This window comes from Dermacentor albipictus, chromosome 3, assembly GCF_038994185.2.
Source record: "Dermacentor albipictus isolate Rhodes 1998 colony chromosome 3, USDA_Dalb.pri_finalv2, whole genome shotgun sequence".
NCBI lineage: Eukaryota > Metazoa > Arthropoda > Arachnida > Ixodida > Ixodidae > Dermacentor > Dermacentor albipictus.
The window spans coordinates 141478669-141550757 of record NC_091823.1 but is presented as its reverse complement, the minus strand read 5'-3'; the positions used below and the strand labels follow the sequence as shown (position 1 = coordinate 141550757).

At 44.5% G+C, this 72089-nt stretch overlaps 1 protein-coding gene and 1 pseudogene across 1 annotated transcript; one reads left to right on the top strand and one right to left on the bottom strand.

The window, feature by feature from the left end:
* Positions 1–20603: 20603 nt before the first annotated feature.
* Positions 20604–35957, bottom strand: LOC139057762 (BEN domain-containing protein 5-like). Its single transcript, XM_070536514.1, has 5 exons — positions 35584–35957; positions 22278–22380; positions 21329–21384; positions 20939–21158; positions 20604–20731 (listed from the first exon to the last, which is right to left on the bottom strand). The coding sequence occupies exons 2-5, from the start codon at positions 22294–22296 to the stop codon at positions 20604–20606; spliced, it is 423 nt and encodes a 140-aa protein (XP_070392615.1). The 5' UTR covers positions 22297–22380; positions 35584–35957.
* On the top strand, positions 23529–26511 carry LOC135905358 (uncharacterized; annotated as a pseudogene).
* Positions 35958–72089: the final 36132 nt, after the last annotated feature.

Below are 72089 nucleotides of genomic sequence, written 5' to 3'. Positions count from 1 at the left end.
ATATCTCGACACCTGCGCTCTGACATCTGCGCCACGTTCCACGACGATCCCCAATGCGGCCACGCTGGTGTCTTAAAGACATACTCTCGCATCCAGCTTCGGTACTACTAGCGCGGTATGTACCGATTCGTTTGCCAGTACGTCCGGTCCTGCCTCATATGCCAACGACGCAAGACGCCACCTCAACATGCCACCTGCCCCTTGCAGCTTTTACCATGCCCCGCGCGCGCGTTCGACCGCGTCGGCATTGACCTATACGGTCCGCTTCCCAACACTCGAAGTGGCAACCGCTGGGTTATTGTCGCTATCGACCACCTCACGCGGTACGCCGAAACTTCAGCCCTAGCATCTGCCACAGCCAAAGACGTCGCCAGTTTTATCCTTCGAAACCTGATTTTACGCCATGGAGCACCTAGAGAATTACTGAGCGACCGCGGTCGCGTTTTTCTCTCCGACGTCATTGCAGCTTTGCTAAAGGAGTGTCGTATCATTCACCGCACCACCACGGCATATCATCCTCAAACTAATGGGATGACAGAGCGTTTCAACCGCACCCTTGGCGACATGTTGGCCATGTATGCTTCATCTGACCACTCCAATTGGGATCGCATTCTGCCTTTCGTCACCTACGCTTACAATACCGCCACGCAAAGCACCACTGGGTTCTCCCCTTTCTTTCTCCTTTATGGACACGAACCTTCATGCACTATGGACACGATTCTGCCGTACCGACCAGATGCTTCGGAGTGCACGACTGTTTCTAGAGCGGCTGCTTACGCCGAAGAATGTCGCCAGCTCGCTCGTTCGTTGACATCCCAGGACCAGTGGCGCCAAAAGCATCGCCATGATTCATCTACTGCGGCTACGTGCTTTGCTCCTGGCTCGCTGGTCTGGTTGTGGGTGCCCTCTACTCCTCCAGGCCTTTCCTCTAAGCTGCTCTCCAGGTACCACGGTCCTTATCGGGTACTGAAAAAAACATCTGCGGTCAACTACCTCATCGAGCCAACGGAAGCGCCTTCCGACCAGCGTCGTCGCGGCCAGGAAATTGTGCACGTCTCCCGGCTCAAGCAGTGCCATGACCCTTCTGTGTTTTCCTGCCCTTAGGTCGCCAGGATGGCTACTCTTTCGGTGGGGAGTGATTGTACTGAAGGCACTGGGCAGTGGGCATGGTGCTAGTGGATGAGAAGACGACGAGAAGTAATTGCTTCCGTGTTGCGATATAGCGCCGACCTGTTTTAAGCCTAGCGCTACAACCTGTAACTAGTTACCCTTCTGCTAGGTGACCACCCCCGTTGCAGCTGGTATAAAATGTCACACTTAATACCCATCTGGCTGAAACAAAACATATATAATTCACAGTTCTATTCTTGATTATCGTACGGAATATTGGTATGGGGCACCACAACTAAAACTAACTACAACAGGCAAATTACTCTCCAAAAGAAGATATTGTGCATTTCTGAAAACTATCAGGGACGATGTTATGAACTAAGCACATTACAATAATTTTTCTAAATACAGAATGCTTCAAGCAAGCAATGTTTATAAGTTTAAACTACTGCAGTCCATACATAGCAATATACTATATATACATAAAAACACTAATTAAATTCCTTATTATGTGAGAATCAAGAGAAAACGGACACAAAAAGAAAGGACCATTTATGGCAAACAAACAACCAGCTACAAAATACTAACAATCTTACATAAGCTAGAAAATAATGTTTATTTCAATATGACTACAAATGCATTCAAAAATCATGTGAAGGAATTGTTACTAACACAACGTTTGAGAGAATGATTGTAACATAAATATATCACAATCGTCCATTTTTTTCTTTTTTACGTGGATACGTATATGTTCATGCTCATCAGCTGCATTTGAGTGTACTATTGTAATTCACATGTACAACCTGTATTGTACTGTTTGTGGACATAATTTTTTCTCTTTTAATTTCATTCCTTTTTTTCTTTTATTTTTTCCATCAATCAACTTTTCTTTTCTCGCCGTCTACTTTGACAACCAACGGTAACACATAATTTGTCAAATTGCACTGTTGTAAATTTCTGTGTAACTCGTGTACAGTGTGCCAAAATATATAACATCATGTGTGTTCGTTCACTGCCAATGAACTGCCAATAAATGATATACAATATATGTTGCAGGTACAGAGCCCCCTGTCAGGCGCTGCGCACCTTTTGCTCCGGCACCTTTCTTGAAATTGCATTCAAGATCAAAATAAACAAACGTTCATTCAATATATCACTTTATGCTGGTGTAGCATCACGCAGAAACAATGGTCAGCTCTTCGGCATACCAAAAATGAGTGAATTCCCAGGCGTATTGGATATTGGGATGTTGGAAAACGGAAAAATAAATCGGAATATACTGCCAAAATTTTTGACACACCCTGGCATATGAGTTCTTCACGTAGGGCAGTGCGCAAAGCATGCATGCAGAATAAAATGCGGCAAGGCGTTTACTTTACACCATGTGACATGGACCAACATTACTGCTCAAGCACATCACTGCCTAATGAAATAGGCAGTAATGTACTGGATCCGTATTGCACATGAATGCAGAACATGTAATCAACAAACGCAAACACATGGATCTTGAAGACGATTTCTGCCACAGCCATAACTGTCCAGGGTGCTCGGAAAAATTTCCCTCCTGGCTACCCACAGAATTTCCCTGTCGTAGGCCATGTGCGTAGGTTCTTCTAGACACAGGCAAGGAAAATTTGCACTCAAGAGAAGAAGGCAAGAGAGGAAATAAAAATGTACAAATGGGAACTTCAAATAGCAATATGTACCAAGCATGAAGTATGGTTCACAGTTCACATAAAAAATAAATTTAAGCACTGTTTCCTCTTACAGGACTGGGCTTTTAAGGTATATAGGCGATGAATAAAATTGCTGTTGATTTGCTGCTCGGTTTTTACATCAGGCATTTTTCCGGCAGAATGCAGTTGCACGTGCTCACTCAATGACGCAGCACTCCCAACTGGCGGGATCGGTTCCGTCGAAACGGGACGCATGAATAGAGGCAGTGTATGGGATTACGTCAGCAAAACAGTTGTTGCCTACTCCACTCTTTTTTCAAGCTACGCACTTAGTCTCGTTTCTTTTGTATCCCACCTCGTATTCTCTGGCAAAGTCATAAAAATGCAGAGTAGTGCCAGAAAAAGAAGTACCTGCACATCAATGTATGGCGCTTTCTTGCTAAAGAGATGCTAATCAACTTGTCAACCTAGTTTTTAAGAATCTCTCTGCAAAATAGTCAGTTATGATTTACCTATAGTGCAGGTAAATGACATGCTCTCATAATTCAAATGTGAAATCATGCTTTATATCGTGTAACTAAAAGCAAGTTCGGCGTCTCGCACTGCTCAGCTCTCACCTTTCATGATTAAACTTGACAAAGTATAGGGTAAGCAGGTACTATAGTACCATACAAAAAACTGGTAATAAGGTTTCACGAAGAAATACTAGTCTGGGGCTATATTTTGGCTTAAACAATGTTGTTGACATAACTTTCAATTGATTCTAATTCGCCTGAGTCCATCACAAAAGTAAGGTGTCACACCAATCATATGTCATTGTGATGTGTGAAGTGCACAAGGCTGACTGCAGTCTTTGAAAAGAAGAAAAGGATATGGACAACGAAGGATGCGTGCACGAATGCAAGTGCTTGGGAATAGACGACAAAGAACTAAGCACAAGCACATGCATCTCAAGAAAAAATGACATCAATCGCTGAATCCCACAAAGCCCCAATCAACCAAATCGTAAGCTCCAGAAGTTTGAAAGAACCAATCGTGGGGACACACCAGGCTCAAGGAGAAGAAAAAAATGAAGGGCATCGCAGAACGGAGGTGGAGTTAAAAGAAGCCACGCAGGAAGGAGGCCGGCCACACCATCGGTCGCTGAAGACGGGCTGTCAGGTTCCGGACCCGAAGCACCAACACTTCGACCGTCCGGGGTTAACAGTCAAAGGCCGACCTATGCCTTCCAGGCCTTCGCGAGTTTACGTGGTCGCGGACTCGCATCCTGAGGCCTGTGGACGCCTGCGCCCGTAGGCATGACCTGTACGATCAGGCTACGGGCGGGAGCTTGCGTACAGCTGCGTGGCCAGGACGTTCTGGTTTCCTGCCACATAGATTCTCAAGCTTCCCGGTGCGACGCCTACTTCCTCTCAGCCAGCCGAAACTAACTGCGCTCCAACCATCTTCGATACGTCGGTCAACACGTCTACTGCACTGGGGAGTTCGTCATCGCTTCCCTCGTTGCTTCACTCCGCCGGTCACGTAATTACGAACTATTCTTCCTTACACTTAACCGCATGCTCCCAAGTGCTTTGTTAAGTATTGTTTGCTATACTCTAGCGCTCTGATAATGTGTTTTTGATACAAATCGTTCTGTTAACTGTTTGAAGTGTCTCTTCCCCATTGGACCATAAATACCCTCTGGGCATCGCGATTACATACGAATGTCCAAGTCTCAGCTAGCACGCCCAGAGTGAAACACGAGGGCATTAATTTTGGGGCGTCCTGTTTAAAACACCCTTCGGGCACCCACAGGATTGAAGTTCCGGAATCTAGATAAATCCCAAAACTTTAATACTATGCACGCCCGATGGATGCTTTCAACGGGATGTCCCATATCAGATAATTGTGTGACCAACACACACAATCGAAGATGTACTGCATCATTATATTGTGTAATGTCTCTTCTACGGGTACCTTCAGCGCATTCTCTTCCATAACGACCGGTCAAACAGCAACATGAAGCTGCCACACTCAGATAAAACTTCCAATGAAGACGATAAATGGAGAAGTTGCAAGGAACGATCGAAACTGCACAAGCATATAGGGAGGAAATGTCACAATTTGGTAGCACCGGAACAACTGCACATTTCCACCTACCACGAGGCGTAACCGAGCGAATTGTGTTCTATGCTCTCGGAACATGTCGAGAAAGCCGAGTACTAAAACCCCTGCCGTTGAACAGAGCAGTGATTACCTTTGCCCAGTCTAATCGACACTGCATGATGCACACACGCTTTGGGCAGCTCTACGCGTGGTTGGTCACATTACTTAACGCCGCCGTTATATTGGATCTCTTCGCCCTTCTCTGTAGGCACGAAAACGAGACGTTTCGGAATGCCTGAAGTTGGGTGGGTTGGTGCGCTCCGAGCTCTCACACGCTCAGTTCGCGCGTTTTCTTTGAACGTAGTGGTTGTTCCATGTGATCGTGAGCTCCAACGTGAACACCTGTCAGTCGTAGGCGAACGTTTTCGTCGTGCGCTTTGGAGCTGTATCTCCCCGGTGCTTGTAGGCCTTACGCTTATCAAGAGGTAAGTGGCAGTTCATGAAATTAGTGTTTTTCTATGAGCAGGCCTGCAATCTTTTCGACTAATGTGTCGTCATGTCTGCGCGTAATCGAATGGCGAGCATCGCACATCCCCATGGTTTGCGATGACGGTAACATCAATCAGCGATTGACCATCTGTTCTGCTGCATTTGGTCGCATCGTGCTGCTTTGCTTCAAGTTTCCGAGCTTACTCTGTCCTATAGTTTTTCTGCGCAGCTCTGAGAGCCACCAGATATAAATTTCTGAATGTGAAACTTTAGAACTGCTTACTCCTCCTATGTAGCCCACAGGATGTGTCCGCGAGAGACGAGCACATTAAAATTGGATTTAACCGCTCTTTCTGCGCATGCGTGAGGAGATATGGCTGCTAGAGAGAAATGTGGGGACTTTCGGTCCTTGAGATTCGTCTTCGCCTAGGCACTACGGGGGTGAACGCTGTTTGTTCCCTTCTTCCCTAGCCGAGCTGGTAGCACAAAATCGACAGAATGTGTGGCTGGCATGGCAGAGAAGCTGTGTCCGACCTGAGTTTGTCGTGTTTTGTAGCGACGGTAACATATTGAATTCTGATAGTCGCAGGGGTATACGTTTAGAGATTAGGTGTCTTCTTGGATGAGTTTAATATAGCAAATCATTACATCGTGCCGATGCATTGTTCATTAGTGTCGTTGAGCATACCGCACACATCAGAAGGTTTGCAGGAATGGGAATTTTGATTTCAACTGTATGTACGTGAAAGTAAGAAAACTTAACGACGCTAAGCAGTTTAATAGCCGTAGATCACAGTAAGAGCTGTGCAGCAACACTGGCAAAGCATTACGCCGCGCTTATGTTTACGAAAACGCTTCGATGAGTCGATACACATTTTGTCCTGTGCGTTAAAGTAAGAAAAATCAACGTCACCATGCAATATTTCATAGCGTTGTATAAACCCTTGTGAAAGCTGTACAACAACACTGATGACTACGTGGTAGAGATTAGTAGTCACTATGAGGCGCATGCGCGCTTTTATATGTAATTAAGCAACGCGTACCTAATTCCCGTTACGATCTTGTACTAGGTGGCTGAGACAAGGGCTCAAATCAATACAGCTACGTCCGAAATATCTCTGAAGGACTTCCGGCACATTTATTAGACGTTTCTGTGTTTGCACTGTGACAGGAGACGCGGCGGAGAGTGCCTCGAGTATCACCCGTGACATTGGTCCCGTTACATTCTTGGTACGCTTCACCGCAGTACATTGCGTATGCTTGACCGCGTAACGCTTGTGCATTGCGGCGAACCTGAGAGTATTGAATCGGCATTACGCAGCTCTCGAGCCTTCATCTCAGTGACGGCGAAAGTGAAAGTGGAATCCGCCAGACTGCACTGGCCTGGACTCATGTCCACTCGGACACTTAAGTTTACACCTCAACAAACACTTCTTGCCACTCAAGTTCACACTCACGTGCATTCACGCATATCAGCACTTACCAACGTTCACACTTGCGTCCACCCTGTCTCACCAGCTCTCACTCACGTTACCACTCCCATAGACTGAGCCTCCCCGGCACGCCACTTTCCGATCACTGGCACTCACTAATGTTCATAGCCACATCTACTCACACTCACAAGTACTCACTCCCACTCATAATCGTGTATACTGGAACTCGTATGTAGGTGCTCATTACCATTAATACTGACACTAGCCGACAATTGCGTCCATTATCACGCTTACTCACACAAATTTCTCTTCACTCCGTTTATGCTCACATGTACTCGCACCAACGGTTACCCACATTCACGTTAAGACTCACACCTACTCATTTTTGACAATGGTCACTCATGTTCATGCTCACATCTCGTCGCACTCATATACTATATATCTATACAGTGTATACTCACTCACTCGCTCGCTCGCTCGCTCGCTCACTCACTCACTCACTCACTCACTCACTCACTCACTCACTCACTCACTCACTCACTCACTCACTCACTCACTCACTCACTCACTCACTAACTCACTCACTCACTCACTCACTCACTCACTCACTCACTCACTCACTCACTCACTCACTCACTCACTCACTCACTCACTCACTCACTCACTCACTCGCTCGCTCGCTCACTCACTCACTCGTTTCACACACTGGCCCACGTTCATAGTCACGTCTACTCACACGAACTCATATTTACTCTCGTTCGTACTTGCGTCCACTTGCATCAAACACACTCATTCAAATTCAGACTAATGCCTGCTCACACTCACAGGAACTCACTCACGTTCATACTCACATCCACTCACACACTCTGTTACTCACTCACACTCATAATGACGCCTCTGAAATTAGTGTGAGTGTGAAATGAGTATACTCACGAGTGAGTATGCTGACCTATGCTCTCTATATGCGGTTGCGGAGACGCATCACGGAGACTTAGAGGCGATACTGCGCAGTCATTTTGGAGTAATTTTTGGAGCAAATAAAATTGTGTTTCGGAGCAGTTTGGAGCAGACTAAATTTCATTTTGGAGCACTTTGGAGCAGATAAAATTTCATTTTGAAGCAGTGTGGAGCATGACAGTTTGAATTTTGGGGGAATACTGATATGGGGGGGGGGGCAATATGGCAGCTAGCGCACTTCGAAACTACGATGAAACAGAATGCAGAAGGGGGCGTTCTGCTCCGACGGCTGCTGCGTATGGTGCGGCCGTGCAGGCCCTATTATGAAAGCGATGTGCGATAGGGACAGAGTGCGATTGCAGAGAGACAACTACATGAAGTAGATTTAATAGTTTTATTGGTGCCATACGCACTGAGGCAAAGATCACTCGAACAAGAACACTCGCTGTCGCAACGCGAGCAAATGCTTTTGGCCAGAAGAAAAGCACCGAGTACTTTCGAGATCTTTGCCGGGGCAGTCCCTTTTCCTTTAAATACAAACCCGGAGACCGTTCGCATTCCCAACTGTCAGAGTTCTTACACGCTGACCTTGGAACTCCTGCAGATGAAGAAACATTATATGCGGCTTGGGAGAAAAGCGACTTGTTAAAGAAAGTTTGCTACAATTAGGTGCATTTCTGAAGCACCTTCAAATGTGCCTAAAGAAATAGATAAACCACGACTACATTAGGCGCACTGAGGGCAAAGCAATTGGCGAAGAAGAAGTCTTTTCAGAAAGGTAGCGTTTCTGAATTTTGATTTCGCAGAGAACTTGACAATTACGCAACCAGACGAAATCCAGTGATATCACTGCAGTAAAAGCGGAGTTTCATATTTGTAAATGTCACCTCAACAAAGAAACCTACACGCACTTATACTGCCATCAGTGATCACAAGTGCAATGACTCGGCCCATGCATGTTATGCCGTAGCTAAGGTTCACAAGTGTCCCGAAACACACATTGCAGCATATATATGTTCATGAGTACTGCAGCTCATTTCAGCAACCAATATCAAATTCGTTAATCAAAAAAACAATATGTACGCATCAGCCACGTGTCTGTTTTGGGCTACTGGACACGAGAAAATGCCTGCGATGAAAATGGAGGCATTGTGAAGCACCAGACGACGTTACACAATCTTCAATCTTGCCACATCGGCCATCAACTTGGCTTCAAAATGGCGCAATTTGTAACGTCTAAACTGCCAAAGGTGACACCAGTTTATATCGCAAACACTGACATAGAAGCTTTCAGGGATTTGAAGGCAAGATAATGGTTTCCGGTTCCTACAAGGCCTGGTATTTGGTCTTGGCATGTAGAGAGTGCAAGCAGACCCATAACTCCGAAGCAGGGCCCTATAACATAAGACTGTTCGAATCTGGTTTTATTGCAAATCTGCCGTTAAGCCTCACTGATAGGTCAGAATGGTTCGGGTCCAGCCTATGTGGGCAGGCGGCACACCCATATGGGCAGAGCCCGAGCAATTTCGACCTACCACGGAGGGGTAATGGGCGATTTGGAAGAAAAACTGATTGTAATAGTTCACGTTATAGCGGCCCACAGTTGTTTATGGCACAGACAGCTGCCTCTAAAAGAAGCTACTTAAACTGTCAAAGTGAATGCAACATATTCTACAAAAAGAAGATATAAGAGCAGGCCATTAAGATTTATATCTGGAAGTAGTACCCTTAGCTTCAGTACATTAGGCTCCTTCCTCTGCCACATTGGCATCTAAAATCCACAATTATGTTGCAATCAAAAGCCGAAATGGTTATATAACAGAGCAACTGAAAGACAAAGTTATCTTTCAAAAGTAAATGTCACCTTGGATAAGATCTAGGACTTTCTCAGCAAATTAAAACATGTAACTCTTGTTTTTTGACGACCACGCCGAGTTGGTCACATTTGATGCTTTGTTACTTGTTAGACACTCAAATAATGTGATGTTTTTAGACAGAATGGTAGACCACGTGTTTGATTTTAACGCGGATTAATGGTAAAAATGCAATAAAAGTGACCTTCTTTAGAAATATTTTCAAATTTCGACGTTTTCAATAAACCGCTTCTGTTTGAGTAAAATCTTGAAGTGTAGTGGCGTTTCGCTGAGGCACAAAAAATTACCGAGAAAGAAAACACGAACTCATAAGTCAATAGCCAAAGAGATCTTATACTTTCAGTTAAATGTATATGGGGAAATAAACTCCTAGATTACACTTATGTCAAACTCCTAGATTACAGTTATGTTGAGCAGGTTACCATTTTTATTTTTTCCCTTACAATTGCCTCTGTAATGAAGTGAAATAAAATGCGCATCAAGTTCGAATTTATATGTCGTTTGGTGGGAAAAAGTATTGTCATCATGAACTGTACCAATTTTTCACTAAGTACGCTCAAACTTGAGAAATTGTTAAATTGAAATTTCCTGGAAAGGGCTTTTCGCAACCAAAACTTGCATATTTTTTTACGCAGGCCAAACCTTTCTTTCTTCTCTGAACTAAGTTTATGGCCATAGTCCTCGGTTCAAAACCTGCCCTAAACTTAAATTTAATCACAATTGAAGATGGTAATCAGGACTACCTGTTCATTCTTATACGGCGTATTAACCCTAACTGCTTCACGGCAAGAAGTTGTCTCATAAGGTGATCAAAAATTACAGTGCTTGGCTCATTTTGTGCTTACATAATTTGCAGAATTGGGCCAGCTGAGGGGACCTAGTTATGTCAACCCGAAAAGAATGACAGTGCTTGGCTTGGACGCTGTATGAGCTCTACAACCCCAGATCAATGGAGAAAAAATGTGCTGCCTAAACATGTCCTCTGAAGCAAATGCACTTTTAACTACTTCAAATAACATGTGGTTCATGAAAAGCTCAGATTACAAACGTAAAGCCTCCCTGCGATCCGGCTCAAATGGGTCTGCCAGCACTACTGATGACTATGTTTAGCCTTTGAATCATGCCAGACCTCGACAAACGAATATTAGCAAAAGAGCAAGGTGAAGCCGTCGGTACTTCCAGTCACACACAAGGTAAGACTGCCCTTCTGCTATGGAAGCTTGTGAGTGATGAGCTCAATCACTTGGAAGCGCTGAAGGTTGCAGCAGAAATCAATGCATCTGTGTGGGTCTTCCCCACTATGATTGAAAAGAAAGACAGCAGCATTTCTTCTGTCTCTGCATTGACCTGAGGGAGCCGAGCATAGCAGTATGTAGACAACTTTCCCCTGCCACATGTGGAAGGCTTGCTACATTGCTTGAGATGAGTCCATCGCTTTTCAAATTAAAACTCGGCATCGGCAGACCATTATGTACTGCTTCCTAGACAGCAGGGACATCACAGCATTCATCACACATGAAGGCCTATACCACTTCATGCGAATGCCTTTTGGTCTAGCCTCAGCTCTAGCGGCCTTTCAACAATTGATGATGATTATCCTTCAAGGCTGCAATGGTGCCCTGCTCTATATCAGTGACAGCTTTGGGAAGGCTGAGCAGGAGCACACATAGCACCTCAAGAAAGCCTTTTATTGCGTCGCAAAAGCTAGGTTCAAGCTGAACGAGAAGTGCATATTCAACACAGTGAAATTGTGTTTCTTGGGCATCATGTCAGCGCTGAAGGCATAGCCCGCTCCAGCAAACCGTGGCAATGACAGCTTCATGTCCTCAGCCACCTTCACGTAATTGGCGATGTGGTCGCGACTCGAGCATGCTTCCACACGTCTATGCTCCCATGGATCCTGTGCATGTTTCCCCTTCACCTTCGGATTATTGTAGCCACTCAAGCTACCACTTACGGCCTTGGTGCAGTGTTGCAGCAAGTTGAGAGACCTTGCACGCACAGCATTGCATTTGCAATGCATACACTGACCCCAGCTGAGCAGAAGTACTCGGCTTGCAAGCATGAGCCATTGACATAGCTCTGCACATGTGAGAAATGGCATGCCATTGGCATGCCATTTCTCACATGCTGCATGCTTCTTGGCATGCCATTTCTCACATCTGCATGCTTCTTGGCATGCCATTTCCGCCACTGGCACTTGGCATGCCAAGTGCCAGTGGGGGAACAATCTTTTAGTCTGAAAACGGACCATTAGGCCATGGAACCACTGCTGTCTACTCATGGTACCGGATACGGTCCGCTCTCTATCGCAAGAGAGAGAGAGAAAGGCAAAGGAAAGACAGGGAGGTTAACCAGAGATTATCTCTGGTTGGCTACCCTGGGAGGGGCAAGGGGATGCGATAGGTGAGAGAGAGAAGGATTAAAAAAGCTATACACACACGCACGTACACACAAACTGTTTCTGTGGGCACTGTCACGCAGCCCGCAATGGCGTTCCTAGTGTTATGCAGTGTCACCGTAAAATCCTGCGTCACACACTGAAGTCACAATCTGTCAGAAAGTCCAGTGTCTTTTAAATACCGCAGCAGCGCCTTCATAGCCAATCGCACTGATGTTCGCGTAGGCCAGTATCCAAGGATCTTGTTTTCTGTCAGTGGGCGCTTGTCCAGTTTGTCTAGGGTGGCTGAGAGGACTGCTCTTTGCGGGTTGAAACGAGAGCACTCACAAAGAAGGTGCGCGATTGTTTCATTGCACCCACAGAAGTCACAAAGTGGGTTGTTGGACATTCCGATAAGAAAGGTGTACGCATTTGAGAATGCTACTCCAAGCCATAAACGAAGTAGAAGGGTACAGTCGCGTCTTGGAAGCTCGGGCGGAATAAGGTGTTGTAAATTAGGGTCCAGGGTGTGAAGTCGTGCACTTGTGAAATCGGATGAATTCCACTGAGCTAATGTCAGGTCGTTTGCCAGTAGGGCAAGTTTTTTTGCTGCGTCGGCTCTCGAAAGAGGAATGACAACGCAGCTGACGCCGTCATGGACAGATCGCGCAGCAGCGTCTGCTCGATCATTGCCGTGTATGCCACAGCGACTAGGCAACCACTGATATATGATATCGTGTCCTTCGTCAACTATGCGATAGTGTACTTCTCTGATCTCTGCGACGAGCTGTTCGTGTGAGCCATGGCGCAGTGCTGAGAGTACACTCTGTAGGGCTGCCTTAGAATCACAGAAGACTGACCATGCATGGGGTGGTTCCTCCTAAATGAAATGAAGAGCCGCACGCAAGGCTACCAGTTCAGCAGCTGTCGTTGATGACACATGCGACGTTTTTAGCTGTATTTCGACGGATCTTGTTGGTATCACCACAGCAACAGCTGAACTTGCAGATGTGACTGAGCCATCGATGTAAACGTGTACGCGGCCACTGTGCACCTCATGAAAAAGTTCTAATGTGGCCTGCTTCAGGGCAAACGACGGCATGTTAGCCTTTTTAGTGATTCCTTGGATGGTGAGGCGTACCTCCGGTCTGTGCAGGCACCATAAAGGTGTGGATGGTTTTGCTGCAGGCATGTAGTTCAGTGGCAATGAGGTGCGATTGGCAACAATCATACGACTGATAGTTGCGTGTGGCCTTTCTGCGGGTAGAGCGGCAAGGTGGTGAGAAGGTAGTCGGGCAACGTGGCGAATATGCGCTGAGCGTCGGTTACCAAGTACGTTGATATTGGGTGATCTCGAGCTATGACAATCGTTGCCGCTGTAGACGCACACCTCGGAACACCGAGACACGTCCTTAGGGCTTGAGCTTGTAGTCCCTGGAGTACACGCAGGTTTGTTTTACAGGTGTTACCAAGCAGGTGTTCCTCTATCGCAAGGTGGACAGCATGCCTCTTGTGCTACTACTTCAAAGCGCAGTGCGCTGAACCTTGGAAAACAAGGTAGGAGATGCCTTGTCTTGGTTGCCTGCACTACACAAGGAAGGTGGGCTACAGTTTGAAGAGGCACTGGTGGCCTCGGTGACATTATCAGCATGTCTGGATGACTCCAAGTATGCAAATGCTGAAGACAGTATGGTTAACAAAGTTAAGAAGTATGTTCGGAAATCAAGGCCAGCACAAAGAATGTTGTCAACTGACCTGATTCAATACCACGAAGTTCAAGATAAGTCAACTGCAGCTGAACAGTTTCTCATACAGGCGGAATGCATGAGTGTATCCAGAAAGCCCAACAGCTTGCCTGCCTGCACATAAAGAACCAGCAATGTACTGACAGCTTAAGCTACAATCTTCGACGACGCGATGTGTAATATCCGCCTGGTGACCATGTTTGGGTTTGGACTTTGATACGCCGAGGAAGGCTTGGTGAAAAACTTTTACGACAATATTTGGGTTCATACAAGATACTTTTATGTATTTGTGCATCGAAGGCTATGCCCGATGGTGTCACGCAATCTCATCGGCGCTGTGCATGACCTGAAGTTGGCCATTTAGTACTCCTTAGGCCATTCTATGTTCGCTAATGAAGAGTGAGAACTTTAATTGTTACTTGTTTTGTCAGTTTTCTTTATTTAGTGGGTTTTTTTCATGTTCTGTTTGCAGCATTGGTACAATAATATTTAAGAAGGCATTCCGTTGGCCACATGTCACAGGTAACAAATGTTAGAAGTTCTAAAAGATGTTAATTGTGGGGTTTTATTTGCTGAAACTATAATCTGATTATGAGTCACACAGTAGTCGGGGACTCTGCATTAATTTGCCCCCCATGGTAATGGGCACCCAGTGCACGGTGCACGGGCGTTTTTGATTTGATCCCGTGACCACTAGCATCGCAGCTAACGCTTTAGCCACCAACCCACCATAGTGGGTAAAATGTTAAAGGCGGAGGACAGCGCAGGACGTGCCTTTCGTGTATCAGAACTTTCTCGAGTGTTGTCCCAGATTCTATCTGCTGTCTATGTTGTCCACGAACCTTGTGTAATCAGATTTCATACGTGACGCCAACAGTGTACGTTCTAGAAAGCATGCAAGCACCAGCGATTGCACTGGCATCTATGACAGGTCATGCATAAATGGCCGATACGCTTGACCCGTGGATCAGATTTCAACGATCATCGAATGTGCTCACCGCTGGCATTGTGCTTACAAGTATAATTTCCGGGGCACGAGTTCACCCAACAAAGAGTTGTTGTTGTGACTCGCCATTTTTGCTACTGTCCGGCTCTTCACCGTCACTATACAACGCGACAATATATCTACGAACCAACAAAAATCTGGCTTCATGACAGTTGCCTTAATCACTGGGCGCACCACAGAGACAGGGCACTCCATATGGCTACGGAGAATGTCAGTGTCGATATGAAGGTCGACAGAGTAATAAATTTATTCCGGTATCTTTAACTCTGCACGTGGCTTTTGAAAATGGACTGCTAAAATACACGCGCAGTGTTGATATATGCTGGTAGTAATTCGTCGTATTCTTGTTTGACATTCGTGCCATGAAGTACAGCTCTTCAAACAACTTCAGCACACTGCAGAAATTAAAATATCCTGGCATTAGAATATCCCCAGTATTATAGCAAAACAAGCAAACACCAGTCACCCCGCTTATCGAATAACAGGAGAACCACTTTTGCCGAAAAACCCGCTTGACGTTGCTGCAATGGAAGATAAGGCGTGCAACTTTTTCTGCATGATATGGTGCACGCTATTGCAAACAAATAACATGTAGATAACACTGCAACCGCGTCACATGCAATATCTGAGAATACCTCAAATAAACTCGAATGTTTAAAAAAAATTGGGGATACAGCAACACGTGGTAACGCCATGACGACCACATAAAACTCCCGCATTTGATTAGTGCCGCTATTCGTTATATCGGACAAAAGTGCACCCTCCTAAATATGCTTGTTTTGACGCCAAGTAATACTCCACAATATGCACTCTGCTAATTCTCGTCGTAGTGCGGGTTTCACATGGTAGGAGATGCCTTGTCTTGGTTGCCTTGGATACATTGATACCGTCAGGAGAAAACTACCGCACTACAATGACGACTGAGCGTACTACCAATAAATATTTCGCCGTTCCTACAAAATAACAATCCTGCAGCCTTGATTGTGTTGGTCATGCGCAGTGATCCTGGCCGTATCAAATTCTCATGTCGGGATAGCTGCATCCGCTGCTATACGGATTCGTATTATGAACGTGCGCTGGTAACCTCCGTCGCTAGGTGACTGCGAAGGCGTTCTAGTGATGAAATGCAGAGCGAACGGTTCAAGTTGTCAGCAGCCGCTACACAGGGCCTGTTGTGCTGCCGTCGCTTCCCACCGAAGCCGGTCACATTCAAACGACTACATATTGACAAAGAACGTGAACCACTGGCACGACGATGCGTACAAGCGTTTGGTAAACTTACAATTCATGAAGTATCGTTGCAATGCCTACCCTTCATGCATAGGTTCAACGAGACGCCACTTTTTCTATTCGGTGTAGAAAAAGTGTACCTCCGCCCACCTCCAGGAAGCCATTTTTAAAAGAGTAATGTAGCATGAAATCTACACTTTCTACACCGCAGTTTCAGCTTTGCTCGGTTCAGAAAAGATGCACGGCACCACAAACGAAAAGGTGCAAGTGGTACCAGCTATGGTATGCCGGGCTGCGCCCACTCACTGCAAGGTTCAAAAGTCCATCGCACCACGGTGGCACCTTGCCTTGCACCACGTTCAATAGAACACGGGGGTACAGGGTGGACCGCTGCACATCGGGGAATGGAAGGCCTAAGTTACGTGCAGTGCACCGTTAATAGGTGCAGATGGTGCAGAGAAACTTGGCTGAATCGAATAAACCTTTCGATGAGTGTAGGTAGCAGACGACAAACAAACTAGTTGGCGTTGCAAACGCGTGGCGCTATTTTGTCTGCGACTGGCGACGATAGTGAATGTTCGCTGCCGGGACGGTCAGCGAAGCGCTGGCGTCACCGTGTGCCGCAGACTTAAAGATTACGGTGAGCTAATCCCTCCAACAAGACCAAATTATCTCACTCTCTGGGGGTGCCGGCTGTTCCAAAGAGTCCATGATGTATGCATAGAGATGTTGTCTTCATGCGCTGCGCATTCGCGATGTAGTTAGCTGCAATTTCTCTAGATTTGTTGAAAGGAAACTCGTACGTGGGCGCTTAGATTGAGGCAAGGGCACATACGCAGAAAGTACAAGGTCAGGCGAAGTGCGGAGTCAAGCGCTTTTCGTCAGCTAGTGCAGAAGACGACGCGCAATCTGCTCTGATTGGTTACAGCCCAGCTGGCCAAGTTCAGTTGGTTCAGCGCGCGACGTCATAGCCATTGCCCGGCACGTCTACATGAGCCTGCACGAAGTATAAGTAAAAAAAAATAACCCTATGGTTAGATAATTAAATTTTCCTATTGGTTTGTTTTTTTGCAGCCACTGTTGCCAGCATAAAACGAGTTGCCTGACAAATTAGGACCTGTCCACATGACCACCGCCGAAGATGATCGCAGCGCACGAGAGTCAGCCACAGTCGATCAATCACGCAAGTAGAGCCTTAGATAGGCTGGCCACCATCGAGTTAATACAATCTGTATAGTAACTCCTTAAGCAGAGCCAACTCCACTGCTGAGCGAGCATACGCATGGCGGTTTCCGGTGAACACTTGAACTCAATTGAGATGTAGAGAGGAGAAGCAAAGCAAAATATAAAAATAAATAAACGCATGCAGGAGGAACATGTGATAAGGTATACTGCCTTATCTATCGTATTATTTAATACCATAGCATCAGGCTGCTGCGCCTAGGAGTCGCACCGAAGGATTCGAGGTACCTGCGGTCTCCGTTTATTGCAGCGAACGTGTATGTTCCAAATGTACTTACAAATCTCCTTTTTCTTGAATAACAGGCCATTAAAAAATAGCATCCTTTAGAGATGATTGGCGACTTTAATGTCATTATCAATTTATCTCATAATTAGTGCGTAGAATTGCAAACACTTTCAAACACAGACACGTCACTCATTTTTCGCTTCCGCTGTATTTGCAGGGTAAGCTCGCGGCAAACAGACAGATGAGCAGCGCAACGTGCCCAGCGATCCAAGTTGGCGTCAAAGCATGTTAAGAAAAGATGTTGGAACAGTTTCTTACCGCCAGAAATAAGCTCCATGCATCTCTTTCTTAGCTTCAGCTGACACTCTGAAAAGTAACTTCTCGTTCCCTTTCTTTTTCACCAAAATCTCGGATGTAAGGATAATGAAAAATTATGCGTATTTTGAAGTTGCTACGTGTACGCCTGCACCAAGACGGCCTCGAGAGTAGACCGGGTGCAGCGAAATCGTGAACCCTGCACCTCTCCTGCCCCTTTTGAAACGAACGCCGTGGTTCAGAGGGCGCCATTCCAGCACCGCTGAAACGAATGGCACCCAAGAAGCACAAGTTGGCTACCATCTATCTTGGTAGAAGCAGCTAAAGCTACGAGACGTTCATTGGAGGGATCGCCAGTCGTTTGTGCGCAGGCGCGAGTAAGAGCGGGCGCGAGAGAGAAAATCTGGGGGATTTCGCATCTTGAATATATGACCCTGCCTAGGTACTACGAAGGAATTTTCTTAGCGCGTGTTGTAGGCGTGTGTCCCTAGGCGTGCCGGCATTGCGGAGTGGAGTCGAGTTTGTTTACCCTGGGACGCTGGCTGCCGGCGCTGTAAAGTAGGTGAAGCAGCGGGCTTAGTCGTGGCGGATCGTAGCTTTCTCGCGCGTTATGGTGATGTACCTTGTAAATAACATCACATATGTCTCTGTGGGAGCAGTAACGACCGTAGTGGAGCCCGGGCCGCATATAAATTGAATATCTAGAAGGCAACTGCGGTTGAGCGCGCAATTAAGTGGTGAAAAGCCTCCAGTGATGATGACTGGCCTAGTACCAGCGCCGCAGGCGCGAGAAAGCCTGTCCGACGTACCTTCAGAGACAAAGTTCTGAGTGGTGTTGCAGAAGTCGCGGGCCATGGTAGTGCTGAACTTAGCGTCACAAGTTGGCGGCTGGACGTAATTATATTTATTCAATCGTGTTTTTCAATCTTCAAGATGGCACTTGATGTCTCCAAGCCATAATCTTCTAGCCATTTTGTAGACAATGAGAAGAAGTGTCGGAATTTTTAAGGCATTTCCAGGGGGAATCCACGGATGCCTCAACGAACTTGAGAGGCGGGGGGGGGGGGGGGGGTAGCGGCTCGTCAACACATAGAGTGAACGGCGGAGCGCGGTCAACTTTGTAAGCGCGGAAGATGGCAGCAGGCTTCGAAAAAGGTGAGGGGATAGTTACGTTAACAGGGCTCGTGAAACACCTTCTGGCGGGATCAGCGCCACAAATGGTGCGCGCAAAAGCCGATTCTTCGTTGATTTCCTAAGCACGTTTTGAAGCGCGCATGTCCGCCGATTCAAATCTGGCGCCACAATGATAGCATGCTGCGACTTGCAGCCCGCCGAGAAGGCGCAATTTATTATGAATACAAAAACCTTTAAAAAAATTAAACATGTGCTGCTCAAAAAACATACCTATGCATTAAAGTTGTTTTAAAGCGAAAATATGTAAGCATACGAAAAAAGTAGTTTTATGCAAGGCGGCGCCAAATGCAACGGTAGCGCCTCGCGCTCCTTTTTTGCTAAGCCTTTTGCTAAAGCTTTACATTTTGCCGATTTTGAAACTTTCGGCAGCAATGGCGGCGAATCGTTCGTGCTGTTCGCTTGCGTAAAGGGACATGAGTTTTTGTGTGGAGACCTTCGAGCAGCACTGAGCTTAGTGCCATATGTTGACGGCGCCGCGCTCCTGACTAGACGTTGATTTGAGGGATCAGCAGCCGTTTGTGCGCAGGCGCGAGTACGAGCGTGCTCAAGAGAGAAAATCTGGGGCTTTTTCTCCTTTAATAAATGACTCTGCCTAGGCAATCACTACAGAGGAGGTTTCTTGGTGCGTGTTGTATTCGTTCGTCCTCAGACATGCCGGCATTTCGGAGTGCGGTTGAGTTTGTTTACACTCAGCCGCTGGCTTCCCGCGCGATGAGGCAGTGGGCGCGGACGCCCCATTTGGTGGTCGCTGTGTCTGAAGGGGCAATGTTCTGAATGGCGTTGTATAAGTCACGGGTCACTTTTATTGTCACGATGATAGATTTTATTTCTTACAAGCACTGCTCCAGGAGCGCACATGTACCCGGTAAACGGAGGTCTCAGGAGAGCATCTGAGGTTATAATAAAGCAGGCGGCGCAGGATCTCCAGGGCACCCAACGGGTAGCGGGGGGATCAAAGCTAGAAGCAGGGCAGCCTGTGGGTTGGGGTCGCGGAGGCCCAAACGTGCCAGGGGTGTTCGCATAAAAAATTGGCTGTCCGCGATAGCCGATCTACACCCGTGGCACGCGCAGGCCTCGGCGAGCTCCAACCCACGGACCAGTTCGGGTTCTAGCTTTGGTGTCCCCGTTGTCGCTTTGGTGCTCTGGAGGCGCCGCCAATAATGCAAAATAATCACACATTGTTACTATTAGTAAAAAACACGATTGAATAAATATAATTACGTCCAGCCGCCAACTTGTGACGATAAGTTCAGCACTACGGCGCCCCGCGACTTTTTTCAGTATATGCGGCCCGGGCTTTCTACGGTCGCTGCTGCTAGGTGAAAATTCGCAACTGGGATGCTACGGGTCCCAGTTCTAATGGTTTATTAGCCAATTCCCAGCAGGTAGTGGGACCATTAGCTAGTGGGACCAGTAGCTAGTGGGACCAGTAGCTAGTGGAACCAGTAGATAGTGGGACCAGTAGATAGTGGGACCAGTAGATAGTGGGACCAGTAGATAGTGGGACCAGCAGCTACTGTAACCAGTAGGTACGTATGCCGAGCTGTTAGTGCCAAGCTGGCCGCAGCAGCCAACTGGCCACAGGCCTAAATATATCAAGAGATGCATAATCGACAATGTCGGACAGCTTGCCAGGTTTTATTGCAATTTGAGCCGGTGCTTTGATTTTAGGACATCCTGGATCTTTTCCGACAGCAGGCGGCCCAGGTTCAGGAGTGTTGCTTCCACCTCTATGTTCTTTTCTGCACCCCAGTGCTTCAGTGTGGCTGCAGTGAAAAGAGGAAATGTAGAAACAGAAACAGATTAAAAAGCTCCAGTGACAGCTGCCACAGCACAACTCAGAAGAAGCTTGAATGGAAGCTGGAATTAAGCTAGTGTATGCGAATTAAACCACTGGCACTGTTTGTGGCAGTCGTCAATACATTGCAACTTGGCAACAGTTCAACGTTTTATAAATATTTTTTTCAATTCACCTGCAACAACAGCAACCTTCTCAGGTGTTAGAGGCTCTTTAGCCACTTCGCCCAGGGATTTTTTCCGTGGCGCCACCATCCCTGTGACGCTCTTCTTTTCCAAAACGTCCTTCCCCCACACAGCTTCAGCCGTGTCCTTCACGACAAGTGTTGGCTTCAGATTACGCATTATCTTGAATGCAGCTTCCGACCGCACAACAACTCCCTTGGCAAGGTGGAACTGCAAGAAAAAGCAATATAATACATACAAAGTCATAATGAGGCAGCAGACCATGAGGAAAGTGAAAGAAAATATAAAATAATAGAAGGCATCGGCTTTCTGCTTAAGGTCAAAGGTGTACCTAGCCGGAATTGTGGTAATGGCTTATAGACTAATTTGCTTATACTCACAGTGCCATCGTCCAAGTATGAGAAGTTAGCAACTGTTGTTGCGTTGCTGATTTGGCCTGTAAAATAAAGGTCACTTGATTACGTTTTGTTTTTGTTGCATTCTGCAAATTAGTGCAATGAAGTAATGTCAGTCCTATTAATACAATTTTGGCCTGTGCCAACATTGTAATTGGCCAATAAAAAGAACAATTGCTTTCTAGATAGAAACACCAGGTGAACACCTACTGGCATTTCCATTTAAGAAGTAATATTCAGCTTTTATTGCTCAATTTATTCGCTTGAAAATGCTAGAGTTATGCAATATGTTGTGTCTTCATTTGATCAGCACAGAAAAATGTGTCCCTGATTTTGCTTTTAGCACTGTCAACACTTTTACAAATAAGGAAATAGCAACATAATAGGTGGCTGCTCATTGCATGAGAATATGCATTCACGACGTGTTCCCAGCGACACGGATAAGTGATAACTAAAATGTGGCAACGCGTTTAAGGTTCATGTACTGTAGACATCCAAAACTGCAAAAGGCAAACGAGAAAACATGGAAGTGCATGGATGGGTACTGACAATGTCTGACCCTTAGCAAGAACCTTTAATTAATGATAATACAATGGCAACCAGTGCTTCACCTGACTGTATCACATGTATCATTTATTTACCAAGGTGTTATGCTCAATGCATGTGCACTATATCTTAAAACTTCTCAGCTTTAGCAATGTTGATAGCCAACGAGGAAGCCCCACTCTAAGTAACATGGTGGTACATGATGAAAGTGAACAGAGTCTAACATGTTGCTTTAGCTGGGCACAAATGTGAGAATGCAGAGGAAGCGCAGCTGTTCCTGCATTGGTATTCAAGAGGGTGCACGCTGATTGAGGTCGTCATTTAAATTAAAATGTACAACAATTGCCTTCCATTTAATTTTTACTGTATTTAACTGAGAATACTGAACCATATTCGGCATGCTTCATAGGCCAGAACAAGGATAAGCATCCATGGTGGTGGAGGCAACATTGGCTGCTGCGAAGCACTGGGAGCCGTGGATCCAGGGGAACCTAAACAGAGAGCCAAACGTGGTTTAGAAAAGCACATGAAATAATTGGTTCTTATTCACCCTGCCTTTGGATGTGCCAGCCAGAGAAGGAAAAGAAAGTCACCACAAGTCAACTCGTCACCCAGTGAAGTTTCTGCAGTAAAACCAAATGTAATACAACGTAAATTTTCAGATATGTTATATCAGTGCTCTCACCAGCAATATTTCTTAACTTTGGCTGCAGCTCTGCTCCATGATCCCACAAGTTAAGAATGCATACACAGCTAGGTGAAACGATTGCCAAGTGATTATACAGTTTACAGCTAGTACCAACAAATATATAGGATATAAAACAAAAGGTCAAATCTCTGTCACTGCTTTCTACTTCCTTAGGGATTTTGGCAGCAGCTTCGAGTCTGCTCACTGTCACAGATGGCGCCGGGGCTAAAAGGCATAAATTTTTGTAGGATCAGCACTTCTCTTAAGGAGCAACTGCCCTGCATAGCGGTATGTGCTAAACACCAGTAAACACCGGGTCCCGCCAAAATACTGAATAAACAGTTAATTTATCAAAATCTAAATTGTTCTTCGGCCTAAAATTTTTTATGTCCGAAGCAGGAATTACGTGAAGCTTTCCGTCGAAATCGCGTGTGTATCTTACGACGGCAAACATCCTTAACGTAAGCTAGCTAGTGCGACCGATGCAAAGGCAGGGACCATTCAAGGCGTAGTTGAACTCACGTGGGTCTCACCGAAAACTTGCCCAGATCGGATCGGATTGCATTGAACTTAAGTGCTCGGTAAAGTAAAAGAAGTTGTAGTAATAAATATAAAAATCTACATATATAAAAGTGACAAAACAAATGTTAGAGTAACAAAAATACTTACGTGTCAATAAAAGTAACCAAATTTAATATTAGTGCCGTTGTTTTAACAAAGATATTTCTTTTCGCAACTACCATCCAGTGCGATGCAGTCCGATCCAATCATCCAGCTCCCGCTGTTGTGTTTGCCGTGTTGGCCAGTTGGCCATTGCTAGCTCAGATTTTCGCGGCTATGGGTCCTCGGAAGCAGTATATAGGGCCCATGAACAATGCTCACGACCTTCCGACATCCACGAGAACGTATCTTCAAAGACGTACAATGTCACAGTGCGATTCCTATGAACCCATGTCGCAAGACAACGAAGGAAACGGTGATGCGGTGTCGGCGCCAGGTATGCCGTGCACCGACAGCGACTCGGACATTGAGCAAATGATGCAGGACAATAGCTTTGAGCCTGAGAACGACTCCAGACATCCTGAGGCGCAAGTGCCCATCGAAAGTGATAGTGAAGTACCACCGGCACAGACTGAGGACGTTGAAACATCTGCTAACGACTTGCTGGTACTGGCACTGAACTTTTCACTGGAGTTCGGCTTGTTGTGGAAGGAAGTTGAAGCCTTGCAGAAGCTCATCGCGCACATACTTGATAGGCACGACATTCCGGCGTCAAAGTACCTGTTCAAAAAACAAGTAGGAGCCAATATCCGTGATGCACGGTTCCGTTTTTATTGTGCACCTTGCATGAATTTACTGGCCGAAACATCAGGCGATCTGCAAGAACGCAATAGTCTGCAGGTCAGCTGCTCCGTCTGTAAAAGAAAGTATAGCGGGCGGAATTTGGTGCTAGACGGTCACTTTTTTATCACCTTGCCTATTGTGCAGCAACATTCTTCGCTGCTCTCCGAGAAACCCATCGCAAATGCGCTGGTTAAAAGGCTGCTGTCCATTGACCAAGTACAGGCCGGCAGAGACATGAACGAAGTGTCTGACATTACGGATGGTTCCCTGTACAGAGAGCTGAGACAAAAATTGAAAAGGCATGACCTGACACTCACTTTCAATGCTGACGGCAGCCCAGTTTTTAAATCGTCGAAGTTTTCTATTTGGCCGATACAGCTGACTGTCAATGAGCTGCCACCGAAGATGAGGCACAAAAATGTCGTCGTGAGTGCCTTATGGTACGGTCAGTCACACTCCAACATGACTCTGCTTCTCAACAGCTTTCTCCAGCAAATGAGGGACCTTGCCACTGGTGGTGTGACGTGGATGGCTGGCACTGATATAGTTCATTCTGAGGTGAGTAGAATTATTTATGTAACTGTTTTCACTCATAGCAATTTGCACAATTGCTGCTTTGTTAACCTACAAGTAGCTAATGTCAGACCTGCATGTCATCGGAACTACTGTTTGAAACAGATACCTAAGTTTGTATGCCTACTAAGGAAGGATATATGACAAATTTAAGTGGCATAAATGATTTCCCTGCTTTACAGGCCTGAAGCTTCTAGAGTAAGAGCTTGACCAATTGTGTTTTAAAAACAGAATGTCTGTTTTAAGACAAAAACAACAGTCAACATGATAACATATGTGCTTGCTGCAGGTGTACTGCCTCAGCTGTTGCGCTGACGCTCCGGCTCGAGCATCACTTCAGAACTTCACCCAGTACAATGGGTATTACGGTTGCGGGTGGTGCCTGCACCGTGAAAAGACCGTGCATGGTGAGCACAGCTGGTGACAAATCTTGCCATTTTATGATTACCTATTCATATTTAGTTGTAGCTCTCACTTGCTTATAGCCCGTTTCAGGCTTCTTATAATGAACAAAGGATATATGCAGATGGATAGTTTAAATGTATTATTCTATTACTTCTCACAATTGAATTTTACTCTGAATATACCTCTACAATACATAATCACGCGTGAACGTTAGAAAATAAATCCTGTGTTAGTTGGAATCCACATTAATCACATTTAATGTTGTTGCACAGTAACTGCATTGGCCATTCACTGCACTGGTTTGGTAACTATGGTATTGTGCTGCCGAGTATGAGGTGGCAGATTCAATTCTCAGTTGTGGTAGCAGCGTTCCGGTGAGGGCAGAAAGCAAAAATGCTCATTTACAGTGGTTTGGGTGCATGTTAAAAAAAAAGAAGCTCAGCTTATCAGAACTAATCTGAGCAGTCCACTGCAGAGTCTCTCATAAACCGGTATGCGATTTCACTTGTTAAATCCCATAATTTTATTTAACTGTACAGGCAAGACCTTTCATGTTCCATTTGCACTCTTCTTGTTTTGTCAAACAGGAACTGTCAAGTATCCTATGGATGTGAACGTCAAGGATGAAAGAAATGCAGAAAATACTAAGAAACACATGGAGAAGGCATCTTTTTTGCACCAAGTACACAAAGGTGTAAAAGGCCCATCTCCTCTCATCAACCTGCCATACTTTGATGTAATTTGGGGCTTCACCCCAGATTACATGCATTGTGTCCTGTTGGGGGTATCACGACATTTTACAGAGCTTTGGCTGTCTGCTGTGAATGAGCCATATTACATTGGCTCACCACAAGTTCTTTCAATCATTGATGAGCGCCTATGTGCAACAAAGCCCCATCTTTGTGTGTCGCGTCTCCCTCGGTCTCTTTCAATACGAAAGTATTGGAAAGCATCTGAATGGCAGCAGTGGTTGTTGTACTTTTCATTACCATGCCTTGAGGGGCTTTTGCCAGCACAGTTTTTTAAGCATTTTTCACTTCTTGTACAAGGCATTGCACTGCTGTTGCAAGACACAGTGAGCAAAGACAACATTACTACTAGTACAAACTGCCTTGTACGGTTTGTTGTTGACGTGCAGTTTTTATATGGTGAAAAGCACATGACCAACAATGTGCACCAGCTACTGCACATCCCAAAGAGTGTTGTCCTACAAGGTCCCCTTTGGGCACACTCTTGCTTCAGTTTTGAGTCCCACATTGGTCACCTTAAAGAGTTAGTGATGTCAGCCAAAGGTGTGCCTATTCAAATTGTTGAACGCATTATGATGGCCAGTAACTATAAGAGATTGAGTGCACAAGCCAGTCCACATACTTTGCAATTTTTGGCAAAGCCTAGCCACTACAGTAACGATGTTGTTCTCCTTGGGAGCAAGCCACGAGGTGTGTCATAGCCGTTGCTCAGCTTTGTTCGCAAACAACTTTGCAACATTATCTGTGGCCCTGTTGTCATTGTAGCCGGGAACATGTTCCACAGTGAGCAGTACTCAAGTCCAAACAAAACAGACAGCACTGCTTTTGTGACAGGCCAAGGAAAGTGCCATTCAAAGATGTGAGTGGCTGTGCCAAAATATTTATTGTGTCATGTAGGTTCTCTTCTGAGTGTGCCTATAGTACAAATCATGTAATGGAATCTCGGAGAGCAGAGCAGGAAATTTTATTTGAATTATCAGCAGATGTTAGCCCATGCACTTACATGGAATGTGGCGGGAAAATATTTTTTGTAAGGCTAGCACAGAAAACACTGCTGGCGAGCTGAGCAGAGTGCATGTATCAATTTAAATGTAGACGCCTTCCTAGAAAATTTTCCTTTTTTAATTTTAATACTATAGGGAGCTTTTCTGGAGCTAGCTCACAATTAGCACAAAACTTTTGGTTAGAAATTCAAGGAGGGTTTTTACAGTTGCTAAGTAAAATATGCTGGGAGAGTATGGTGGCCATGAAAAGAATGTAGTTTATATTAATAAAAGAATATCCGTTGCACAGTTTTGTTTAAAAGTCATGACCTCAACAGATTGGAAAATTCATGTAAAATATTCTTCATGACATTCTGGCATTACCGCTGCTGCTGTGTTGGGTGCCATTGGTAGCATTGTGCTTTGCATTGCACTGAAGTAGGTTGCACAAAAATTGGTACCTGCTCCCTTTCAACAATCAAATGTAAAAGCTCATTTATAGCATTTGCTACACGTGTGAAATGTTGTAGAGACAACTTCCATTCTAATAACATTGTGCACAGGGTGTTTATTGCTGTCCCATAGCTAAGTAGAAAAACACATTGTACATTTACAACTTTATGGTCGGTAGATGTCACTCTTGTTCAATTTTAGCTGTATTGTGTATAGTATCTAAATTAGGAATTATGGCAACTATGAGATTGTATTCCTTACAGCTGCATATCTAAATTTATAATGTTGGTCAGTTTGAACCTGGGAAGCTTATTACATGCAGTACAAAGTATTGCCAGTAAATGGTGAAGTTTGTTTGCTTTCAATGGTAAATGTTTACAGAAAGTGGTCTTGAAATCTTACTTTGCCGTTCGAGAAAAAGCTGCATGAAATGTCTTTGTAATGAATTTTTGATATTGTAACTGGTGCGGTTCATCAGTTTTCCTTGTTTTTTCCTATATCTGTTTCAGAGAGTATTTTGAATTATATTTGCATATTTCTATGTAACCAGTTTCTGGCTAACCTGCTTTGCTTGAATATGTAGCCTTAATATAGTATGTGTGTGTATAGATGAGCACATATGTGTGTGTTGGTGACTTTCCTGGTCACTCTTTCAATGGCCTCAAAAGTGACTTTAGAATTTAGCTTTCATTCTTTAACCACGTCTGGGCAATTTGCAAGTCCTATCTTATTTATAAGGTACACACCCGCCTTAGGTATCAATGAAAGTGCCTGCAAGCTTATGTGCTTGCCTTCTGATTGGAACACTGTTGTTCTAAGTTGAAAGGAAATTCCTCTTAACTATGGCATTTCCCATCTATGCTTTGTGCTGACATGCGTGTTTTATTCGAATGTTTTTATGCTGTTTTGAACCGCTATTATGTTGCATGCCCTTAGCATTGAAGGTTTGTAGTAAAAATGGCTTCTCCTTATCTTAAAGAGACATTGAAACAATTTTGCACGAACGTACCGAGTCGTTAGAGTAGGTCCTTGTGATCATTAATTGACGCACCTAAGTGCTCCGCATAAAATGTGCAATTTATTATAAAGCTTTAAAAATGTACATCGCTGCCGATCACAGTACATCGCTCGGCTGAATTTTAAGCCGCCCCTACCCATTTGACTTTATTTTCCCTAATGCCGTTAGTAGGGCGAGTTATCCGATTGGCTGCCCAAGGCACGTCATCAATAATTTTTCCAACTTTATGGTGAACGAATGTTGTTTGTAATAGTTGGAATGTTAGTTAATTTGTTTCTATAAAAAAAGTAACGGAAAGAGAATGCACAAGAACAGTTTCTCACTACACTTACGCACTTCCGGCACATAGCAAGCGTCGTCTGCTTGTGTTACAATGTGCTCCATTTTGACGAGAGCTTTGCGGCCAGAGTCAGTCTCAGCCTTTTCGCGAGCACCATGATTCGACTTTGTTGCGTTGTGCGCTGCAAACATAGCGGCTGGCAATATGTCAAGCTGCAACATCGCGTCCCTCTGCAAGGCAGCAAACGAGCGGAGTGGCTGCAGTGCATCGTACTGTCGCTATCCGCTCAGCGCCAGGATTTGCGCGTTTGCAGCCGTGACTTCACACCGGAATATTACTATCACAACAGCGTTTCACTAGTCCAGTATTCAGGTAAACGCAAGAGCAAGGGGACAAGGCCTGGCCGTTTGACTGTGCCATTTCACGGGATGAGCAGAAGCACAAACATGAATGGTCTGCATGCTGCAGCCACCTGGTGGCACAGAGCTCAACCAAACACATTAACAGCATGAAGTATATTCTTCTTTGCTGCAGGCGTAAATTTTTTGCAGGAGCGTAATTGTTAACACATTGTTTTTGTAAATGTTTAAAATGTTTCACACTTGGTTATAGCAACATTAGCTCTTTGTTTGGCTGGTTAAGCTATGCGCCAACGGGTGGCTGGACTGGACCGTGGAGACCAATCAGGCAGCTGACATACATCTACGCTAAAGTTCCTTCATCAGGTTGAGTTTCTGCCTCTACCGTTCCGTCGAGACGCCCAGCTCGCCTGTGGTTACCGGAATGCAAGACATGTTCGGTGCTGCGGCAGAATGTTCGCAACGTATGCTGCTTCGATAGCTCTCGCTTGGGGTCGACTGCCGAGCAGCTGGCAAAGAGGTTGGAGAGGCTTTGTGCTTTCGCTCCTAGAGAACCGGAAGTAGACGACACGATGTGCCATCATAATGCAGAGCCAGTAAAGGCGAAGCTTAGCCCCGATCACTCTGCGAACGAGTTCGGGAGAAAATGCATGGCTGTGGAGGAGGGTAACTTGTAATCGTCCATAGCTCTCTTAATCACACAAATTCTGGTGCAAATTATTTAACTTTAGCTGTATCCTACACGTCTACAAAATTTTTCAAAACCGTTTCAATGGCCGTTTGAATGAGATCAACTCCTGTAGGGTGGGGAGAAACAATGCTGCCATAGTTGTGGCTCATCACAACCACCCATGTGTTCTTTCTTCTGTGGTTGCAATTCAGAAACCCTTTTTATTCTCATCCTCTGCTTCTTGGAGAGTGAGGACAGCTAGGCCTTGGTCATGACTCATCGCAATAGCCACATATTCTGCCCATGTGTTATTTACTGTAAAAAGATATTTTTTGCTTTTATTTTTTTACTGCTAGCACTGTTCTGAGCCACATGCCCTTCCACATGTGCTTTCCCTATCTGATGCCTAATAACATAACATGTTATGTACTCCCATTCACTCTGATAGTCAGCCCACCGGCCAATATGCTAGTAAAATAATACTTCTAGGTTGTCAAATGTGGGACATTTTACGACTATATATATATATATATATATATATATATATATATATATATATATATATATATATATATATATATATATATATATATATATATATATATATATATATATATATATATATATATTCTTGACATTGCATGTTATTCTGTCCTTATGTTCAGCTGCTATGATGCTGTGTGTATGAGGTAGCCATGTTCTGCTCAAGTCTCAATGATGTGAAATAAATGCTGTTCAATTCGAAAGAACTTTTCTCTGGATTGTGGGCATTTTTAATAAGAATGGAATCGTGTCATACTTTGATGGGCCTAGCTTGAAGCAGATGCCAACCAGCATGCTTCTTGTTGGTTGTACTAGGACTGCAAGTGTAACCAGTGTGTTTGGCTAGATAATTGGAACTACATGATTTGCATTCCGGCCAAACCCATAAGGCAACACATACCCTAGGTCGTGATGAAGAAATTGCGGCCACTGACCAAGTCAAGGTGAAAAAACACAGATGTTTCGGGACCCGTACGGGTTTCTTGATCACACTAAAACCGGGCAAGAGTCTTGCAAGTCTTGCCCGCTTTTAGTGTGATCAAGGAACCCGTACGGGTCCCGAAACGTCTCTGTGTTTTTTCACCTTGACTTGGCCAGTGGCCGCAATTCCTTCATTATCATGTTACCTGACCAGACGAACTTTCGTCGAACTCTTGACTACATACCCTAGGTCTTTGTGTAAATCTAGTACACAATTTCAAGAAACTGTTCCAAATATGGCACATGATGATTGCCAGCTTTACCTTAGCAGACTGAAACCAACCACAGTTCATGCTAGATCTCTAATGCACAGTGCTAAGAAAGGGCATCAGTCTAAGCCAACTGTGCAATCCCATTTGAATACAGTAGCTTCCAACTGGCACTGCAGTTAAAGCTAGTGCAGTTCCATTTGAAGACCAGTAGATACTAGTGGAACCAATTCAAATCCAGCACATTTCCAACTGAAGACCTATTGCCAGCAACTGGGACCAGTTGAAACCAGCAACAGACCACTTGCCACATCAGACCAGTTCATCCCACTTGAAAACCAGCACAGTTACAGTTGAAGACCAATAGCCTTCTACTGGGACCAGTTGAAACCAGAAACAGACCACTAGCTTTTCAACTGGGACCACATCAGACCAGTTCACACCACTTGAAAACCATTAGTACCACTTGAAAACCAGCACAGTTCCTGTTGAAGACCAATAGCCTTCTACTGGGACCAGTTGAAACCAGCAACAGACCACTAGCTTTTCAACTGGGACCACATCAGACCACTTCACACCGTTTGAAAACCATTAGTATCACTTGAAAACCAGTAGCAATATTTTCACCTGGGCTCCCACAGAAATATCTGCGATGTTATTTACCAGGTACACCGTAAGGCGCGAGAAAGCTATGATCCGCCACGACTGACTTAGCACGAGCGCCGCAGGTGCGAGACAGTCTGTCCGACACAGCGGCCGGCAAATCGGACGTGCCTCACGCTGCCTCACCTATTTTGCAGCGCCGGCAGCCAGCCTCCGAGCGTAAACAAACTCCACCCCACTACGGATTGCCGGCACACCTAGGGACAAACGCCTAAAACACGTGCTAAAGCCCCCAGAGTTTCTCTCTCGCGCCCGCTCTACTCGCGCCCGCTCTACTCGCGCCTGCGCATAAACGGCTGGCGATCCCTCAAATGGCCGTCTCGTGCGCTCCTCCTCCTTCTCTGTTTTCTGCATTGGATTGGTGTGGCTCGCTACGTGCTTGCGCTCGCATTTACGAGAACATATTCGCGTGCGCCTGCTTCTGGCACTGGGCTTGAACGGGTCGCTCGCTGCTAGCGTTAAAAGGCGTAGGTTACGCAGACGTGTTTTTTGCCATGCGCTTACCGTGTAAGCACAGATAAATGTGCGCCTGCTTTTTGCACTGAGCTTTTACCAGATCGCTAGCTGCTCGCTATTGTAGGCGAAGTGCGCGTCGGCAACCGCAAGTGTTTTGCCATGCCATGCCATGGGGTCCACAAGGTTGTTAGAAGCCATCGCTCGGCGCTACCCAGTGTGAAGGTACATCACAAAGTAAAGGAAAATTAAAGCGTAGTTTGCTGTCCCTTTGCTTTTATGTTTCACGGCATTGCTGCATGCTTACATGCACGGGAAGCGTGCGGCAAAAAGCACGTCTGCGCTACGCGACACCTTTCAGCGCGAGCAGTGAGTGACTTGATAAAAGCCCAGTGCAGAGGCGCACACCAATCTGTGCTCGGAAATGCGAGCGCAAGCACGTAGCGAGCCGCGCTAATCCAATGAACAAGACAGAGAAGGAAGCAGCGCGGCGCCGCGAATTTGTGAAGCCCAGCGGCAGCAACAGCACTGCTTTAGGTTCGGTAAGTCATTTTATTGTATGATTGAAGGGTTCCTACTTTGCTGCAAATCATGTTGCACGATTTGAACGGCATGAACGTCAGTTACGGTTTCTGATTGCAAGCTTTCTCATGTTAGCACCATTTTCTTTCTTTTGCCTCTGCAACTTGAATGTGGTTCGTCTACAGTTCGTCTACACCGGCCTTGGGTAGACGAACTGCTCGGCTCGTTCGGAAGGCCAGCCCAGGCAGCTCAGGCAGATCGCATGGCTGCCGCCTTCGCCCAGACACCGGCCCTTCTCTTCTTCTTCGTCCGTCGTCGCCGCATAGCAATCACGCGCATTCGGCCGCGACATTCAAACAGTCCAAACTCCTATCACATTTCCCCCCAAGTTCAAGAAGTCGAGGAGGGTAGCACTACGGAGTATCACAAGTGACACAGTTCAAATTATTACTCTCATGACACATTAGTCCAAGTTCGTACTATTCTACTTAGATAGTCTGCACCAACGTTACCACATTCACGAATATACTCCACATGAAAGTCATAGTCCATAAGGAGTAAACTCCAACGTAGTACGCGCCTGTACACGTGCTTCGCCGAATTGAGGTATGGCACTTGTTGGTGGTCGGACTGCACGATGAACAGTTTACCGTAAAGGTACACATGAAATTTATGTACAGCCCACACTACGGCGAGGCACTCCCTCTCAATTGTGGAGTAGACAGCTTCACGCGGCAGAAGCTTGCGGCTACCGTAAGACACGGGATGCAAACGCCCGTCGGGTTCGTGCAAAAGAACTGCTCCGAGACTTCTCGACTTCAGCTTTGAGTCGCTGATCCATAGTCAGTTGGTTGGAAATGGCGATGTCCTTTGATGTCTGCGTTCCGACGAGTGATGGGTAAAGCGGTGTTGTCTCTCCAAGCTCTAGACCTGTCTCGTCATCTGTGCTCAGTGGGGCGCGTCCGACTAAATGGCGCGGCACCTTTCGTTGACAGACGTCGCACGATTTAACAAACCGTTTCGTCTCCGACTGGACCCTTGGCCAGTAAAATTCAGCAACAATTCGATCCACCGTTCTCGTCACACCCCGGTGACCGGCGAGGATCCCTTCATGAGCCAACTTCATCACCATCTCCCTGAGGTCTTTTGGCACCACTAGCTGATCTAGTATTTTCCCACCTGACACTGTGTGCTTTCTGTATAAAATTTCATCCTTTAAGTAATATTCGCTTGCGCGGCCATCCGCGACCATCATCTTCCCCACCTTTTCGAAGCAACTCCTCAGAGACCCATCGTTCCTCTGTAAGGCTTTTAATTTGCCTTGCTCTATTCCAGTGACTACAGGTTGCGGGACAGGCAGTGTAGGCAGGGACCGTATCTTCGTTTCCTTTGTCACAGCAACGAGCTCGGTACCAGATTCGTTGTCTTCTGTATGTCTCGAGGAGGCGGCTGCGTTTTTAGCTGTGGACAACGTTTGGCCCTCTACGTCTGGTAGCTCTGCTTGAGCGGTAGATGACATCCGCTTGGCAGGGTAACTTGTCTTGTCGCTGTTATGTTTCAGCGGAGACCATGAATTGGCCGGGTCATCAGGTGCACGGGCACCTTCAATGTTTCCCAAAACCACATCATACAGGGGATCTCGCATACATTTAACTCGCGCGACGCCGGTAAAGAACGGACTGTCTAAGTATACTATGGCTTCCGGTAAGTAGTGGATTGTGCGGTCCAGCAGGAACACTGGACTTTTTGTTCCTGTCATTTTGTCCTCAGGTATCAAAGAGAGTCGCACGACCACGGTATTGCAGCCAGTGTTTCGTAAGACAGACACCGGTTGTGATTCGAGAGAGCCTCTTCTCACTGGCAGATTTCCACTGTCACATCTGGGACCTTGTCGCATTAACGTCATGTTGACTATTGGGACCGTTTCGCCACCTTGAAGCACTACGTATCCGCCACTCTCTTCTTTCGGCTTTTGGGCTTGCGATGGAGCCAGAATACACGAAGCTTGCCCTTGATTTTTCCTTCTTGAGGTTTCACCTCCTTGTCCCTTTCTACCGGACCATCCGCGACCTGTAGAGTTCTCTTTAGTCCGGGACCAGCACTCCGAAGCTCGATGTCCCGCTTTATCACACAGGAAGCACCGATTAGTTGCACGTGGCATCGCTGTTGGAGGTTCAGTCTTGCGAGCAGAGTCTAACACGACCTCCTTGGACAGCTTTTCTTTACCTAGATTGGTCAAGTTTTGTGCCTCTATAAAACAATCGGCATTCTTTGACAACGTAGCGAGCGTCTTAGTTTCTTTCTTTCAGGAACACTCGCAGTGACGCAGAACACCTTCTCAAAAACTGTTCAGAAATCATGGTGTCCCTGAGGGAGTCGAAGGTCCTCTCAATATGGGACATTTCAAGCCAGTGGTCAAAGTAGCCCGATATTCTACCTGCATATTGTAGGCCAGTTTCATTGTCTTCAGGCCTTGCGTTTCGAAACTTTTCTCGGTATCCCTCAGCAGTGCACTGAAAGCGCCGAAGGAGAGTAGCCTTCAGCTGGTCGTAGTCTAGGGCTGCATTAGAATCAAGCCGTCCTATGACCGTCAACGCTTCTCCTGTCAGGCAGAGGCTGAGGGAGAGCGCCCATTTTGCGCGGGGCCATTCCTGACTTGTTGCCACTCGCTCAAAACGTTGCAAGTAAGCGTCTAAATCATCCCGGGCTTCGTTAAAGGGTGGGATCAACTTATGAGGACTGAATAGCTCAGGAGCCGCCCTGGTAACCGACTGTTCCGTAGTGCTGTCACTCTGTGCGCTTTGTACGCCAGCAGTCTTTTCCTGGAGCTCGATCTTGAGCTTTAGCACTCGTTCTTCCGCTTCTAATCGTAGACGCTCTTGTTCTGCCTGCGCTTTCGCGTCTTCCCGATGTTGGGCGCGCTGGTCGCGTTCCCTCACGATTTCTGTATCAACCCAACGCTTTAACTCCGCTCCTGTCATTCCTAGCTCTTTCCCTATGACGTACAACCTCTCGATCTCCATCGCCCCTCCTGTGCGTTTGAAGATCCTGGCAGGCTCGCCAAAATTTGTGATAGGAGGATGTGGGCCCAGGCCTCAAGCACACAGGGATGGCACAATGAACACAGAGAGGCTTTAATGACACGGGGACGGGACTAGAATAACATACACGATAACACACACACAGTTCCTTTCATAAATGTCTCTCGCTTAACTATAGTCACGCTCAGCGTCAATGTAGGAAGGCGTCCGATAGCGCGTCGGTATCACACACTCACGGCACGAAGAGGCACAAAGATGAACCTGGAGCGGCGAGTAGCGCAGGTGCTGGAGGCCGGGGCGGATGCCCGGCACACGACGAGCCACTCGCGCGACAGCTGGGTCGGGACGGCTGCCCGCCGCAGGGTAGACCGTTCGGAAGGCTTAGCTGCACCGGAACATGCCGGCGTCGGATACTCGCCCAGCAGTGGAGAAGGCCGGTTGAAGCCCAAGGACAGCCCGGCCTGTTCTGCCAGCACACCCAGGAACACCGGCCTTGGGTAGACGAACTGCTCGGCTCGTTCGGAAGGCCAGCCCAGGCAGCTCAGGCAGATCGCATGGCTGCCGCCTTCGCCCAGACACCGGCCCTTCTCTTCTTCTTCGTCCGTCGCCACCGCACAGCAATCACGCACATTCGGCCGCGACATTCAAACAGTCCAAACTCCTATCACAATAACATATTTAAAATTAATTTTTATGTCAATTAATTTAACCGTCAGTTGGCCTTCATTCTGTTTTTATTGAATGGTATCTGCATTGCACTATCCCATGTGACTGTCAATACAGCTGTGTCGCTTGCATTGTTGTCACAGAGTAGTGTGCAGTCAATAGGAAGTCTGCATCTTTTTTCATTTTTGTTGTTTCCGACCATATGGATCTTTCTTTCTTTTTTTTGAGCACCTGTCTTCACTCGGAGGTCGCATTTGAAGTTTTGTGTAAGCTGTCATTGTTCATATGACATTCTACCTTTCTCGTTTCGAGGGCAAAATCTTATATGAATTCATAGCTGTCATGAAATGTGAGCTTGATGTAGAGCTCATGTGGCTGTAGAGAGAAATCAATTACAGTAAATTTATGTCAAGAAACAAGGCTAAAACAAGGGCCATTTTGTTTGTTGAATAGTGAGCTGTCACATTTCAGCTGGCTCCTTTACATTAGCCAATGCAGCTTAAGGCTTTAATAGCCAATGCGTTAGTATTTTGCTATTCTAAATTAAGTAGTCGTTTGTACTACCTGCATCAGCTGATAAGGGTTTTCTGAATTTCAGAGGTGGCTAGGAATGGCCCAATTAGAGCTACTTTGCGGTGACACTGTCAAAACAGTGGCAGACTGGCTAACACTGCTGCTTCATCATTGTCTGGGCCCTCAAAGGTAAATGTGATGCATTTTATAACCTTAATTACATAGCATTCTTACTGTGTTTTCTGGAATAGATGAAATTGAGCTGTGCTTCCATTTATTGGTGGGAAATAATTTAGTTATAAATATAAGTCTCAACTCCAGCTTGCCGTATTGCAATGTTTAAGGGCTGTCGGCTTCAGGAAAGGGAGCTTTATATTATGGTATTTGTCAGTAAGGAAAACGGCTATTTCCTTTTGACGTTAACAACATCCATTGTGAATTTGACATCAAAACAATGATGGTGAAGTTGCTTCTGATTTGTGCTGATGAGAGAGCACCTAGTTCTTTTTAGGAGTAAACTACAAAATCTTTCTCTCGCTTTTATACCAAGAGTGGATAGCTGTCAACTCACTAATCATGGTGTAGAGCCTCAATTACTTGTTTAATAATACAGAAATATTATATTTAATGCATTACATTTTAGTGTGACATCTCAAAGCATAAGTGTAGTGTGGCTTAGGATGTGAAAACAGAAGTGTATTCATGTCAGCAAAACTCGATGTGGCAGTCTCATGGTACCACACACAACTACAGAGATCATTCAAAACTTGACGAGATAACGGGGGAGGGGGAGGGGGGAGAGTCGTCCTGCATTTCAAAAAGAAGTGCGCAATTGGAAGGGTAGATTCGGGGACTTCCAGTAACCAGGTCAATATATCATTTTCGGCTGCTATATTGTGCCAGCCGTCTCGTGCTTGAGTTGTTTGTGACACCACGTGAATACCAACGATAGTTTTGGTGATGTGAATAGTCTCCTGCTCTACGTATAAAATAGTGCTTCACTTGGAGTGCATTTTAATTAAACTAGCTGCTTAAAACGGGGTGTCATAATTACTTGTGCTGATCAAGGGATTGAGGCTCCATGTCATTATTGTGGGATTGGCAAGTACCTAAAAAAGCACAAAAGTGGGGCAAAACATATTTCTGTCAGTACTCCCTTAATGAATTTTTCATTTGTGCATTAATTGATTTGGAAAGAGAGTAGTAATTTGGATGCGCAATTTGTTTGATGTTGTTGATGTCTTCTTTTAAATAATGCAGAATACTAGAAACCATTGTGCCTGCCAACCCTGTGTAAACAGCTGCATCTTTCCCTGAGGCAGCACGAAGAAGGAAGTTCCATAGCTGTGATATCATCGACCAACTTTCTGCATGGTAGTCCCACTTGTCCGTAGAAAATTGTAACAGAGTATTCCAGGATAAAAATCAAGTCTGTCTGGTCAGCAGAAATGGTGGGCCTCTTAATTAAAACATGGCTCCTGGTAAGGTAAGGAGAAATGTCAAAGCATCGCATATTTCGGGTGGCAAACTGTCGACACCCTCGCGAAAGCACCCACAAAATGTGGAGAAAAGAAGATGCAGCACGAAGTACGAGAGCTACACGTTGTGCGCGCTGTGGTCATGTGTGCACAATTTCTTTCGCCACAACGAGATATCGATGGTCAAGAACATAACTAATGAGTTCTCGAAGCATATGGATCTCCCATCACTGAAGCGGTGCACTGTGCATCGCCTGCTTGTCGAGATCGGATTCAAGCATGAGAAGAGGAGCCGCAGTTCGCCGCTTATCGACCGGGATGACATCGCTGAATGGGGGAATCGCTACCTTCATGACGTGAAGCGCTACCGGGCGGAAGGCCGAAAGATCTTTTTCCTGAAGGAGACATGGGCGACAACGGGACACACTCGGTCGATCGTGTGGAAAGACACCGTGCTGCAGAAGCGCAGACGCCTGTACGCTCAAGCAAATAGCCTGTCGACGGGTCAAACAACCTTCTTGAAAAGGTTAGCGCCTGATTGTGACGCACATCGGCAGCGAGGATGGCTTCGTCAACGACTGCTTAGACGTATTCCGAGGCAAAAAACAGGTGACTACCACGAAGAAATGGACAGCAATCGCTGTGAGGCACGGTTTAATGACATTTTGCAGGAGTTGCAAGCTGGTAGCGTTGTTGTTTTGGACAATGCACCTTACCACAAACGGCAAGAAGAGAAATTGCCAACAACAGCTTGGAAGGAAAAAATACAGGAGTGGCTCAAAAGCAAGAACATCACCTACAGCGAAAGCATGGTGAAAAAGCTGCTGCTTGAGTTGGTATCATCTGTAAAGCCACACTTTCTGAGCTACATCGTAGACCATGTATGTACCCAGGATTTGTTTTCGGGTGGGGGCACCACCATCATCATCATCCTTATCATCAGCGTGTTTTATGTCCACTGCAGGACAATTACCACTGTCCTGCACCAACCCATTCCAACCAGCGCCCGCGAATTTCCTAATTTCATCGCTCCAACTAGTCTTTTGTCGTCCTCGATTGTGTTTTATGCGAAGCATATTACGAGAGCTCAACCCAGCTCCTCAGGCGCGGCGGTGTCGCCTTGAAACCACGTGACACCGTGACGTCACGACAGAGGAGAAGTGGCTTTGGCTCAACTCTTGCAAGACGGGCTGGGTGGGAATCGAACCAGGGTCTCCGGAGTGTGGGACGGAGACGCTACCACTGAGCCACGAGTACGATGCTTCAAAGCGGTACAAAAGCGCCTCTAGTGAATGCGGTGTTGCCTTAGAAACGAGCTGTTTCTAAGGCGTGCGTCTCTTGCTCAGGCGCACATTTCGTTGCCGCGCCGAACGCTGCTCGACGCTGACCGCGTCCAATGCGGGGCGCGTAGTCGCTGCCCTGTAGCCCATTGTCTTACACCCCTTGGCGGGTCGACGGGAACGCTGTCGCATTCCACTCTTGAAGGCGAAGCAGTAATGCATGAGTTGTTTCTTCGTCTAGCCGAACCGAATATAGCCAAGCAACAGCAGTTCACCAGGCTAAACAGTAGTTCAACAACTAAAATAAAGGCTAGTATGCTTCGCATCCTGGGCTTAACCTTACCTAAGCCACAGCCATTTTTTCTTCTCTTGGTGCCCATTCTGTAACCCTAATGGTCCAACGGTTATCCAACCGGCGGAGTACATCACGTGCCCAGCTCCATTTTTTCCTCTTTATGTCAGTTGGAACATCGTCTATACCCATTTTCTCTCTTATCCAAACCGCTCTCTTTCTGTCTCTTAACGTTATGTTTAGCAATCTTCCTTCTGTTGCTCTTTGCGCGGTCCTTAACTTGTTCTCAAACTTCTTTGTCAGTCTCCAAGTCTCTGCCCCATATGTCAGCACTACTGGCAAAATGCACTGATTGTACACCTTACTTTTGAATGATAATGGTGAGCTTCCACTCAGGAGCTGGCAATGTCTGCCGAATACGATCCAACCCATTTTTATTCTGTTAATTTCCTTCTCATGATCAGGGTTCCCTGTGATTAATTGACCTAGGTAAATGTACTCCTTCACAGCCTCTAGAGGTTGGCTGGCGATCCTGAACTCTTGTTCCTTTGCCCAGCTATTTATCATTATCTTTGTCTTCTGCATATTAATCTTCAGCCTCATTCTTACACTCTCCCTGTTAAGGTGTTAAGGTCTTCAATAATTTGTTGTAACTCGTCTGCATTGTTGTTGAATAAAAAATGTCATCGGCAAACCTAAGGTTGCTGAGATATTTGCCGTCGATCTTTACTCCTAAGCCTTCCCAGATTAATAGCTTGAATACTTCTAAGCACGCAGTGAGTAGCATTGGAGAAATTGTGTCTCCCTGTCTGACCCCTTTCTTTAGAGGTATCTTCCTGCTTTTCTTGTGTAGAATTAAGGTAGCTGTAGAACCTCTGTTGATATTGTTACGCGAAGGACGAGTCAGTAAGACGGGCAACTATTTACAGGTTATATTTACAACAACGGTTGCAGCGCTGACCATTTGGATTGACAGCGCGAGCCCAGCTTCTTCTTCCTCCTCTTTTCTGGAGTGATGGTGCCCACGCACCCCGTTTGACCAAACAAATACCACACGCGTGTAGCAATCTTTACGTAAGCGTAAATATTACGTAAGCGTTCTTAACTCCTTGATTACGTAGTGCCTCTATGACTGGTGGTATCTCTACTAAATCAAATGCCTTTTCGTAATCTACGTAAGCCATATAGAGAGGCTTATTGTACTCTGCGGATTTCTCGATAACCTGATTGATGACCATGGATGTGATATATTGTAATGTATCCCTTCCTGAAGCCAGCCTGTTCCCTTGGTTGACAAAATCCAGTGTTGCCCTTATTCTATTGGAGATTATTTTGGTAAATATTTTATTTAATACTGGGAGTAAGCTAATGGTCCTATTATTTTTCAAATCTTTAACGTCTCCCTTTTGTGGATTAGCATAATGTCTGCATTATTCCAGCTTTCTGGGACCCTTGCAGTCAATAGACACTTCGTGTAAAGAGCTGCCAATTTTTCAAGCATTATCTCTCCTCCATCTTTGATTAAATCGACTGTTATTCCATCTTCTCCTGCCACTCTTCATTTCATGTCTTACAGGCCCCTTCTGACCTCATCGCTACTTATAGGAGGAGTTTCTGTATCCTGTTCATTACTGTGTCTAAAGTAAGGTATCCCAACTCCTCTGGGTACTGTACAGGTCAGCATAGTATTCTTCCGCTGCTTTCACTATATCTTCGAGATTGCTGATGATATTACCCTGCTTATCTTTTAGTGCATACATCTTGGTCTGTCCTATGCCAGGTTTATTTCTCACTGATTTCAGGCTGCGTTCTTTTTTTGCGGCTTCAGTCTTTCTCATGTTATAGTTTCGAATATCACTTATTTTCGCCTTCTTGATCAGTTTTGACAGTGCCGCGAATTTATCATATCTCTTAAGTTGGACACTCATTTTTTGTCATTTCTTTATTACGTCCTTTGTTACTTGGGAGAGCTTGCCTACTGGTTGCCTTGGTGCCTTGCCTCCCACTTCAATTCCTGCCTCTGAAACCAACCTAGTTACAGTTTCATTCATTAGCTCTATGTCATCATCATCTCTTTGTTCTAAGGCTGCATATTTTTGGCAAGTACCAGCCTGAATCTGTCTGCTTTTGCCCTTATTGCCTCAAGGTTGACCTGTTTCTACTTGACAAATTCGAATTTTGCTCTTTCTCTCTTCAAATTCAGGTGAATCCTAGCCTTACTAACCTATGATCGCTGCACTTTACCTCACCTATCACTTCTACATCCTGTACTATGCTGGGATCAGCAGAAAATATGAAATCAATTTCATTTCTTGTTTCACCATTAGGGCTTTTCCAGGTCCACTTTCTGTTGCTACGCTCCTTAAAAAAAGTGTTCATTATTCGAAGCTTATTCCTTTCTGCAAATTCTACCAGCATCTCTCCTCTAGTGTTCATAGAGTCGACGCCATAGTTGCGAATTGCTTGTTCCCTAGCCTGCTTTTCCCCCCTTTTGCATTGAAGTCGCTCATTACTACAGTATACTGAGTTTGCATTTTTCTCATCACTAATTCAACATCTTCGTAAAACTGATCTACTTCCTCATTATCATGACTGGATGTTACAGCGTAGGCTTGTACTACCTTTAATCGATACCTCTTATTAAGCTTCAGTACCACTACAGCAACTCTCTCATTAATGCTGTTGAATTCGTCAATGTTGCCAGCTATGTCCTTATGGATTAGGAATCCTGCCCCGTATTGTTTCTTGTCTAGAAGACCTCTATAGCAGAGAACATGTCTGTTATTCAGCAATGTATAAGCCTCACCAGTTCTTCTAACCTCACTAAGGCCGATAATTTCCCCAACAATGTCTGATAATTCCTCAAAGAGTCTTGCTAAGCTTGCCTCACTTGAGAGGGCTTGGGTGGTAAATGTTGCAAGGTTCAGTTTCCATTGGCGGCCTGTCCGGACCCGGAGATTCTTAGCACCCTCTGCTGCGTTACAGATGTGACCGCCACCTTGGTCAGTTGCTCTGCAGCTGCTGGGGACTGAGGGCCTATGACTAATTGAGTGAACCATGCAGGAGGGGGTGGCCGAATACTGCACCAGGGAGGTCAATTCCTGTTCTGGTGAGGCAGTATCTTGTTGAAGCTTAGTGGGCCTTCCTAATTTGGTTGTACCTGGATTAGTATAGCCCCACTCGCTCTTGTCATCTTCTACCGGTGACAGGCATCGCTCTAAGCCTGCAGATGTTGTGCACTGGGGGGGCAACCCAAGATAACTTCCTATGCAAATGACGGAGGGGGTATCTTTACTAGTACAAATATGAGTAATGCCTACCATTGGCCACAAAGACGCGCATACCCGCAAAAGAGACATGAAATAAGGCATATCTCACAGGTATGCTTGTGAGATACACTTCTCCTTTACTTGGCAAACAAGGAACAACATCAAATGGACTCACGCAGGAAAGAAGTGCAAAACAAGTATACAAGCGAAAGTGTAAAATAAAGATTTCTACAGTAGAATAAAACTTAAAAAAACAGCATTTAGCAACCAAGGCACACGGACCGTGCAGGGTTGTGTTACTCCGCCAGTTAATCACAGAAGCAAACAAAATAATTGTCATGCGGCCTTTTCAATATGGCGCCGTGCTTGATAGCTCCGGATTGTCCGCTCTTCTCGAAGAGTCTTTTCATCGGCAGAAGCAATGAGGTGTGCAGCAGAAATGGACAATGTGCATGGAGCCTGAGTATACGTCACTCTTCAAAAGTCTGTGGTACAGTTCATTTCACTGCTGAGCCCGTTTTACTCATGAAACTTCACTGTCAACTGCAGTGAAACTTGACAATAAATAGTTGCAGTGAAGCAATCATTTTGTTTCAGTTCAATAAAGAATTAGGCTTTCATCATTCCACTGTAGTATGTGAGGGAAAACGTGTAAAATTAAGCGCTAATAATTTTACTTTTTTGGTTACCGCCTCATTTGGGTAACAGGAAAAGTTTGAGGTACGAATTATTTGCAGCCTCATGGAGGAACAGTGGCTGGTTGTAGTGACGGCATGGGCGAGGCTTCACTACAGACTTAAGTTGTATCCGACTGTAGTAGCGTTTTTTATATTAGCTCTGGAAGAACTACAGCGAAATATATATTTGTGGAACAATCACAGTTCTCTTGGATTCCTCGTTTACTGCTCTACCAAGTGCGAAAACCGACTCGTATTGTTATTTGGGAAGTTGCGTAACGCTGTGTGGCCGCCAGTCCCATACAACCGTGTAGAGCGCAGGACACTGCGATTCTAGACGTACTGCGCCCACTGCTAAAGGTTAGGAAAACGCCCACATAAGCACAGCGGAGAAGTGGCTACGTGAGGCGGTTCATTCGGTAACTGTAGAAGCATCATTCAAAACACGTTATTGTCCTCCACTTCCAGTGGCATTTTCTCTACTTCCTTCTTAAATAAAAAGATGTTGATCCATAAATATTTTCATAAACAACAGTTACATTTGTTATCATTCGGTTTTCCCTGCAATTTGGTTGTTTCCTTGGCTCTCTCCCTTAGTAGATCGCTTAATTTCTCAACTCCTTGCGATTTTTGTTTCCAGTTGCCAATTTTGCACAAAAAGTGCTGTACAATTAGGGAAAAACCAGACGAGGTAACGGGTGAAAGTCATATTGATTATGGGTTTAAGGGTTATTGCAGGGTTTCATGATGGACGCTGTATCACATTATTTTATTCCCACCTTATCTAACCCATATCACGTGTATATGGTTCCGGGCATCTGCCAGTGTCACGGCGAGCCATCACTCGAAGAAATAATGAAGCAAAAGGAAAAGTTAAACGCAATTGGCGTTTTCTCCGGCCGCAACTCGTTCCACGGAGTACAGAGCAGCTGACTAACAACTGAATCCCTTTCCTGGTCTCAGATCAACCTAAAGAAATGAGGTTGAACTAACAAAAGCAACAGCTATGCATGTGACAGTTGAATAGATGTTGACAACTGAATGCATCTCGAGTTAATCGTGCGGGCGCCGAATCTATGAGAAAACTGGCGTTCACATCCCAAGAAATGCTGATAACTACCGCTGTCCAAAAGGAGTGAAAAAGGCAGCAAAGTGCTGACTGATGAATAGCTGCCAAGTATCAACATTGATTTGGCGGCGCTCTAGGAATGTGTAAGGCCCCCCCCCCCCTATGTACGTGCCTGTCGTAGACAATCCAACTAGTAGGGCCGGTTGCATTGTACTCAGGCACCCACCGTACCACTGCGAATTTAATCCTATCGAGCTCATGTGGGCAAAGGTGAAAAATGGCATCGCTGCAGACAACAGAGACTTCAAGCTGTCCGCGGTCGAAGACATCTTGAGGGAACAATCAAGCACGTAACGGCGGAAGACTGGAGGAAGAACATTCACCACGTAATGGACCTGGAGGCAAGGTTCAGGCTTGACACGTCTGGAAGTGACCACATCCAACCCATCATCATCCGACTGGGTAAAGATGACACTGAAAAAAGCAACTCCGACTGCGAGCTGTCCGGCATTGAGCCACTCGACGAAGCATAACAGCTTCTTATTAACAAAAGAACAGCCCTTATTAGGGCTAACAAAATTTTGCCGGTGGGTTCGCAGCAGCCAACCATTCTCCCGTGACCTCTCAATTAAATAAGCAGTTAATTTGGTGACTTACTCCTTTTAATGGAAGCTCAATTCTGAAAAAGCAACGTCCTGCACAGATCGTGCTCAATATAAGTACTGGCATGGAAACGTGCTCAAATGCAAATACAGTTGTTAACCCTGAATACCTATGTGGGGGCCAAAATGCTCATTCGGGCAGCCAACGTTCATCTTGACACGAAAAAGCAGTAGTCAACGTGGAATTGACAGCCACTGTTATCAGCCTGCACGCCAAAGCACAAAAAGCACATTCATCTGGTTGTATTGTTTATTTTGGTTATCTGGCTCAGGCAAATAATGGGAATAAGAGAACAGTTATAAGACATCATTAGCTTAGTGAGGCCCAAAGTGCTCATTAAGGCAGCCATTCTCAAGCTGACGGGCCCTATGATGAAGTAGCAGCAGCCGAGGCAAAATTGACCGCCAATGTTGGCAGCCTGCTTGTCGAAAGGAAAACAATAGCAGTCGTGTTGGAGCCATCACAAAGCTTTACATGCCCCTAAAGGCCAATGCATACAGGCAAGCAATAACAGAAACGCACCATCGGCTCGGTTTACTCCACCGCACAGTCATTGTTAATTTCATCAAGCCACTTAAACAAATAAGAGCAATGGAGAGCAACATGCCCCTGTTAGTCGGCCTGTTAGTCGGTGGCTGCCCCTACTGTTTTTTCCAGCTTGTTAAGATGAATGATGCCAACGTCAAAAGGCCCAAAATACTCTATTGGGCAGCCACCTTGGAGCATGATGGGCCCTGTGATGAAGTAACAGTAGTCAGGGCATGCTTGAAAGGCACCTTTAGCAGTTTACATTTCAGAACGCAGTCATGCGTAGCCATTGTAGATGAAACAGCAGTAGTCAATGCGAAATTGACAGCCACTGTTGGCAGTTTCCATGCTAAAGCATAATTATGTGGGTGCATTATTTTGGTTACCTGGCTCAGGCAAGTAATGCGAATAAGAGGACAATTATCAAGCATCATTAGCTTAGTAAGGCCCAGAAAACTCATTTGGGCTTGATGGGCCCTTTTGTGAAATAAGAGCAGTTGGGGGGCACACTTGAAAGGCATCTGTAGTGTCTGCAATTGAAAGTGCAGCCATGTTGTAGCCATTGTAGGTGAAACAGCAGCAGTCAACGCGAAATTGACGGCCACTTTTAGCAGCTTGCATGCAAAAGCACATTCATGTGGTTGCATTGTTTATTTATGTTATCTGACTCAGGCAAGTAATGCGAATAAGAGAACAATTATCAAACATCATTAGCTTAGTGAGGCCCGAAATACTCATTCGGGTCGCTACTAAAGGGACACTAAAGTTTACCATGAAGTCATGTTAAAGTGATAAAGCAATGCTCTAGAATGTCTAAGGCACCAATATAATTGCCAACAGAGCTTTAGTAACCAAGAAATTGAGGTAAATGAACGACACTATTTGAGACCCCCCAGCGACATCCTGGTACTAGCCCGATGACGAAGGCACTCCTCATAATAATTTATGTCACTAGTACTCAACTACTCGTTTTAACAAGATAATTTCATTAGGCTATAAGACGGAAGAAAATGATATTTGTCTGCTCCTGTTCGATTCTAAGAAAAAATCAACATTTTGACGTTATTGGTGGTTAAAAGGTTTCGTTTTCACTTGACTCTGCGTGCTCGACTCTGCGCCGCGCGTGCTTTGGAGTTTCAGTCCTTTCGTTATCACGTCGTGCTGCGCTGGTTCTGCTGGCTCGCGAAACTTGCATTTGGAACAAGCAGCGAGAATGCCACGTCCAGGTGATGTTGTGGGATGCGCGAACAGTTCGCGGAACTTGGCAAGGGGCAGTTGCAGCGGCGAATCAAACGTTACTTATCACTGTGGGCCAATGAGTGAACCTCTCCGTTCTAACTGGTTAAGTGCCGTACCTCTGCCACAGCGTGTTGGCAAAGAGCCGAAAAATCGCATAGTGGGCTCGCTGCACTTTCGTCCAGAGGATTACGAGTTCAACACCGACTTACTGAAGTCGTGTGGAGTGCCTTTCAAAGCAATGCTTTCCCGTAGCACTGTTCCATCGGTCTTGCCTGTATTCTCCGATGCGCAAGAACTGCAGGTCAGAGATGGGGCGGTGAGTGCGGCATTTGGTTTTCACAAAGGAAAAGCTACAAATGTGCGAATATGTACAGCCATGACATAAAGTTGCCGTCGTAGCACGCAACGACGCCGGCAGCGCGAGCCCTCAGCAGCAGGTCACGTTCATCAGTGATTAAATCGCTGAAGTTGAGCACAGCATCGCAAGCCAATGTGTCGTTGTCAGGGTCGTCCATTGCAACGAGCATCAAAGTTGGCGTCATAAAATAAAGAACCAGCTTATCATCGCGCGCTTTCCCTTCCGCTAGCCACCATAGTTCCGCGTTCGCGCTGCTGTTGGCTCTGTCTTGGCTCTGTTTCTGGCCGCGCGTTTGCGTTTTGCGCAGAAAAGTCGTAGCGCTGTCTCCGGGCGTCGTTTTACTCACCGATGGCACGTCACTATGAGACCAAGACGTCACCACTCCTCAATCGAAGTGCGGGCGATTTGAACTGCGCTAGAGGTATGCAGACGCTTCAGAATGCATTTTCTTATGAAACAAGCGTTTCGATGTTTCTGGGATGGTATTTCAACAGTCCACGTTGACTTAATATGAACCTTTAGTGTCCCTTTAATAGCAGTAGTCGAGGGCATGCTTGAAAGGCACCATTAGCAGTCTGCACGTCAAAGCGCAGTCATGCCGTAGCCATTGTAGGTGGAACAGCAGTAATCAACATGAAAATGACAGCCACTGTTTGCAACTTGCATGCAAAAGCACATTCATGTGGTTGCATTGTTTATTTTGGTTATCTGGCCCAGGCAAGTAATGCCAATAAGAGAACAGTTATCAAACATCATTAGCTTACTAAGGCCCAGAAAACTCATTTGGGTAGATGGGGGCGAAATGCGAAAACACCCGTGTACTTAGATTTAGGTGCACGTTAAAGAACCCCAGGTGGTCGAAATTTCCGGAGTCCTCCACTGCAGCGTGCCTCATAATCAGAAAGTGGTTTTGGCACGTAAAACCCCATAATAATTTAATTCATTTGGGTAGCTACTAATAGCAGTAGTCGAGGGCACACTTAAAAGGCACCGTTTGCAGTCTGCACTTCATATAGCAGTCATGCCGTAGCCATTGTATTTGTTTATCTGACTGGTCAAGTAACACGAATGTAAGCATAATTATTCTCCCTGAATATATCTGCTAGCATTGTTTGTACTAAGAAATGCTGAGTAAGGATGAATGTGTTTTATTAAGGCAATTTTTAAATTCACAAGCTGTCGGCATAGCGACGGCCAGGTTCAGACAATGACATTTCTGAAGTAATAAATGGTGAAAGTTGCAAAAGCTATCAGTGCACTGCTTTTCTGGGCTCCATTCACTGAAAAATGGCTTTGTAACAATGAAAGCATCAGACAGGAAATAACATCCCACTGTACAATGTTGTTCGTGTTGAAAATTTGTTCCAGTATATGTGATGGGCAGCGAAACCGTCTGTTTACTAAGACTGGAAGCGTGAAAAATGCCACAACATAGCAAGGTGCTCTTTAAAAATATGGCCCCCTTTCATGTGCACTTCTGGCAAGCTGCCGCGTGCACTGATGCATAAACATGAACAGAGGTAAGAGGCAAAGTTACTCTGCAACACACACGACGCTTTTAAGAAAACGTATCTGTATACCTTTCTGTTTTCATAAGTGATCAAAATTGGTTTTGAGCAAGTTGGTTAATCACATTGCCGCAACGAAACAAGAAACAAGGACAGAAGACACACCGAGTGGGCAGATTGAGGAGACGAAGTAGACCAGTGAGAAAGGCTTTATTAAGATGGAAGAGGCCAGCCCTGCAGTTTACAGCAGTTAGTGCTTTGAATGAGATGGGTTAATGAAAATGTGTGAAAAGACTTTGCTGAAAGAACACTAGCAAAAATAAATGCTGATATGAAGTAAAAGAACAGAAATATGAGTACGCGCAAAGGCGCATAGAAGCAGGCACATACTCACACAAAAACATGAAAACTAAAGAAAGTCTCAAATATGAAAAAATGTGGGAAAATAAAAAAATTTGACCAAACGCAAGAAAACATAAACACATTTACAAAAAGATGCGGGTAAAGGTATTACTGTATCTACCTTCTCGTACGTTTTTTTTTTCTTTTTCTTCTTACCGTTCTCTTAACACTGTCTTAGGAATCTTTAATTGCAACATATCACGAGAATCGAAAAGCAGCATGTTGTTGGAAATCATACCGAGCGCTGGCAACACACCTTATGATGACTGTGTCACGGCACGCAGTCTACAGCGTACGCGAGCAGTGAGCAATGAGCAAGTGAGCAAGTGGACAGCAATCAATCGACGGTGCTACACAACGCTCGAACACCGCCGCTAGACGCTCGGCTATCTCACTGCTGACAATTCACGTTGAGTTGACGGCGACAAATCTTTGCGTTGAAGGCTTCTTCTGCACATATTTTCTGTTGAGACACTCATAGGTTTGTTTCATGCGCGCACACTTTTCTGATTTCTCCTGAGAATGGTTTACCTCCATCACTTCATCCCGTCCGACGAAAAACGCAGCGACACAGTACACAAACACACCCGCCGCTAACAGTAGGCACCAGTCTTCGGCAAACTTTTCTCGTCATAACTTCACTCGGGAGCGAAATAAAACAACATGGAACAAACACACAGGATGTGTGTTCATAGCGGTTGCTGGGGATCCTGTTTTCAGGCAAAGCATAGTGCAGCGTCAGCGATGCTCGCTGCAATGTTTCTTCACCGGATCACAGCTCAGAATAAACACACGTGGCGCAAATGCCGCATTGTAAGCTCGCAGTAATATTTCCGGCATGATAGACCATCACAAACAGTTCTGAAATTGACTCTGACGAGGGGCTGACGCACACAGCTGACGCGACTTGGCCCAATTCGAAGCGTGGGCGGCCATCTTCTCCGTCGGCAGGGTCACCGGCCGTCCGGCTCATGACGTCAGTCCAGAGTGCACGCCCATTCGCGGATGTTTGTGTGCATCTGCCTCGGAGGAGTAAATGCCCCCTTTATTCTAAAGTTGTACCTGACTATAGGTTACACACACATTCAGCTGCGACGAAGAGAATGACGTCAGTGATGGTATGCCCGCAGTCCGCCGTTTTTGCTTGCGTTCGATTTTTCGAGTTTGCTCAGCGGCGTGGTAAGCAGCATCCACCCGGCATTGCCGCTTGCGATTCTTCAAAATTAAATTGCTTCAAAATTAAATCTGTCCATCGCGTAAGACAATGAATGGCTCATACCCCCCCAAGCAATGGCTCGTACACCTATAAATACGGCCTCCCCATTACGACGACAGAAGTGAAATTCTACGCTTGAATGACGAGCGCCAACGCAACCAGCCTGTGGAAGACGATGACGAACGCAAGAGCAGTAGCACGAGCATGTTTATGCAGTAGCGTCATGGGGCGCCAATAAGCCAGCTGTGAAAGAAGACGACGCACAAGCCATTGCCGATGATAGTTTTTGCAAAGTTGACGGCGGCAGCACAGGGTCTGCATAAGCAGCTTCGCTGTAAAAAAAAAATCCAGTTTCGCCCAAAGCACGAAGCATTGACGCAAGGTCTAGCGCTGCTATATGGTTATATGGATTCTTCAGATTATGCATGCTTCGTCAACGTTTTTAGATTTGTCCTCGGATGGTGTTTTAGTCATTTGCAGTTTCGGCCTATTTGCACGACGCAGAACGCAAGGCAGCTCCTATCATGTAGAAATAACAGCGCCCTTGCAGCTACAGGCAGGATGAGTTTGAACGCCTAGTGCAATATTATAACGGTTCCGCTTGGCCATTTTCGATCGTGCTTGAGCCTGATATGAATTAAAATTCTGCAAAGCGACTAGCTCTTTCTCGCTTGCACAAAGGAGCCAACTCTGACGAAGAAGTTTAACCCTTTGAGGGTCGATTTTTCCTTGCCATATGCTACTACCCAGGATAAATTTCTTTTATTGCCGATTCCAATTCTCCTTAGGGACATATATCGAAAAAACATTTTCCGTAACTTTTCTAGGGTGGCCGTAAGAGGAGAAAAAAATATTTTGCATTGGTATATATGTAATCTTCGTTCCTGAATACCAACAATAAAAAAGCAAATAAACTTATAAGAATTAAAAATTTGATGCACTGTTATGCACATAGTTCAAGGCTTTGAATATGCGCACACGCGAGTTATTTTGCAACTCTCACCTGTTCCTGCTCTTGCACTAATATTTACGTCCATGGCGTAATCGGACTGCGTAGGTGCACGCACTCAAGAAAACTCTGGTTGTGTGCCCGTCAAAAAAGCAAAATCTGTCACAAACTTCCGCTAATCTTCATCTTATCGCCAACCAGAGGCAATTAGTTCTCGTGAGTGTCCAAAAAAAAAAGCTACGGAAACGCATGCATAGCGGCATCCTTCCTATATGCACCCTTGTGAGCACTAAACGAGCGAGAAACAAGCAGTAGCCCTTTGAGTGATTAGTAATGAGATAGCCGTCAGTTTGTAAGCAAAATAAGTCGAAACCGCCTGTGGAACAAAATTCAAACTGCCGCCTGCCTGCGCGTGCGCCAATGCGCAAGCATTAATATATATACACGCCAGAGCAAACTAGCTCTAAAACAAACCATGCAACAAAAAGCAAGAGACAGAGGCACACGAAAAAAATTCCCTGTATTCCCACATAGTGGTAGCACATGATAGAAAAGAAAAAGTTCGGAAATTGGCGCACTTTTTAAACGTACATACGGCGGCGTAATTATACGGCATCGACCATTTTTGTACTTGTTCGCGGCAATGTATGTTTACGTCATTGACCCTCAAAGGGTTAATCCACATGAGGCTTGATCGCCATAGATTGTGGTCGTGTGATTAGGTAACGTAACTGCACGTTTCACTCGCCACAGTTTATGCACAGGGCAGATCAACAGGATCACTAGTGTGCTTATAGTGGTGTAAAAAAAATGCTGATGCTGGCAGTGGGAGGCAGAACTGGCCTCCCGCTGCAGTGTTGGCGATGCATTGGCTTTGCTTCGTTAATGTTGCAGCCAAAATGCACTCCGCGTTTCCAGAGGCCATTTGACCCTCTGCACACAAACCTCGCATGCGCCATAGAGCAGGGCAGCACGACAACTGTGGCTACGGATTTTTTTTTGCCTCCGGTGACCGTATAATTTCTATGGTTAAGGTGCAGATGAAAGGCCCTTGCAGTATGACAAATACTAAATGTTGTAATAGGAATTAAATTATAATGTTACTCCTGGTAGTTCATCCATGAAGACTGGCTATGATTTCAATGTTTGTTTTAAAACATGTTCAGAAAACACGTATAAGCAATGTTCAACTGATGTTCCCACTGCCAGGACTCAAGAGAGCGGTCAATATTAGTTGCTGTTTTCAGAACGTAAAAGTAGAAGAAATCAGATCTGTTTTTATTAAACTATTGATTGAGCTATTCAGATGCAACTCCTGGGCACAAGGGTTGCTGTCAGTGCAAGTATAGTTAAATTTATGTCGGCTCTGCCGTGTATTCAGACCCATATATACCAAAAGTTGCCAAGTTGACTCCCATGTACAGAATATAGAGCTGCATAACAAACTTGGGTACTATTAAAGGGGCCCTCGAACACTTTTCAAACCACTATTTCTCGGTCGTGTGTTTTCAAAGCACCATTTCTCGGTCGTATGTTGTGTAGGTTGATAGTTGGGTGCTTAAATGCTCCAAGAATGGCAGCATAGAGGTATGCAGTCCAAAGTTATTCTGCCAAAAACTTTCATCAAGAAAAAAACAATTCATGCCTTAGCTTGAATTTTCCATGACCTCCCATCCCCATTTCTCTCACCCACTGACATAACTCTTTGCTGCCAATAGCAAGCGCTTCAAGTGCCTATGCAGCGGAAGATGGCATTCCATGGTTCCCTGTTCTGTGCTCATGGAATCGGATGCACTAATAACTCGTGCCGTTAACATGGTAACGAACCAGATAGAACTGCACCACGCCGTCGTGTTTAAACCATTCGAGGGAAGGCTGCTGTAAGTAATGAGCTTCCCTCACGATGATCAGGTGCAGTTGCCACTACCAGTCAAGCACACCTGGACTGTACAAGGTCTCTCTTCTTCTTTCACAGCCTGCCCAGGCTGCTCAGCACAGCAATGCAAGTGAAAAGGCTGTGCCAACAATGCACCAAGTTGGAACACTAGCACTGCCTGATCAACTCTCGGGAGGCAAGAAGCTACTCGTGTGTGCACTTTTTTTTATGACCATGTCTGTTTGCGTCAATATAAAAAGCACACCATACAAAAATAGAATCAAATCTTAGTTCATCACAGTTTTGCTGCTGTGCACTGGTTAACTGCAACTTGGATTTTAATTACGGATGAGTGAGTGGCTATGTTGATTCTCGCACATCTGCTTCCAGCAAATGCCATTGGGCAATCGTACAGTTACCGGTGATGTAGTGACTCGATTGCCTGATTAAAACGTTAACTATTTTGTTATCAGGCTTTGACTCACACTAAAAGCATCTTTAACCGTCAGTCTACGCAACCTGCAGTAGAAAGACAGTGGCTTGAAAAATGCTTGAGTGACCCCCTTGGCATCCTTTTCTAATTTATTGCATTACAGTTGAATGCATGTCGCTTGAATAATTATATGCTATGTCCCCAGCAATGTTGTATTGAAGCATGTACGTACACTAGCATTGCATTTCAACCCTTTATCGAATAATCAATTCCTTCCCTGAAAAAGAATACTTTAGTGCCAATCTTTTCATTCTTCAGAAAGGCATTTGATATGGTTTGCCATTTCGTAATCTTAGCAAAACTAAAATCTTGTGCTATAGTTGGAAACTCGCTCTCAGTCATAAAAGCAGGCAAGTTGTAGTCGCTAAATATCATTAAACATTCCCTGATATAACATTGGCTTGTCATAAGAGCATTTAAACTGTGCAATGCCTGAAAGGTATTTAAGCTGTGGTGCATCGCAGAGGCTCTAGCTATTTTGCATTTTCTTGTACATCAATGATCTCAATCATGTCCTTTAATCAAATGTATGATGGCACAACCTAGTATACACTAGCAACACAGTCTCAGAATTGCTGGACAGTATCTTAAGTGCTTGCAGTATCTAATTGGTTTTCAGAAAATCATGTGGTGCTGAACACTGATAAAACGAAGCACACGATTCCTACACAATAATAAGACTACATAGTTTAACCTAACCTTGGACAACCATTTGCTGGAGGGAGTTGTCACTTTTAATATTGACCAAAGGGTTGCTTTAGAGTCATTTACGTTCGAAAGAATAAGTCTAAAGTGTTTGCAAAAGAAGTTGTTTTATTCGTTACACCTTTATCTGATCCCCACGCTATTTTCCACACAGTTTCCTTTTGTCTGTGTATGTATGTGTATTTGCTTCACTGTCGCCTGTCTGTTCAGAAACATGAAGATTAGTGTTAATTTCCTTGTTGATAGAGGTATTATATTTACTAAAACAAGCTCTAAGAACAATAAGGTGTTTTTGTCAGCCAGCATTCGAGTGACATCCTATTCAAAGGGACATTAAAGGAAAGTATTAAGTTGAGCTAGATCGACAGAGTATTCATCTAGAAGTCTGTCATCATTTTCTATATGCCAATATATAAATTTCTTGCCTAGGAAAATGACGTTGAAGGACCTACTGCCGCTTCTCAATTTGAACTGCCGGCACCAATGGCAAGGACTTGACGTCATCGGTCTGCGACCACCCTCTATGCCATTGTTATGTCTTTTGTATACTCTTTATTTAGCTCTGTATACAAAGCATACTGCTCATTGGGTGTAGGCGTTCAGCATGCATGAGTCACTAGTAGTGACTCTGCTTAGGTTGAGGTTAGCAGTTGCGGTCACTTGAGCCTCTGCTGCTGTAGCTGGTCGGGTGGACAATTGCGACACGTTGCTGGCTCAGCCATTGTGAACAGAGAAAAGTGCAGTGGCGGGTAGCGACCACTCTTTGTGAATCAGGGGTGCTGACGCCATACATAAGAGCTACCAAAGTTGACAACAGATGGCACCTTTCCGATTTTCTATTTTTGTCATTTTCTAGTTTACAAAAAGTTTGTTTTCATTACAAATGAAGAATTTGTTATTACGGAAGCGTAATATTTCAAACTATCTCAACCTAATGTTTGCCTTTAGTGTCCCTTTAATGAATTTTCTGTGCTTTCATTTATGACATTTGTAAAAGTAGGAGATTGCTTGTGTATTACAAAGGTATTTTGCACAAGCGTCCCTTTCCTAAGAACATATTGACATTTCCATGTCTACATGCTAGACAAGCAACGGTACTATCACTCTTCAAACTTGCAAAATCTATGTGGAGAACAACTGAGGTATGCAGTTACTTGGTACGTAACCTTGGATTTTATTCGCATTATAATTAATGTTGCCAGAAACGTTGGGCTTGCTTTTAAGTGCTTGTAACTCTGATATCAAATGCCATAAGTCATTTTGTCACGACCATTGACCAGTATGATGTTTTTCAGTGAATGTCTCCTGTTAAGGGGAGACGTGGGTTCCAAAACCAATTTTGTTAATTTAGTGTGAACTCGATTATATTTAACAGTGTTCAGTTTTTTTCTGGTGATTGCAAATATCTAATTAGATCTTGTATATCTGCATTATAACGAATGATGCAAAGTTGTTAATACAGAAATTCAGTCAATTTCTTACGGGACTTTTCAAAAACTTTATCAAAAGCAAAAAACAAAGTACACGGCCAGAACGCCAGAGAATAGCTCTAGCTGGTGATGCTCTTTTTATTGTTCTCAGTGCACTTATAATGAAAAAAAAAACATGTAAACATAATTGCAATATTTTTGCTAATTTTCATTTGTATTTTGTGGCAATTAAAATTTAGCCGGCAACTTTAGAAATAAGTAAGTAAATAGCTTCACTGGCTAGATCCATTCGACAAAAATATATTGATACCAAACATTTTGCTGGTACTTAGAAAGAACATATGAAGATCCCCGTGCGATAAGGCAGTGTGTGGTGTCCAAAAAAATGAAGCTGAGAAAAACGAATTTGAACATTCAGTTCACTGTACCTTTGAATGGCCTAACAATACGGCAATATGAATTGCATCACTATGAAGCCCTGTGTTTCAGCAACGAGTTCATGACATATATATGGCCTTTGTGCAAAAATAACACTGAGATATTGGCTGCAACATCATGCATAGTCATTGAAAGCAATGCCAGAAAGCCAGCACCACGAGCTTCACATTTCTATTTTAGTTCCTTGTTGAACAGAAGGTACACAAATTGCATCCCTATGCAAATAAAGTTGCACAAAGTTCATGGCCACAACAAAATATGTCCTTTCCACAAAGTTCATGGCTGCAACAAAAAATCTGGAGCAAATCGCAGTGGTGGTTGCCCTACTTCAATGGAGCCGAAATGCAAAAATGTTCATGTGCTTGTGTTGTAGCGCCTCCCAAGTGGTCAAAATTAATCCAGAATGATATCGTGGTTTTGGAACATAAAATCCCAGAATTCAAATTTTAAAAAAATTTATCTCTTGCACACTCACACAATTGTGCATTTAGCACAGGTCGCACCTAGACCTATAAAAGCCCCGGACTGTAGGCAGAGTCTGTTGCTGGCTTGTGCCACTTTGCAAGCTTGTTTGTCAAAGCATTTCTGTTTGTGTGATCTTTGTTGGACATGTAAAGCCTGCGACGATCCTCTCGCGCATGCCACACATGGAGCACTCCAGAAAAAGCTTGGCACAGAGCCCATACTCCTTGGCAGGGCCCTCGAAAGTATCAGTGTTTTCTTGCCGCGCATGGGACACGGCATAAGTCCAAAAAAGTATTGTACTACGGATAAATCCACGATCGCAAATTCCGTTTCACTGTCATTGACATCCTCTTTCATGTCTACACCCAGCAGCTTAAACTTTCGCTCCGTTGCAGACTGCGACGCCAGGCACGTTTTCGCCTTATCGGCGACTGCTGCGTGTTTGCTACTTCCTTCGGTCGTGAAGAAAACGGTATCTACATGGTCTGTGCCAACACTTTAGAAATAAAGTGTTGGCACACTGGCACAGCAAAGTGTTGCCACATGGGTGGACAAAGTGTTGATGCTAGACGTACCGAGTTGCAGGTCGGAACTCAATCTGGCAGAATCTTCAGGCAGACCAGCAACCGGAAACTCCGGGTGCATGACAGGTTTATCCGTCTTGTGTCGCGTATTCCATGGCCGCCTTCGCGCCTTGCCGAACGCTTACATTGAAATACGTATCTTTTAACATTTTCATTGTCACTGACGTACCCGTATGTTCTGCAGTCTGATGTGCACAATAACAACCTTCCCGATCACAGAAGTGGTTCCATCATATGTTGTATATGCCTCTGGGTTAGCTAAGTGTGGGTTTTTGTGAGTGGCTGCAGAACGCACTCATTCTTGGGCACTGTTGCACCTTGCGGAGTGCACGCATCCACAGATGGGGGGGAGGGGAGAAATGGCTCTGGCTCGCAGACTTTGCACACTGCTACTGTGGCGGTTCTCTGTGCAAATATTCGTGCCATAGCACTAGGATCACTCGTGCCTGTTTCTGGTATCTGTCGCATTACAGATTTTTTTTCCCCACTGTCTTCATTATGGCATGTGTCCTTTCCAGTGATGAGTGTGGTCCTTTCATAAGTGTGCTTTCTCGGGGATGGCTCTATGCTCTGTTGTATCTCTTTCACCTTTTGCCCTCGTTGCTTTATCTGGTCGAGTTTGAACAAACGAAAGCGCCCCTTCCTTGAGCGTGGCCATGTGATCACTTTGATCTGGCTTCTCGCCTTCAAGTGTTGAATGGAGCAGCAGCTCTTCCTATTCTTGAATACGAGCTTGTACTTCGGAATAAACAGCTTGTCGTCTGGTGAAGAGGCAACTTCGACCAAACTGCATTCTGATCCTGACTCTGAGGAAAAGAATGTTGTGACAGTTGTTTTTGAGTCTTCCGTTCATTTTATACCCTTTGTCAGATGGGAATATCAGGGCCATACCAGCAGTGTGTTTTCCATTATCTGTGTCAGCTTTTTCCTTGTGCATAACCAGAAAAAAAAATTTTATATCTTAGAAAAAGAAAGTGAAACTGGGGGGTACGTCACCTCTTTAAAGAAAAACCTTACATTGAAAGGGTTAAAAAGTTTGTGGCTGTCCTACAGTGAGCAAATATTACCTACATAGGCTTTTGGTGCAAATGTTTTTTGATGCATCTCTTTATTTGCTGTTGTACAATATAATATTGATTGGTTGATCGATTTGATTGTTTAGCTGATTGAAAATTGTGTATTTGTTCTGAAAGGGAAATATTATACTAGAAAGGCTGTCTTGTTTCCTTTTTGTAGAATTGAAGCGCCCCATCTACCCTGCAACTGCCAAGAGTGGAAAGTCACAGCAGGAGATGCCATCCACAGATGTTGTTTCTGCGACTACATTATAGTACTCATAAGATTCGACTCAGGCGGGTTGTCATTTCAGTCCCACTTATGTCCTCAGATCTTCTTATAAATGTCCAGCCTGAACATACACTTTGCTCCGTTAGTGACCATACTGCTGCATTATTTCCTCCAAGTTTTCATGGAACCCTTACCTACTTAGACACATAATCAAACGACATGGGGATACCGTGTTGAACTAGGTTACAATGCTTGTAGGCACACATGGTAGACTAAACTAGGGTAATTTTTGAATTAACACATTCCAGTGTGTTAAATCCACATTGAAGGTAGAAGTGAGATTTTTGTAAGATCTTGAGAGCACATTACAGCTGCAATGTTCTCATGATATTCTTGCGTTTAAATGCACAAGAAACTGGAAGGAGTCAAGCATCATCTAGACATTAGAAATACTTGTACGTGTATGAAGTAAAATAATCAACCATAAATAATTATAAATGTTAAGTCTCCAACAAGGACATGTTGGTGTTCTCCAAGTATACCGCTGGCCATTTGAACATTGAACATTCTTGACAGTTGAGAGATGTTTATGTATGCACATGAAAAGCTAATTAGAAGTGTGTTCTCTAAGGTGTTAATGCCTAACCTTGTAAGGAAGTCCTATTTGCTATGGTGCAATCGGGATGCGATTTTTCTTTTTTTTTTAGCTAAAGATTATTTTCAAGTTCTGAAGAATATGAATGCTGTCGCTGCTCTTGTGTGTGCACCTATTATGCTATTACAGTTTTTTCCCTTTTGTTGCACGTAGTAATTTGGATGTAGATGAGTGGTCGTCAATCTGGTGCTATGCTCCAGTCATATTGATACTAGTGAAAGCTATGAAAGCTTTCTTATAAGTGACCTTGCACGTCTCAAGTCACTTTCACTTCAGCTTGACTGAAGCAATGCTCTATCCATGCTTATTCTTGGACGAAGCTTGTACTGTCATGAAGAGATAATTGGCCATTTCTCAAGATGCTTGAATTTACTTCCACATCTTTCTCATCATTCTTCCTTTAATTCCTGGTGTTTCCTGTTCACATTTGGCCATGGCTGCACATCATGCAGGTTTCTTGCTGAGAGGTTCTGTTGTTTATGCATCCTGTTCAGTACTCGAAGTTGCATTTATTAAAGAAGTGTTGGAATTTTCAATCTCCCAGTTAATACGTAATTGTCAATCATTTTAATGTTTTATATATAGCTTTCTCGAATAGACAACACTGTGTGGCTTTTTAACCTGTTGGAGGTCAGCTGTATTAATGCAGTGGGGAAAGCTGGTGGCGTGGTCCAGCAATCAGCCTTTTGCGATGCCTTGTGACACCATCGTGCGGTGGCCAAAAGCTGCCCCAGGTAAGACTTGCGACCAAAAAAACTGTGTGTGAGGCAAGACCGAAACAATATGTACGCACCGTCATATTTTGTCATCGTCATCTAGCCATCGAGCTCGCTGGTGAGTGCTTTGTACCCAGAGGTTTCTTCAGCGTGACGAACGGCTGGAAGAAGAGCTTCGACAACGCTTTACAAGCTCGTCCTTGACCTGAAACTGCTGCATCTGTGACGTAAAGTGAATAAGTAATAAAACAGTATGAGTGCACACAAAAACGTGTGACTAGAATAGGGCATGAGGTGTAGTTCTTAGGGCAAATATCACGTTTCACCACTGCATGTCTTGTTTTATGGTGCGCCATAGTGCTAGGCATACATACATACGCAGGCAGTGAGGAGGCCAACAAAATACCAAGTTAGATGCATTATTTAACCACATAAAGTGTGTGTACATCTACAAAAATGAGAAAAAATGGTCAGAATGACCAAAATTGGTGATACCTCCTATTTGTGAGGTGCCTGTCATCCTCTTAAAGCACGGCGCGGTACAAACATATAGGTCGACTGTACCTTTTTTTTTGAACCGGTGCGTGTACACAAACAGCATCGGTACTCTCACGTGGTAGTGACGGCAAAGGAAACAGCAGCGATACTGTGATACTACAATACTCCAGTCGAACCTGTACCCACAAACACAGGTTACACCTAAAGCACACCGATAGCCGTGAACGCAGTCGGTGATCGTCGAAATCTAATCAGCGGGTCAAGCACATCAGCTTTTATACATGAGCCATAGAACGTTTGAGAGTGATCGCTGGTGCCCACATGTCTTCCAGAAAGTTCTACACCATTTGTGTCGTGCATACATGCACTTAGATTACACAAGGTTCGGCTACAACAGACAGTGGATAGAACGATCGATAACATTAGAGAAACTTCCGATACAGGCGGGTGTGCCCCGTGCTGACCAATAACATTTGTTTGATGGTGAAAAGCAGTCACCCGAAAAAGATAAACAAGTACACGTGTCAGTATGAAGTCCAGATATCTGGGCGACAGTGAAGGCGCCCCTGAAATGTGTCGGTTACACAAGAAGACGTGCCACTCGACTCCAGAAGATGCCGCACAAGAAAATAAGTCTTAGTACATACCGTGCTACATCTAGATTTGCTAATTCAACATAAAAGTCTTCTGCAAGTAAGTATTGGCACCAACAAGAATGACGAAACGACAACTAGGAATGCTTGTTAACTAGCACTATCAGCTACTTCCACAGTACACGCTGTTTCTCACGTCAGCCCGGCAATGCAGGTGGCTTGGCTCCAACAGATAACTACACTGACATCACGAGCATTCACTGAGCATTTATAAAGCTGCAAGTGTGCATGGTGTGAAGTTGCGAAATGACAGTGTTCTAGCGTTAGACGCACAGAGATGATAGAAAAATAAAGCACTTCGTTTTTCACTCAACCAGGTCACGCGAGCTCAGAGATTGTTTGTTTCGCTAGCTCAAACATACATTTGCATCTTTATCGAGATTATTCGTATGAGTCAGTAATGACAAAAACAGAGAGGTAAACTGCACATGCCAATACATACCTGTCACAAAGTGCAGCCCTAATCCAGGCTTCACAGCGCTGTCGGTCGCATTTTACCGACGGAAATCAGAAAACCCTCATTGCCCTGCTGGGATGGTCACGGGAGGTGCAGCCATAAATGAGACACGACACTGGCATCGCGCCAAATTTCGATGGCAATAAAATTCGAAAAGCGTTCAGTGCGTGCAGCAGCGAGAATGGCAAGGCTGACAAGTGAGTGAAAAAACTTTATTGGAGTTCCGGCGAGCACGCGAACTCGTCGCACACCCGGCTAGTTCCATGTCGGGACTGACAGGTCTAGCCCGCAGGCCAGGTCACGGGCGCGCCGGATAGTCAGGATTTGCTTGTCTAGAGTGGAGCCACGCAGACACGAGCCACTTCTCATTGCTGAACTTGGGGTATCTCGACCTTAACTCCTGGAGCATGTGTGCTAGAGTGGAAGTCTGCCCGCTGGACGGGCAGGTGTTGTTGCGATATACGTTGGAGTAAACTGTGTAGAACAGCAAGACACGAATATGTACCAGTCTGTAAGAGTCTAAGAGACAAGGCTAGCACCCTATTCCACTGACAAGTGCAGTGCCTGCCGTGGCTGTACTCCACTCTTTCGGAGGAGAGTCGAGCCTAATGGTATGCCTGCCAAATTGCTTCAGTCCTCAGCCGCTAGGACGCTGCGTGTGCGCAGTTTGGCGTCACAGAAGGCGGATTCAGCTTCCATGGAGCACCAAGGCAGCCATATGCATAGGTAAATTTTCGAAGGAAACATTGGTAGCTAAATATCAACAAGACCAGTCAGCAAACAGACTTCTAGTGCTTCCAGAGGATACAAGAACTCACTTATACAGCTTTACTGTCTTTTATGTGTCAGTTACCCAATTGGCATTTATCATGATTTTTTTATGACTCTCCCTGCACTCTGTCCATTTATGCAGAATTAATTTCCATATTCCCAGGCAAAATGCAGACAAACGTCTCAGAACGAGCAGAAACGAAGCATGAGGCAAATTCTTTGCTAAAGGCAATGGCAACGTTGGAAACTGCGCTGATGGCCAAGTTTTATGATAGAGTTTTGCAGCACTTCAATGCCACCAGCAAGGTACTTCAGAGCCCAACACTGTCATTGAACGCTACAATAAGGCTGATGAAATTGTGTGATTATGTATCCGGCTTAGGGAGCTTCGATGAAATTGAAAAGCTTGCGAAGGAAGCGTTGGACAATGCTTCATACAAAGCAAGCACCGAGAGAAAGCGAAAAGAATCAACACGATGCGACAACACTGAAGGCATGAGCACACCAGAGCCACAAAATCATTCACCTAAGTTCCAATGTGAAGCCTTCTTCGTCATGATACTCTTGTGCACGCTCTTACAGTTCGCTTGAGCACTTACACCGAATTCTACTCGTAGTTTGCTGTTATTACATATTGGAACGGCTTTTTCCCAACACAGAGGAGAGGCACCTTCGATCCTTCTGTCTGGCTGGCACATTTCCCAATGAGCTTGAACAGTTTATTTCATTTGCGAGCAACGAAGGCTGTTCTTGTGTGGCAGACATGCTGAAACTTCTAATTCGTTAAAAATCTTGAAGGTTCATTCCCAGATGTTCATGTTGTTGCTAGGATTTTTTTTTTGTTTGATGGTCACAAATTGCACTAGAGAATGATATTCAGCAAGCTGAAATTGATCAAGAACAGGCTTCGATCAACGATGACTGACAGCCGCCTCAGCATTTTGTCGCTGTGGGCATGGAGACGGAGATCCTTAAGAGGGTCAATCTTGAAGATCTCGTCAACTGTCCCAGCAAAGGGCACGAAAACACTTGTAGACACATGCATACCTTGCTTTCTTTTCTTATAGTATGAATAAAAAGATAAAACATGTTAATACGTATACATGCCTCATTTAAAGGTTGAATTTCTGCGATACGCAGAACCTATTTTCTACACTGTTGAAGTAGAAAATTTTTGTAAACATGTTAATTTATTGAGCAATTTTATAGCAGAAAAGGCATATGCAATATGAATGTGTTTCCTTCTCTTATAAACGCCTTCAAAAATGTAAGTTTATTGCCTGTTTAAAAGTGGACCATCTGTGCATAAATGAAACTATGTATGATTGTTTATTCGAGACTGTTATTAAAAACATTTACCTTTCTTTCAGCATGAACCATCTGGGCCGAAAAATCATGCTCTCTTTCTTCGTCTCCTAGTATAGTTCAATTCCTATGACAACCTCTCCATGTGCTCTGCGAGAAAGTAGTCGCCCAGACAATGTTCATAAATACTCCAGAGATTCTTCAAGTAAATATGGCATGCGTTCTTTGTAGCGAAGTCTAGAAAGCGTCAGTTCTCAAGAATGATGGAAGGGGGGAAGGGGCCCCCTTGCTTTTTTGAACCGGGCCATCAGCACTGTTAATTCAGCCCTGGCTGTGCGCAGGCATGCATCTCTTTCGCACTCCATAGGGAGCTCCGTGTCCATCTCTATCGAGAAGTGTCCAGTCTTGTCTTTGATGTGGTCATTTCTTGTTTCTCTTATTAGGTGTACTTTGTAAACTTAATGCATCAGAATTGTTGTTTGGTGTGTGATAATGTTTTTTTCCTGTTGGGCTCATGTATTTGTTGCCTCTAGCTTCTAGAACTACATCCTTTTTTCTTGTAACTGTTTTCGTATTCTGCTTCATTGCCATTGAATGTAGATATTCCTTTGTAGTATTTAAGTGTTTAATCGTATGAAAAATTCTGTTAGCTATGTCTGTTTCAGTGCATAATTGACCATGTTCATTGAACGCTTATGCAGTGTTAAGTGATGTGTTTGTTTGCTACTAATAGCATATAATTTTCTTGCGGTATCATTAGTATATAGCTGTGTTGGATGTCCCAGGAGGAGTTCAGTGATTGCAAGTGGAAGTTCATTTATTACAAGCATAAATATTATTATAACTGATCAAAAAAGCTGATTTACTCAAAACTGGGCTGCGATTCTGTTAAATAGTTTTTTTAATTGGGTCTCTTATTAATTTCTACATTTTGTCTTCTTCAGTGCTTTTACAGGAGGCATCCCCCTGTTCCTTGAGCCTCAATACTCCACAGTAATTGTGGATTAAAGACAGTTTTCACTCTGCTTTTGGTTATGCAACAATCGATATATGTGCAATTCTGTTTTTTACATAGGATGCTTATACGAAAAGATATTAAATATATATGATCTTGTTATAACATATATTTGGTTCTGTTCATTGTTGCAACTGCTTCTGTTAGTGCGTACCGGCCACATCAGTGTGAATTTTCCACACTTTATTTTTCTCGGTATTTGTTTTTTGTTTAATCTGTGGTTTATTCTTTCTTTGTGTGTGCATGTGTTTGCATGGCTGTCTGCTGGTCATCAAGAATGAGCGTGCTGCAAGCCTCTGATTTGTGCACTGATCTTGTGCACTTCTAGTGTTGAGCTGTGATATCTCCTGCAGTGCTAAACATTATATCATGTTTTGCCACTTAGCAGTTATTCTCATCGTTTTTTTTAATTGTGCACTTTTTATCTGTATGTTTGCTAAGGTTATCCACGTCTTTTGTGCTGCTCAAAGGAAAGTATGAAGTGCTAAAGATTTCACATACTAAAAATGAACAAGAGCAATGCTGCACCATTATCTTACCACATTATGCAGATTTACATGACCATTGAACAGTGCTATGTGTTTTAGATGTGAAACAGGGATTTGCACAGTGTATTGTTGTAGTAAATGTGTCTGGTACAAGACAGAGGCTGTGCACAGAAATCTTATTTTAGAGAGTGTTATAAAGAGGATAGCTGAGGGAATGAGTACCTGCCATAAAAATCGAAATTCTAGAAATGATGCAGAATGCTTTACCAAGAGTAACTCCTCTTGCTTCATAACTGTATTGTCTAAGTGTTCTCTTTGTCATGGGTGAAACAGAACTATGTTGTGTCCTGCTTTTTTAAAAAAAGGAGTTGCTCTTGTATTATAGTCAATGGAAAGGGGTGACTTCATGTGTATGATTTTGTGCTGCCAGAAAATAAGTTTTTGACTCGGGTACTTATGCTTATTTAGTAGACTGCTTGTTTTGGCAATGGGCTTCATATTTATGAGATATAAAACTTCCGAGCCTTAGAATATATTGTCCTAGTTCAATAATTGTGGCATTTAAAAAAATCTTTATTCAGCTGACAGTAGCATACCCTTTGTGTTGCAGTTGCATTGTGTGTTTAATTCCTAAGTGAAGAACATCAAGGATGTGTTCAAGATATTGTACTAATTCCAGAAGGAAAAAGTTGGAATAATAAAAATATTAATCATGTGTAACAGTCTACCACAATGCACAATATGATAAATCCTAGCTTTAAATGGTACGCTGCATTTTAATTTAATACACCCAGCTCGACATCTCTAAGCATTATTTAGTTACCTGTACTATGACGATGTTACTGAAGATTTGGGCTGTCACACTTGGCTGCAGCAGCAGTCTGCACTAATACTGCACCCTATCTTCGCTTACCTTATGATTTATTACAATTAATTAAATTTTTGTTAGCATCATTATGTGTGTATTTCACAAACTTGCTCATCGAACAATCGCAAGTAAATATATCGCAAAAATCATAAATGCTCAATTAGCGTGCTCTGTTAGATGTGATTTATGTTAAACATCAATGCTTCTCAAGTGAAGAAAACGCTGTTTAGCAGTACTATTCATGTTCTATTATATCTTTGGCATTTCATTATTACAGTTTTGTTCCTTCAAGTGAAAAGCATTAGGTAATCTGTCCTGTTTTCTTTGTGCAGTATCAACGCGCTCCCAGTGTCCAGCAACTGCGGATGGTGACCAGTTGCATCAGGAATGCCGCCACTGCTGTAACTTTTGTAACTATAAGTCTAATAGGCTGTCTAATCTGAAAAAGCACATTAGGGTCCATACAGGCGAGCGGCCATTTGGATGCAATTTGTGCCCCCAGAGATTCAATCAGCGTTACGCACTGAAGGAACACCTGCGCGTTCACACAGGAGAGCGGCCATTCCAGTGCCCTTCATGTGATCAGAGGTTCAAACAAAAAGTTAATCTGAAGCAACACCTGCGCATCCACACAGGGGAGAGACCATTTCAGTGCCCTTCTTGCCCTCGGCGCTTCACACAGAAGATTGCTCTCAAGCAACACCTGCTTGTCCACACAGGCGAGCGGCCATTTCAGTGCCACTTATGCCCTCAAACCTTTACCCGTAGAGCCAACCTCAATATACACCTGAGCCACCAAAAGTGTAAGTGACTATATCAGAACAAAAACAAGAAAGGGGCTGGCAGATGGAATGGCACACTGTGGTATAAACTTTTTTAAAACAGGGTTGAAGTGCCTCAGACAGGCTGGCCAACGTTTCGATAGGTGGACCTATCTCCTTTGACGAAGATAGGTCCACCTATCGAAACGTTGGCCAGCCTGTCTGAGGCACTTCAACCCTGTTTTAAAAAAGTTTATACCACAGTATATCAGAACAAGTTATGCTCTCCCAGCCTTTATGTAATGGCATGTTCGGCTAGTCATTTTAGAGTCCTCTGTCAGTGCTAAGTCATGTAAGACAACATTAACACTCTTCGTCTAATAGTGATAACGCAGCATAGGCAGTGTTATTTATGCAGTGAAGTTTTGTTGCTATTGATACAGGGATTATGCATACATATAAGAAAAGCTCAAGCGTAGCTATACGTAATTAAAAAATGGTATGAAGCAGCTAAGCCAACTGCCAGCTTCTGCAGCGTTTCTCCACCGCCGCATTGTCTTCGAACTCCAGGCACTGTTGTAGAGTTTGTGTGCAAGCACCACATAACACTAGCTTAATTACTTGGTGCAGCATTCCCATACAGATCACTTAACTGACCAATCAAACATGCCGTAAGTAACAAACTCAAGGAACACATACACGACCACACTTCTGCATTATCTGATTTAAATCCTTTGTGCAAGCCACTCAAGCACACACACATGACCACACTGTACCGTTTTACCATTAAGTGGGTCGCCAGTTGTGTGGATCTACTTTGTTTTATATAGAGTCTGAAATGGAAGTCCACGTAGGTGTGCAGTATGCTGCATAGAAGTCTGGTGCACCAAGAAGAACAAGTTTTATTGTACACTCTTAGTATTTGTATAACTGCTCAGTGACTTCGGAGAATGTTCTAGCAGAACCTTAAAAATTCTTCCATCACTTCAAGACATGGCTGAAGCTGCCCATGTTGAATACTGCTGGGACGTTTTTTCTAATGTTTGCTGCACAACACAGTGACCATGACCTTGTGATATTCCTTTATGTGATGCCACAAGTGTTGGAGCTTACATAAGATTTGGTATGTAAACTCTTTATCATAACGTGTGATATCAACAAGAGCAAGAGGGTTACTGATTTCTGAAAAGTTATACCGTAGATTGGTGTGTAGAGTCCATTGACTCAACGACCAGGTCTGGCCCAAGAGCATCAAGCAAGTGCTTATGAGCTCCCAATGGAGAAGTGAATGGTAGGTGCTGGAAAGATGTTAAGAGTAAGGAACGGGGATTCCTACTCCTTCATGGTGCCTTTATTGATGCCAATAAAGCAAAATTCTAATAAGACTCCTCGTGTTAAACTTCCATCATTAACAGAGCCACTTTACTTCTTTTATGAGGGTTTGCCCGGGAAATTCACATTTGACGTTTTTGCTCCTTTCTTTTTGCAGCCAGATTATGTTGCTGGTAGATGGGGAATTTCGTATTTGCAGCTGCATTATCTTCCATGGTTAAAATACGTCGTGTTACGTTTTTTTAGTAACTGCACCTTTGTTAATATGCTAAAGCTTTGTGAATTGTGGCTTTAGTAGTGTTTCTTGGTGCTTTTACACTGTGCACACAGGGATCGCGGAGGTAGCATGGGCATAGCAGTCCGGAGCTTGACTAGCAGGGAGGGGCCAAGGAAGGAGTGCGAGAAAATTGATATAATGAGTAACGCAACTTCTAATTACATCACTATGGAGTGGCCAGCTCTACAAGCTTTTTGACGGAGAGCGACACATCCTCTAGCTTGTGTTAAAGGCTGAAGCAGCAGAAGTCTTTGGCGGGGGCATCCTTTATATAGCGTCTTCGGGACACCCTCGCTCAGACTAAGGAGAGAATGAACACACTCTATGCTTGCAGCTGCTGCTTGGTAGATAGAAGTAATTTCAATAAATTTTGAAACCGCCACTGGTGCTACAGAGCGAGAGGCACTGTCGCGTGCACACAGACACTACCAGCGTCTCCCTCGCCGAGGAAGAGGAGAAAGAGCGAATGTGTACACGAAGCTTAACCACCTTGCTCGCTGAAAGGAGACAGCACTGGCGAGCCCACGCAGACATCAGGGCATTGCGCATGCTGTGGTGAAGGAGGCGAAAATGCGTGCACAAAGGCGAACTTCTTTTCGACATAGTGGCCTCCTAGGCATATTTGAACAATTGCGGGCGGCTCGGCAGATTTGAAATGTCCAAACTTTCGCTGTGGTTTTGGCGGCGTGACACAAATTGCTCATGACACAGGCCAATGGTAACAGCGCACAATAAGATGTGATCTGTTTCTCTCGGGCTCATCCTCTTGCCACCTCTGTTTCAAGTATATGTACAAGCTCTTGGATCTTTTTTCGTTATTATGATCTTTCAACTTTTTCAATGTCTTCTTGCATATAATTGTGAATGATAGTAGCTCACGTGTGGATACTTGATTGCTTATTCACAGCGATCAAGTGTTTCAGCACACCAAATAATTGTATTTTATGAATCCATTTTTAATTCTTATTTCAGTGCTTATATATTTGTACCATTTTATTGTGTTGAATGGTCCAAGAAAGAATTGAGTGACAGCAATAACAAGTTCATTTATTATTGCCATTTAGCACAGTTCTTATGGCAGAATATCAATAGACAGATTTTTATCAAATATTCATGCAAGTGTTATGATTCATGTGTTTTTATTTGTACTTTAGCTTAACTATGGTTGCAGCCACTGGTACTGCAGTCACTGGTATGTTATTATTTATTTGTTATATTTCTTTTTGTAAGAAAAGGTCCTTGAGACTTTTGAGAGCCTTGATCATTCTTGTATATTAAAGTCATGCTCCAAAGGATTTAAGGTTCTGGAATTTTTATGCGTCCTAAGTATACCTAAATTTTCATGTATCTCCAGACGGGTGCCTTGAATGATGGTCTTGGTGTTTGGTGCCACCAGAAACCTCGACTTCCCATGACAAAGTTGTAATCCGTACCACAGTAATAGGGTGAAAGCTGGAGAGTTGGAAACCACACACTATGGCGGTTCGGGCCTTGGTCTACCCCAGTCTATTGGGTCTTTTGCCTGCCAGCCAGGCACAGAGCTCTGGGACCTTGCTGAGACTAGGTGAACCTCTGCTGACTTTGTTACTGAACCTTCAAACTCGCACATATAGCACTATCGTATGGGACTATGATACTGACTATCGAAGATATATACTATCGTAGGATACTCCTTGGGTATTTTGTGTCTATATCAAGATACAGTGGGTGAGATATGTACGTATCAGTCTCTGTATTGGCGATACACCATGCGAAGCATCTTGAAAGACAAGATACATCCGTAGCAAAATCCATAAAGCACCCATAGTGACTGATGGTGGTCTAAGTTAATTCCAAAAGAAGACATTTACACAGTCACTACTCTAATAACCAGGTACGATTGTGAAAATTGAATGCTCTGTGGTACTAGTATAATAACTAAAGTTATCCTAATTGACTTCTTTAATTACAGTTAGGTAAAATGTTCCTACTGCAGAATGAAAGTCTAGATGGTGCAATAGCATACCATTTTCCTAGAAACTTTTTCCTTGGAACTGATTTTGAGACATGTAAACTGAAGACGTGAACTTTTCGTCTCTAGCATCACGAGTATTGTCGACCAAATAAATAAAGAGTGGCTTTAAATGCATTGCAGTTCCAGATAGCAGTTTTACCTAGAGAATTTCACCCATTACAGAAACATCTGGATTATCAGTGCACATCGCTGCAGATTTTGAGTAATCTTAATGCATTTCAGTATCGCTTATTTAGTCTTAGCTGAATAGCCACATATACAATTGAATTCAAAGCCGCAAAAGTAGGTGCTACCAAGAATTCTCAGTTTCGGCCAAAGGCGAAGCATTCAAAGCGGGATAAAAGTTTAGCATGGCTCCAAGGAGTCTAAGTGCACTGGTGTGATGAGCATGCCAGCGGCATTGCAGGTGTTGTGCCGATTGATTGTGCACGAGATGGTAACGTAGAAAACCATCGGCGTTGGCCTACGTCCGAGGACAGGATAGTACAGGGTGTCCCACGTAACTTGAGCCAAGGTTTTAAAAATGAAAGGTGCGTCTGAAGAGAATTGAACAGAACGCGTAATATTCGCACTGGCCTATGGTAACTCAGGTAATTTTTTTCCCCGTTACTAAGTTTAATGACCCAACTTTTTAATTATTGGCTGAAGACCCCAACTATGGTACGCAGAATTGTTGAGTACCTTCAGAAACCATCGATCGAGCTATTTCCTGTACGATATGTCTCATGTAGTCCTTTTTACCGGGTTGGAATGAAAGCCCGCGAAATATGACAAAAGAAAAAGGAAAGCCACTTGACGGAGCGGTTGCGCTGTGGTATCGTGCTGCTCTCAAGCATGAGTTCGGTGAACAAAGTCGGCTCTCGTCGGATGACGGGGCCAATGCATGCTGCTGGCCGAGAGCTGCTGAGGAGATAAAGAGCGCCCTGCCACCTCCCCTTCGCCAGTGACAATGCAGCCGACCTTGTTCACCGAACACACGCTTGAGAGCAGCACGATACCACTGCTTAAACGCTCTGTCACGTGGATTTTTTCACATTTTGCGGCTTTCTTTGCAACCTTAGAAAAAGGACTATGTGAGACGTAGCGTACAGGAAATAACTCGATCAGTGGTTTGTGAAGGTGCTCTACAAATCTGCTTATCATACTTAGGGCCCTCACCCAATAATTAAATAGTTGGGTACTTAAACTTAATTATTGAGTTACGAGGAAAAAAAATTGCCTGAGTTACTATAGGCCACTGCGAATAGCATGCGTTTGGTTCGATTCGCTTCCAACGCGCCTTTCATTTTTAAAATCTTGGCTCAAGGTACATGGCACACCCTGTACAAAATTAGCTTAACGCTCGAGACACTGATTATTTTCATCCTTTCACGATGATCATTATATAAAACAACTGCCCGCGAGCCATAAGATATATTGCTATATAATAGTGTATTAAAGTCGCCAGTCCTCTCAACTATGAATACACTGCAATTTTTTTTTCTTTTCGCGCCGAAACCACAGCACTGTCACTTCAGTGTGACATCATGAATTCTAATGTTTTTATTTTGTGCAATTTTTTTGTAGTGTATG

What these genes read in the sequence shown, in the direction of transcription:
- LOC139057762 (XM_070536514.1), bottom strand. An exon ending in CATACTTGGACGATGGCACT is followed by an intron (nt 21,159 to 21,328) that starts GTGAGTATAAGC and finishes TTTTTCTTGCAG; the next exon opens with TTCCACCTTGCCAAGGGAGT. An exon ending in GAAGGTTGCTGTTGTTGCAG is followed by an intron (nt 20,732 to 20,938) that starts GTGAATTGAAAA and finishes TTTTCACTGCAG; the next exon opens with CCACACTGAAGCACTGGGGT.